The sequence below is a fragment of the Triticum urartu genome, chromosome 6 (genome assembly GCF_003073215.2).
Source record: "Triticum urartu cultivar G1812 chromosome 6, Tu2.1, whole genome shotgun sequence".
Taxonomy (NCBI): Eukaryota; Viridiplantae; Streptophyta; class Magnoliopsida; order Poales; family Poaceae; genus Triticum; species Triticum urartu.
In genome coordinates this window covers 249,400,276-249,471,725 of record NC_053027.1, presented here as the reverse complement: position 1 = coordinate 249,471,725, position 71,450 = coordinate 249,400,276, and the positions used below count along the sequence as shown (strand labels likewise).

Below are 71,450 nucleotides of genomic sequence, written 5' to 3'. Positions count from 1 at the left end.
TGAAGAAGCTCCTAAGACCTTAGTCAAGTGGATTCCCAAGACTACTTCAAGTTCCACTTCATCAAGTACGACTACAACTCCAAGGATTCCCATCAAGATGGTGTGGATCCAAAAGAAGAAGAACTAGAGAGTTCTTGAGGGTGACTCCGCCAACATACTTCACTCTTATTATTTTGGCAAGAACAAGTGCAATCAACTTCCACATCTTGCACTAGTTCAAGGAGTCACAAACCCTCTTGTTGGTAAGACAAGGGACAAGGTAACCTAAAAGTTTTCATGGACATCATCTTGTGTGTGCATCACTCTATGTCTATGGATATCCTTGTTTGTTCCTTGTGGGACTAACCCATGTAGGTATTGAAAGTGCAATTCGCTCAAATGGATAGCTCCAAGTGATCTACATCAACATTGAGCATCCACATCTTCAACATCTACATGAAGTCATCATCGACAAAACCCGAGGTTAGTTCATCCCTCTAAGCGGGGATATCACATCTAGGGGGAGCTTTACTCTAAGACTTGAGCTGAAGCAACTCTAAAGATGTGAACACAACAATGCTTTATGTAAAAGTGGTAACCCCACTTGAGCTTAAACGATGAGTATGACCTATGATCAAGTGTTCTCACTTGACTCCTAAGTCAATATACTCATATATAGATGACCTTGTCATCGCAAATTGCTTGATAGATGCTAGAATTGGTTGTGCATGCCTTGTCACATATTTCATTTGCCATCTTATTGTGTGAGCATGCTGGTTGCATATTTTACTCATTCGAGGACATCCACTTGTTGTTTTGATTGTTTGGTTTTAATTCCTTTTGCCAAGTGGATGGACAAGAATGCCTAAGAACCTCCTCTAGCTATCTATGCTTTTCTCGTCTCAAACTCTACTCATGCTACATCACAAAATTTGATCAAGTCAGATTCGAACCACTCTGTGTGAGGAGCGCTCGGAGTCCCCGATTCGTCATAGACTTAAACTTCCAAAACCTCTTGATGATTCTCGGTCTGACCGATACCCTACTTTCGGTCCTACCGAGATCATTAAGTTGATCTAGGTTTTCGATCTCGGTGCAACCGATTTGAACCATTCGGTCACACCGAGTTGCAACAACTGTATACAGTTTTGCATCTCGGTGCCACCGAGTTGTTCCACTCGGTCACACCGACAGGGTCGGGCTATATATAGTCACGGGCAAAAATTTGGAAATTTCTATGAACCCCTTCGCCCGCGTGATAGCCTGCTCTGCCAACTTGGTCTCCGGATCGTCTCCTCGCCGCCAGCCGCCTCCAGTCGCTGGTCTCCGTCGCTGTCAACGGAAATTCAACCCCGCCGTTGCCGCCGTAGCGAGTCTCTGCCAAACTGGGGTATGGACTCGATCTTTGTGCTATTCCCCAATCCAATTCTTAGCACATTGTGATCATCATGATTCTTGCCATGTTTGTCAAACTTCTATCCAGTCAATGAACTCGTAGATTAGGTTTAATTCGAAAATTTTAGGGTTAGGTTTCCGCCGAAACCATCTCGGACCCACTGAGTTGAAAAACTCGGTCCCACCGATTTGGCTTATGCCATTGTGAAAGTGCAACTATCCCTAGGTGGTTTTGGTAATTCATAACAACATATAGCTCATTGAGCTAATGCTATTCCAAGATGATTATTTCAGGAAAGCTCAATGATTGGCATGGCATGGATATGAAAGTGGAACCCTCAAAATGCTAAGGACAATGGATTGGCTCAAGCTCAAAAGCTCAAGACTCTTCATTTTATATTTTAGTGATCCAAGATCACATTGAGTCCATAGGAAAAGCCAATACTATTAAGGAGGGATGAGGTGTTGCTTAATGAGCCTCTTGCTTCATGTGCTTAATGATATGCTCCAAAACCCTCAACTACTTTCCCATATCCACATATGACCTAAACTCCAAGCCAAACTCGGTCCTACCGATTTTTCCTATCCGGCGCCACCGAGTTTCACTTGTCATTAGCCACTGCCAAAACCCTAGCAATTCGGTTCTACCGATAAGGTTCTCGGTCCCACCGAGATGGGGTTGCAATCTCTCTGTTTCCCTTTCGTAACTTTTCGGTCCCACCGAAAGAGCGAATCGGTCCCACCGAGATTGCAATGTAAACTCAGTGTTTCCCTTTTGTAACTTTTCGGTCTCACCGAGTTCCACTCGGTCCCACCGAAAGAGCAAATCGGTCCCACCGAGTTTGCCTGACCAACTCTCTGGTTAGCTAATTACCAAACTCGGTCCCACCGAGTTTGTGTAATCGGTCTCACCGAGATTACGTTATGCCCAAACCCTAACCGAATCGGTCCTACCGAGTTGCATGTCAGTCCCACCGAAATTCCTAACGGTCACTAGGTTTACATTTTCGGTCCGACCGAGTTTTATGATTCGGTCCCACCGAGATTGGAAAACTGTGTAACGGTTGGATTTTGTGTGGAGGCTATATATACCCCTCCACCTCTTTCTCATCCAAGAGAGAGCCATCAGAACACACACATCATTCCAACTCATTTGTTCTGAGAGAGAACCACCGACTCATGTGTTGAGATCAAGACATTCCATTCCTACCATATGAATCTTGATCTCTAGCCTTCCCAAGTTGCTTTCCACTCAAATCTTCTTTCCACCAAATCCAAATCCTATGAGAGAGAGTTGAGTGTTGGGGAGACTATCATTTGAAGCACAAGAGCAAGGAGTTCATTACCTACACACCATTTGTTACTTCTTGGAGAGTGGTGTCTCCTAGATTGGCTAGGTGTCACTTGGGAGCCTCCGACAAGATTGTGGAGTGAACCAAGGAGTTTGTAAGGGCAAGGAGATCGCCTACTTCGTGAAGATCTACCGCTAGTGAGGCAAGTCCTTCGTGGGCGATGGCCATGGTGGGATAGACAAGGTTGCTACTTCGTGGACCCTTTGTGGGTGGTTGCTTCTTCGTGGACCCTTCGTGGGTGGAGCCCTTCATGGACTCGCGCAACCGTTGCCCTTGGGCGGAGCCCTGTGTGGACTCGCGCAACCGTTACCCTTCGTGGGTTGAAGTCTCCATCAACGTGGATGTAGGATAGCTCCACCTATCCGAACCACGGGAAAAACATCCGTGTCTCCAATAGCGTTTGAATTCTCGAAACCCTTCCCTTTATATTCTTGCAAGTTGCATGCTTTACATTCCGCTGCCAATATACTCTTTGCATGCTTGCTTGAATTGTGTGATGATTGCTTGACTTGTTCTAAAATAGCTAAAATCTGCCAAGAACTAAAATTGGGAAAAGGTTAAGTTTTTATTTGGTTAAGTAGTCTAATCACCCCCCCTCTAGACATACTTTCGATCCTACAAGTGGTATCAGAGCTTTGGTCTCCATTTGCTTGATCTCCATAGCTTTTGGTGGTCATAGCCTTGGTTTCACAACCTAGGAGAGTATGGCGTCTAGCGAGGGAAATTATCACCGTAGAGGTCCTTACTTTGATGGTACTAATTTTGCTAGTTGGAAGCATAAAATGAAAATGCATATTCTTGGACATAACCCCGCCGTTTGGGCTATTGTGTGTGTTGGCTTGCAAGGTGATTTCTTTGAAGGGAGAGAACCAAACCGTGAAGCTACCGCGGAAGAGTTGAAGATGTTGCAATACAATGCTCAAGCTTGTGATATTCTCTTCAACGGATTGTGCCCCGAAGAATTCAACAAAATCAGCCGCCTTAAGAATGCAAAGGAAATTTGGGATACTTTGATTGATATGCACGAAGGTACCGACTCCGTCAAGGAATCCAAGTTGGATGTGCTTCAAAGCCAACTTGACAAGTTCAAGATGAAGGATGGTGAAGGTGTCGCTGAAATGTACTCTAGGCTTGCTCTCATCACAAATGAGATTTCCGGCTTAGGAAGTGAAGAGATGACCGATAAATTCATCATCAAGAAGATTCTAAGAGCCTTGGATGGAAAATATGATACCGTATGCACATTGATCTAAATGATGCCCAATTACAAAGATCTCAAGCCAACGGAGGTGATTGGAAGAATTGTTGCTCATGAGATGTCACTTAAGGATAAAGAGGAACTTCACAACAAATCAAGTGGTGCCTACAAAGCCTCATGTGAAGCCCCTACATCATCAAGTGAGAAACAAGACTTCAATGAAGAATTGAGCTTAATGGTGAAGAACTTCAACAAGTTCTACAAGAGTAGAAGCAAACATAGAAGCTTCAAGTCAAGGTCCTACAATGACAAAAGATCTTCTAGTCGAGAGCGAAACTGCTACAGTTGTGGAAGACCCGGACACTATTCCAATGAGTGTACGGCTCCCTACAAGAGAAGAGAAGATTCTCCAAGAAGAAGAAGCAAAGAATCACCACCAAGAGAGAGAAGGAGTAGAGATGATCGCTATGAACGAAGATACTCACGGAGAAGCAAGGATTCGGAAAGGAAGGAAAAATCATCAAGGAGCTACACAAGACGAAGACATCAAGCTCATGTTGGTGAATGGGTATCCGGCTCCGACTCCGACAGCCACTCCGAGAGAAGTTATCACTCCGACTCCGAAGATACTCAAGATGAAGGTGTTGCCGGTCTAGCACTTGTGTCAACCAACTCCTACGACATATTTGACTCACCAAATGAAGGAATTGGAAGATGCTTCATGGCCAAAGGTCCTAAGGTAACACACCCCGAGTATGTTGATTTCAATAGTGATGAAGATGACTTGTTAGGTGATGATTTGCTTGTTGACAACTCTAGTGATGAATACTATGATGAATCGTCAATTAATCATGCTAATCAAGATAAAACGAATGACAATGATAAGGAGAAGATTGAGGCTCTAACTAAAGAACTAAACACTCTTAAGTTAGCTCATGAAACTATCTTCGAAGATCATCGAGAACTTTTAAGAGCTCATGAGAAATTACGCTTTGAAAAGCTCAATCTTGAGCAAGAGCATGAGTTCTTAAAAGCAATCAATGATGATCTCCGCAAGAAAAGTTCTTCTTACATTGCCAAGCGTTTACTCTTATCCACTTACATGCCTCAAGTCAAGTCTATAATAAGAACAAGAAAGATTCTTCCTCTAGTAGTAACAATGATCATGCTAAATCCAATATTGTTGCTTCTAGTAGTTCTCTTGATTCCACTAATGATTCTCTTAGCCAAGTTACACTTGAGCAAGAAAATAGCTTATTGAAGGGAATTATAGAGAAAGGAGTGTACAAAAGCCTTGCCGGGAGTAAGCAATTCGAGGAAATTGTGCGCAAGCAAGGAATGCACCGGAAGAATCAAGGTGTTGGTTTTGAACGAAAGTTCAATGCCAATGGAGTTGAGTGGGAAGAAGATCAATACCCCAAGACGAAGTTTGTCCCTCAACAAGAGAAGTTTTTCAAAGGGACACAAGCTCAATATGATCTTCCACCACAAGACTACGAGCAAAAAGGCAAGGACAAGCTTCAAGAGGAAATTGATGCATTTGAAGAAGCTCCTAAGACCTTAGTCAAGTGGATTCCCAAGACTACTTCAAGTTCCACTTCATCAAGTACGACTACAACTCCAAGGATTCCCATCAAGATGGTGTGGATCCAAAAGAAGAAGAACTAGAGAGTTCTTGAGGGTGACTCCGCCAACATACTTCACTCTTATCATTTTGGCAAGAACAAGTGCAATCAACTTCCACATCTTGCACTAGTTCAAGGAGTCACAAACCCTCTTGTTGGTAAGACAAGGGACAAGGTAACCTAAAAGTTTTCATGGACATTATCTTGTGTGTGCATCACTCTATGTCTATGGATATCCTTGTTTGTTCCTTGTGGGACTAACCCATGTAGGTATTGAAAGTGCAATTCACTCAAATGGATAGCTCCAAGTGATCCACATCAACATTGAGCATCCACATCTTCAACATCTACATGAAGTCATCATCGACAAAACCCGAGGTTAGTTCATCCCTCTAAGGGGGGATATCACATCTAGGGGGAGCTTTACTCTAAGACTTGAGCTAAAGCAACTCTAAAGATGTGAACACAACAATGCTTTATGTAAAAGTGGTAACCCCACTTGAGCTTAAACGATGAGTATGACCTACGATCAAGTGTTCTCACTTGACTCCTAAGTCAATATACTCATATATAGATGACCTAGTCATCGCAAATTGCTTGGTAGATGCTAGAATTGGTTGTGCATGCCTTGTCACATATTTCATTTGCCATCTTATTGTGTGAGCATGCTGGTTGCATATTTTACTCATTCGAGGACATCCACTTATTGTTTTGATTGTTTGGTTTTATTTCCTTTTGCCAAGTGGATGGAAAAGAATGCCTAAGAACCTCCTCTAGCTATCTATGCTTTTCTCGTCTCAAACTCTATTCATGCTGCATCACAAAATTTGATCAAGTCAGATTCGAACCACTCTGTGTGAGGAGCGCTCGGAGTCCCCGATTCGTCATAGACTTAAACTTCCAAAACCTCTTTATGATTCTCGGTCTGACCGATACCCCACTTTCGGTCCTACCGAGATCATTAAGTTGATCTAGGTTTTCGATCTCGGTGCAACCGATTTGAACATTTCGGTCACACCGAGTTTCAGTAACTGCTTGCAGTTATGAATCTCGGTGCCACCGAGTTGTTCCACTCGGTCACACCGACAGGGTCGGGCTATATATAGTCACGGGCAAAATTTTAGAAATTTCTCCGAACCCCTTCGCCCGCGCGATAGCTTGCTCTGCCAACGTGGTCTCCGGATCGTCTCCTCGCCGCCAGCCGCCTCCAGTCGCTGGTCTCCGTCGCCGTCAACGGGAATTCTACCCCACCATTGCCGCCGTAGCGAGTCTCCGCCGAACTAGGGTATGGACTCGATCTTTGTGCTATTCTCCAATCCGATTCTTAGCACATTGTGATCATCATGATTCTTGCCACGATTGAAACACTCCTGTCCAGTCAATGCGTTCGTAGATTAGGTTTGATTCGAAAATTGTAGGGTTAGGTTTCCGCCGAAACCATCTCGGACCCACCGAGTTGAAAAACTCGGTCCCACCGATTTGGCTTATGCCATTGCACAAGTGAGACTCGGTCTGACCGAGAATTACTTATCGGTGTGACCGATTTTGGAACTCTGTGAAACCCTAGCAGTCTCGTTCCACCGAACTGTGACTCGGTCCAACCGAGTTCACTAGTTTAGGTTCCAAAACTGCTTCGGTATCACCGAGTTTGAAAATCGGTAGATCCGAGATGATTTCAGTGGGAAACTAAAACTAAGTTTTTGGATCATTCTTTTTGCAAAGATCTCTGCATTTTGTGATGCTCATCCACTCTACCTCATCTATAAACTATTCACAGGGTCTGCAGTCAGCTTGTTCAACATGTCAGATCGGAGTGACAACCAGAATGTGTCAGGACAGCAAGTGGTGATGAGTGAGGGCACTAGTCCCTCCAGCTCTTCAGATGATGGCAGCAGAAGTACCCCAAGCAATCTGCCAAAAGCTGCCACTAGACAGAGGAAGAAGAGAACTTCAGATTCTGAAGATGAAGATTATGTGGCAGAGGAAGAGGCCACATCAAAGAGAGTTGAGCCAGCTCAAGGCACAAAGCCAGGACTGAAGATCAAAAGGCCAGCAGGCAGGCAGCCTATGTCAAAGGCTAGAGCTTCAACTGAAAAGCCTGCACCCATAGAGCCAGTTGCTGCTGAAGGCAAGAAGAGGAAGGAAAGGGTCAAGAAGACCGTAGCCAGAGTGCTTGGAAAGTCTTCCATCATGGAAGAAGAGGAAGAAGAAGAGGTAGCTGCACCAGCACCTAAGGCACCCAAGCTGATGGGTGATGCCATAAGATCAGGGGCAGTTGCTTCCAAGGCCAAGCCAGCTTCAAAGCCAAAACCAAAGAGAAATACAAGAAGCATCCCAGCTGCTGAAAAGAACAAGGCCCCAGTGCCTGAAGCTGCAGAGGAAGAGGAAGAGAATGTTCTGAGAAAGCTCAAGCCCAAGATCCCAGACCACAACGATGCTCATCCTGTGGCTGAAGACATGAAGCTCAGGAGAGACTCAGGGCTGAGGAAATGGAGAGAAGCAGATCCGTATGCTTCAAGGAGAAGGACTGCTGTGGATTACAGATTTCACACCAAGAAACAGCAGGACTTCTATGAGACAGTTTTGCTTGACAAGAAGCCAATAGTTTGTGACATGAGATGGGTCGATTGGACCTACATGAAGGAAAATGAGGAACACTACCCTGGAGTGTATGACAGCTTTAGTGCATGTGGAGTTGCAGACTTTGTTGGGCAGAAGCTCACAAAGTGGAACGAGGAGCTAATCATGCAGTTCTACTCCACAGCACACTTTTACCCAGATGGAAAGATCACATGGATGTCAGAGGGTACGAGGTACCAATCTACTGTTGCTGAGTGGGCACAGCTCATCAATGCCCCAGAGGAGCATGAGGATGACTTGGATATCTATGCCAAGAAGAAGATGGATCATAACTCAATGTCCAATATGTACAAGGAAATTCCCAATGAAGCTCTTGATACTTTCAAGTTTGGGTCTGTGCATTATCTTCTGTCAGGGCTGCCTACTATAAATTGGATATTGAGGCACACTCTCTTGCCCAAGTCTGGAGATCACAAGATGATCAGAGGCCATGCAATCAATTTGCTTCATGTATTTGATGTACCTCAGAAATTCAAAGTCATGAGCCTATAGTAGAGACTATCAAGAGGACTGCAGCAGACCAAAAGAGGAGCTGTGGGTATGCCCCACAAATTCAGGAGCTCATTAACTCCAAGATGGGCATGGGCATATACTTGTTGGACAAGGAATACTTGCCCATCCGTCCAGATTTTGAGAACAATCAAGTTGTGATGACTGAAAATGAACCATCGTCGGCCCAAGCACAAGCAAAGAAGGAGAAGGCAAGGAAGGAGAAAGCTGCCAAGATGCCAACTCAAGAGGAGGCATCTGAGTATTTCTTGAAGACCAAACAAAAGTAGCTTGGTTACCTGATTGCATCCACCCTGCGGATTGAGAAAGGACTAGCCACCCTAACTCAAAACCAGGCAAGCCTAGAGAGAATCATGGAACAAAAGTTCTATGACTTGGATGTCAAGGTGACAGAGATTCAGACTGCAGTGGAGCAGCTCCAGGATGACATGCAAGAGAGGAGAGGCAGGACTACCACTCATGCCTTTGCCAGAGTGCCACGAGGTCCGAGGACGTCTGCCGTGCCAGTTGCTGACACCAGAGCCACCACTTCAGCACCAGCTACAGCCTCAGTTCCACCAGCTCCAGCATCTACTTCAGCTCCAACTCCAGCGTCTACTTCAGCGTCTACAGAAGCCTTCGTCCTTGGAGTGATCCGAACTCCACCACCACCAGAAGATCAAGCCTGAGTGTCGATCTAGCACTATGCATTTTCTAGGAACTTTTTGGTAACTTGTTGCCAAAGGGGGAGAAAATTGTATAAATCATAGGCTTCGAGAGAGAGAGAGAGAGAATGTTGCTTTTTTCTCTCTTGCTTTATTTGGTGGTTTTTCGAACTTTGTTTGCTTTTGAGTGCTTGAGATACTACGTCATTATCTGTGAGACAATGATGATCATGTGTTTGATCATAAGCTACACTTAATGTTTGCTTAATGCTATTATCTTATCTATCTTATGTGATCATTCACTATTCTTGGTGATGAGTGCATGTATTTCATTCTTATCATTTTAAGCGCTCCACCAAGATGTATGTGACAAGGAAGAATAACCCATGACTCTAACTCTTTGTGCATTTGCAGTCCAAAGCAAATTTTAAATATGCACAAATTTAGGGGGAGCTCTTACTTATCACATACTTCTCAAAGCGATGATATATTTCATGCTTATTATCATTTGTCAAAGCTTTGATCTATATGTTGTCATCAATTACCAAAAAGGGGGAGATTGAAAGTGCAACTATCCCTAGGTGGTTTTGGTAATTCATAACAACATATAGCTCATTGAGCTAATGCTATTCCAAGATGACTATTTCAGGAAAGCTCAATGATTGGCATGTCATGGATGTGAAAGAGGAACCCTCAAAATGCTAAGGACAAACGATTGGCTCAAGCTCAAAAGCTCAAGACTCTTCTTTTCATATTTTAGTGATCCAAGATCACATTGAGTCTTTAGGAAAAGCCAATACTATCAAGGAGGGATGAGGTGTTGCTTAATGAGCCTCTTGCTTCATGTGCTTAGTGATATGCTCCAAAACCCTCAACTACTTTCCCATATCCACATATGACCTAAACCCAAAGCCAAACTCGGTCCTACCGATTCTTTCTATCCGGCGCCACCGAGTTTCACTTGTCTTAAGCCACTGCCAAACCCTAGCAAATCGGTTCTACCGATAGGGGTCTCGGTCTCACCGAGATGGGATTGCAAACTCTCTGTTTCCCTTTCGTAACTTTTCGGTCTCACCGAAAGAGCGAATCGGTCCCACCGAGATTGCAATGTAAACTCTTTATTTCCCTTTTGTAACTTTTCGGTCTCATCGAAAGAGCAAATCGGTCCCATCGAGTTTGCCTGACCAACTCTCTGGTTAGCTTATTATCAAACTCGGTCTCACCGAGTTTGTGTAATCAGTCTCACCGAGATTACGTTATGCCCAAACCCTAACCATATCGGTCCTACCGAGTTGCATGTCAGTCCCACCGAAAATCTCTAACGGTCACTAGGTTTACCTTTTCGGTCCGACCGAGTTTGTTGATTCGGTCCCACTGAGATTGGAAAACTGTGTGTAACGGTTGGATTTTGTGTGGAGGCTATATATACCCCTCCACATCCTCTTCATTCGTGGAGAGAGCCATCAGAACACATACACAATTCCAACTCATATGTTCTGAGAGAGAACCACCTACTCATGTGTTGAGACCAAGATATTCCATTCCTACCATATGAATCTTGATCTCTAGCCTTCCCCAAGTTGCTTTCCACTCAAATCTTCTTTCCACAAAATCCAAATCCTATGAGAGAGAGTTGAGTGTTGGGGAGACTATCATTTGAAGCACAAGAGCAAGGAGCTCATCATCAACACACCATTTGTTACTTCTTGGAGAGTGGTGTCTCCTAGATTGGCTAGGTGTCACTTGGGAGCCTCCGACAAGATTGTGGAGTTGAACCAAGGAGTTTGTAAGGTCAAGGAGACCGCCTACTTCGTGAAGATCTACCGCTAGTGAGGCAAGTCCTTCGTGGGCGATGGCCATGGTGGGATAGACAAGGTTGCTTCTTCGTGGACCCTTCGTGGGTGGTTGCTTCTTCGTGGACCCTTCGTGGACTCGCGCAACCATTACCCTTCGTGGGTGGAGCCCTCCGTGGACTCGCGCAACCGTTACCCTTCGTGGGTTGAAGTCTCCATCAACGTGGATGTAGGATAGCACCACCTATCCGAACCACGGGAAAAACATCCGTGTCTCCAATTGCGTTTGAATTCTCCAAACCCTTCCCTTTACATTCTTGCAAGTTGCATGCTTTACTTTCCGCTGCCAATATAATCTTTGCATGCTTGCTTGAATTGTGTGATGATTGCTTGACTTGTCCTACAATAGCTAAAATCTGCCAAGAACTAAAATTGGGAAAAGGTTAAGTTTTTATTTGGTCAAGTAGTCTAATCACCCCCCCTCTAGACATACTTTCGATCCTACAATCTTACCGACGACCTCGGAACGTGTACGATGACAGTTGTCGAAGACCCGTACCTCTACCGCTTCCCGAACATGAACGACTACCTCCACTACAAACGCCCCGAAGAACGTCTACTTCTATACTTTGCACCGAACCCGAACCGTCTCGTTTGCACGCTTCGAAGGTATAACCCCAAGACGACATCCGTGAACGAATGCTTGCAATGTTTGAGATGCTCGTGTTTGCACCATGTCCAAATTGTCACTCGTTTCCTTGTCGCCAACTCATGGGACACCCGGAATCTGGGATCACCCAACCATCTCTAGCATGTTCCGCACATCCGCACCCTTGCTTCTTTTGCACCGACATCTCAATCGAGTTACCGGAACCGGAACGTTGTCGTGGCACCGTTTTCGTTTTGTCGCCGTGGCACCATTCTTTCCACCACGGTGACAAATGCTTCAAAATATGCTCATGTCAACTTTTAACAAAAATTGCATAAAACTTTCATATGGCATCCGCAACATGATGATAACATTTAAAATGTTTAAAAATTGGTGGTTGCATTAAATTGCTTAAATGCATATGGGGACTTACCGGAATTGTTGCTTGTTATTTCCGCCTCATTTAAACTTGCCTAACTGTGTATTTTACTTATGCTTCACCTCTTGCATGCTTAACAACATTTAAAATTGTTGGGTACATAAACAAGAGAGAACTAAAATAATTGATGTGGTGTTTCGTCAATGTGCAACTCGTTGCATATTGAGCTCCACTTAATTTGTTGTTTTGCTTGTTCCACTTTGCCATGCCATGCCTCTATAAACCGGACATGCATCATACTTGGTTGTGCATCATGCCATGTTTATGTGATGGTTGTTTACCATGTTGTTTGCTTCTTTCCGGTATTGCTTCTTCGGGTTAGTTCCGATAACGTCGCGTTTGTGAGGATTCATTCGACTACGTCCGTTTGCCTTTTTATTGGACTCGTTCTTCTTCCTTGCGGGATTTCAGGCAAGATGACCATACCCTTGAAATCACTTCTATCTTTGCTTGCTAGTTGTTCGTTCTATCGCTATGTCATGCTACCTACCACTTGTTTATCAAGCCTCCCAAATTGCCATGTCAAGCCTCTAACCCACCTTTCCTAGCAAACCGTTGTTTGGCTATGTTACCGCTTTTGCTCAGCCCCTCTTATAGCGTTGCTAGTTGCAGGTGAAGCTGAAGTTTGTTCCATGTTTGGAACATGGAAATGTTGGGATATCACAATATCTCTTATTTATTTAATGCATCTATGTACTTGGTAAAGGGTGGAAGGATCGGCCTTATGCCTGGTGTTTTGTTCCACTCTTGCCGCCCTAGTTTCCGTCATACCGGTGTTATGTTCCTTGATTTTGCGTTCCTTACGCGGTTGGGTGTTATGGGAACCCCTTGAGAGTTCGCTTTGAATAAAACTCCTCCAGCAAGGCCCAACCTTGGTTTTAACATTTGCCACCTAAGCCTTTTTCCCTTGGGTTCTGCGGACACAAGGGTCATCTTTATTTTAAACCCCCGGGCCAGTGCTCCTCCGAGTGTTGGTCCAAACTGGGCGATGTCTGGCGCCCCCTGGGCAACCAAGGTCTATGCCAACCCGACGTCTGGCCCATCTGGTGTGCCCTGAGAACGAGATACGTGCGACTCCTATCGGGATTTGTCGGCACATCGGGCGGCTTTGCTGGTCTTGTTTTACCATTGTCGAAATGTCTTGTAACTGGGATTCCGAGACTGATCGGGTCTTCCCGGGAGAAGGAATATCCTTCGTTGACCGTGAGAGCTTGTGATGGGCTAAGTTGGGACACCCCTGCAGGGTATAGACTTTCGGGAGCCGTGCCCGCGGTTATGTGGCAGATGGGAATTTGTTAATGTCCGGTTGTAGAGAACTTGACACTTGACTTAATTAAAATGCATCACCCGTGTGTGTAGCCGTGATGGTCTCTTTTCGGCAGAGTCCGAGAAGTGAACACGGTCTTGTGTTATGCTTGAACGTTAGTAGCGTCAGGATCACTTCTTGATCACTTCTAGTTTCTCGACCGTTGCGTTGCTTCTCTTCTCGCTCTTATTTGCGTATGTTAGCCACCATATATGCTTAGTGCTTGCTGCAGCTCCACCTCACTACCTTCTCCTACCCATAAGCTTAAATAGTCTTGATCTCGCGGGTCTGAGATTGCTGAGTCCTCGTGACTCATAGATACTTCCAAACAGTTGCAGGTGCCGATTATACCAGTGCAGGTGATGCAACCGAGCTCAACTGGGAGCTCGATGAAGATCTTGGTCGTTGTTATGTGTCTTTTTGTTTGATCAGTAGTGGAGCCCAGTTGGGACGATCGGGGATCTAACATTTGGGGTTGTCTTCCTTTATTTTGGTTCCGTAGTCGGACCTTAATTGTATTCTGGATGATGTATGTTTTGTATTTGTATGAAGTGGCGATTGTAAGCCAACTCTTTATCCCTTTCTTATTCAGTACATGGGATCGTGTGAAGATTACCCCTCTTGCGACAAACCTACCATGCGGCTATGCCTCTAAGTCGTGGTCCGACACATGGGAGATATAGCCGCATCGTGGGTGTTACAGAAACCACCTCAAAGTTATTATTTCTGATCGATTTATTCAAGAGTCCGTAGTAAAATAGCACGAAGCTATTCTTTCCGTTTGATCTATCCTAGAGTTCGTACTAGAATAACACCTTAAGACACAAACCAACCAAAACCCTAATGTCACCTAGATACTCCAATGTCACCTCAAGTATCCGTGGGTATGATTATATGATATGCATCACACAATCTCAGATTCATTTATTCAACCAACACAAAGAACTTCAAAGAGTGCCCCAAAGTTTCTACCGGAGAGTCAAGACGAAAACGTGTGCCACCACTATGCATAAGTTCACAAGGTCACGAAACCCGCAAGTTAGTCACCAAAACATATATCAAGTAGATCACGTGAATATCCCATTGTCACCACAGATAAGCACATGCAAGACATACATCAAGTGTTCTCAAATCCTTAAAGACTCAATCCGATGAGATAACTTCAAAGGGAAAACTGAATTCATCACAAGGAGATAGAGGGGGAGAAACATCATAAGATCCAACTACAATAGCAAAGCTCGTGGTACATCAAGATCGTGCCATATCAAGAACACGAGAGGGAGAGAGAGATCAAACACATAGCTACTGGTACATACCCCCAGCCCCGAGGGTGAACTACTCCCTCCTCGTCATGGAGAGCACCGGGATGATGAAGATGGCCACCGGTGATGGATCCCCCCTCCGGCAGGGTGCTGGAACAGGGATCCCGATTGGTTTTTGGTGGCTACAGAGACTTGCGGCGGCGGAACTCCCGATCTAGGTTATGTTCTGAAAGTTTGAGAATATATAAGAGCTGTTGGCGTTGAGAATAAGTCAGGGAGGGTCCCGAGGCAGCCACGAGGCAGGGGGCGCGCCTAGAGGGTAGGGCGCGCCCCCACCCTCGTGGTGGCCTCGTGACTCTTCTGATCCATCTCCGATACTTCGTGGACTTCTTCTGGTCAAAAAATAATCTTCGTAAATTTTCAGGTCAATTGGACTCCGTTTGATATTCATTTTCCGTGATACTCAAAAATAAAGAAAAAACAGAAACCAGCACTGGGCTCTAGGTTAACAGGTTAGTCTCAAAAATCATATAAAATAGCATATAAGACATCCTAGATGGATAATATAATAGCATGAAACAATCAAAAATTATAGATACGTTGGAGACGTATCAACGCCATACACATGCCTGCACCACAACACAGAATGGTGCACCCACGCAAACACACATCAAACATCACACACATGAGCACATCCGCCGCCGCCGGGTGCGACAATTTGGGAGGAGCTTGGTGGTGTGCACGAGCTCAAGAGGCAGGATCTCGCGAGAAGGCAACGACAGCGGAGGATTGCAGCTTGTGCAAGGCTGGAGTTCGCGAGCAGCACATGTCAACGACCTTTCTTCCGAGAGCTGTGGCCCGCGGGAGAGTAGCTCGTGCATGGGCGCAACGACGGGATGTCGAGTCGGCGAGTGGAGATCAAGGAAGGCCGAAGCCCATGTGTCCAGCGAGGAGGACGTGACTTGGAGGTAGCCATCGAGGCCATGGGAGTACATGGCTTCTTTGACGCTGTCATGGCCGCGGAATAGGGCAATCCGAATCTGAGCTGTTTCTCTACGCCGCGCAGATGCTAGGCTTCATCTCCAACCGAGCCAAATCGAGCGAGTGAGTCGGACTTACTCCTAGTCAGGGGCCGACACGCGCCTCCTCGCAACGTCAGCACCTGACAAGCGGGGCCCGCTGGTCAGTTGCGGCCTGATCCGGGAAAAAAAAACCGTAAAGTGGTTACCCAGGCCCAATTGTGGTACCAAAGTGAACTCCGCTGGCCGTGAAAGAACACTGCGCCATCTTCCTCGCCGGACGGGATCCTCCCGCACCAGCCTTCACCGACGGGTCGCTGGCCGTGCTTTCGAGGCTGCCCCCATCGGAGACGCCCAGTATCTGAGCTAGCATGGATAGGATGCGGGATGCCTTGGAGCGGGTCAAGATGCTGGTCGGCATGGAGTTCGACGAGGAGTCCGCGCCGCCGCCGCCTGAGGAGCAGTCCTTCTTCGACGACATCAACCGGCACTGCACCCTCAACACCACCCAGGAAAGCCGCCGCCTCCTCCTCCTCCGTTCCCCATCTTTTACTTGCTACCTCTCGGACCCGAGGCGTCTCCGCTCAGATCTGGCTGTGAGAGTCACCAGGGACTATCAGCCAAGCTAATGCTAACTACGTAGTTGCAGTCATTACCTTCTCGGGGACTGGCCAGCAAGGATTGATGAGGATAGGTCGCGGTAGAACATCTCCATCAATGCGGCTACGCTGCTCATCAAATCTGGGTTACTGTTCTTGTTGTATATAGTGGTTGTACCACAGAACTGAAATCCAAGACCTTTCGATTTTGTTTTTCTGTGTGCAGAGGTTGTATGGTTTTGCGACATGCTTGGCTGCCGGTTTGACTTGCACTTTCTTGGTGAGTTTACCTGCCTTATCAGCATTCTTATGCGCAGTTCCCCCTATTTTTTTTTCTGCACGTGTAACATCGCCTGATTAATAGTATTTTTTTCTTCCTGAACGCTGTTATTTGTACCTATTCCGATGCTACACCCTTGCAGTATGTTCTTTAACCTTCGGGTTTAAGTCATCTTCTTATGCTTTATCAGGCCGTCTCCTTTTGGATCTCATATGGAGATAACATCGTGTATGATTAGGAGTTCTTGTTAGTATTCACGATGTTTTGCCAATTTGGCACACGGCATTAGCAGTAAATTTAAAATAAAAAGCATTTTGGAGAGCTGGTTTTTATTTTTCTAGAGCTCCTTGGATGTCATTAGCTTTTGTGGCACTCTCTTGTCTCAGAGAATGCCAGAAGCTTGGCGCCACTTCATCTATCCGGCTTTGATTCGATGGTTCACATCTTCATCAATACCCCATCCTCCTGCAGCATTGACCCCAAATACCGAAAGGTGTCCTTCTGAGGTACCACCTGGCCATCAAGGCTAACCTCCTCCTCACACCTAGTAGTACTGAAAGGGTTTAGGCTTAGTAGAACTAAAACCGAGTACATGATGTGCGGTTTCAGTACTACTAGGTGTGAGGAGGAGGTTAGCCTTGATGGCCAGGTGGTACCTCAGAAGGACACCTTTCGGTATTTGGGGTCAATGCTGCAGGAGGATGGGGGTATTGATGAAGATGTGAACCATCGAATCAAAGCCGGATGGATGAAGTGGCGCCAAGCTTCTGGCATTCTCTGTGACAAGAGAGTGCCACAAAAGCTAAAAGGCAAGTTCTACAGGACGGCGGTTCGACCCGCAATGTTGTATGGCGCTGAGTGTTGGCCGACTAAAAGGCGACATGTTCAACAGTTAGGTGTGGCGGAGATGCGTATGTTGAGATGGATGTGTGGCCACACGAGGAAGGATCGAGTCCGGAATGATGATATACGAGATAGAGTTGGGGTAGCACCAATTGAAGAGAAGCTTGTCCAACATCGTCTGAGATGGTTTGGGCATATTCAGCGCAGGCCTCCAGAAGCTCCGGTGCATAGTGGACGGCTAAAGCGTGCGGAGAATGTCAAGAGAGGGCGGGGTAGACCGAATTTGACATGGGAGGAGTCCGTTAAGAGAGACCTGAAGGATTGGAGTATCACCAAAGAGCTAGCTATGGACAGGGGTGCGTGGAAGCTTGCTATCCATGTGCCAGAGCCATGAGTTGGTTGCAAGATCTTATGGGTTTCACCTCTAGCCTACCCCAACTTGTTTGGGACTAAAGGCTTTGTTGTTGTTGCTGCTGATAGGCCCCCTTTGTGTCCACGTAGAGGCCTCTTGAGTCATATGTGAGTTTTGCGCGCCGTCTCTCTTCCGGTTGCACATGTTGACTTGTCTTCCCCGTCACACGTGAGAGGGGGTGTTACAGTATATGTGGATTGACCCGCCTTTTTCATCAGCTCAGACTTTTGGTTGCGTTGGCTAGTGCATGAAGCTTAACAATATAAAGCCTTGTATATATTTCTGCACTAATATCATTGTTGTTGTGTTCAATGAATATCATGTGTCTTGCCCGGTGTTTTTACTACTGGTAATTCTATTAACCATGAAAATAAAAAACAGCTAGACTAAACATTTTGTTAGAGTTTGTCAAATGTCTATAAAATCAGTCTGAACTGGTTGAATTGTTTTCTTATGGCTCTAATTGGTAATTGTTTTTAAAGGGCTAGTCCTGCAAATGAATAAAAATATGTTCTTATTGAAGGGTTACATCAGCTACAGAGCTACCTTTTTTTTGTAGGGAGCTACTTCTAATTTTCATGCACACAATGTATTTGACGGTCATGGTTCCTCTTTTTCTAAAGGGATAGTCCTTTTAGTTGTAGTCATTCTCTATCCTTCTAGGCTAGCATGGGTCATCGGGGCTGCATCCTGTTCTTCTTTTTTTCTCCATCCCGATCTTCGTCTCTGTTCGGAACACAATAATCCATCGAAGTGGAAGAATCAACGCACACGGCACTCACTCGCACTCTTCTCACATCTTGATTCCCCAACTTCACCAGGAATGACCCCCTCCTCCAGTCTTTTGTCTAATGCTGCATCCCTTTCGACATATGTCATCATCTTTCTAAGGCACTTCTTTCCCACTATGATCAGAACTACTACTACTCTTACCCTCAGCATATCTGTTGCCTCAGGAGGGATGGATGATCCATGGCCCATTGCCCACCTTGACCTCAGATTACCGGCCCGTCTCTCCTCGAGATGTACCAGGCCGCATTGATCTCTTGGCTTTACCTGGCACCACACGCACAGTTGGATGGAGTTATCGATGCTGATAGCGGAAACCGCGGCGGCGCTCCTGGTTGTGACCTGTTGGTCTTGATCTCGACATGGGCGGTAGCTGTTGTTGTTCCATTTGGTGCCAAGAGCATGAGGCAAGCACAAAGGATCTAGAAACTGGGTTGTTGGAGTGAGGGTGTATAGGGCATCCATTTTCCGCTGGAGCAACAAAGAAGAAAATTGGAAGGTACTTTTTTCGGCTCATTCTCATGTGAAAGTTTCTTTATTTTGCTGCAATTTGCCGGTTGCTTTGATGCTCAATCGGAACCGTGACTCTAGGATTTATTTTCCAAAATTTGCACTTCTCTTTTTTTTCTAATTTAATCCCTATTCTATTTCTACGCGGGACCAAGTTAACTCTGGTTGTTGTTTCGGCAGGCGGATCACTGGATTTTAGGTTAAGATGCAAAGAACGACTGGTTCACTAGGCGTTAGTGGCTAGGGACACGGGTGCAAGCGAAGTTTCTAGAGCCGAGCTTCGAGAGGATGTTCGTCGTTTGATTCAATGTATCCATGACTTAAAACACAGGGATTCACGATAGTTTCTGCCGTTGGATGTAGTAGTATCAATGGCTAGCATTGAAACTTATTCCTGCACTATATAGAAGTATAAATGCCAGTCATTGCAATTGCTAGTATTTAGTCCAACTGTGTTATTTATTTGGCTTTTGTATTTGTCATTGCAGTCGATGATCGTTTTCTTCAATCCTGTGAAGTTTGGAGTTACATTCACGCTTGGCAATGCGATGGCACTCGGAAGGTCTGTTGCACTATTTGTAGTTCTTTTTGATAGAATATGTGTCTTCTCTCACTTTGTTTTGCTTTCGAGAATTATCTATATCCCTTCATATTTAGTTTTTGATCCCGTACATATGAGTTTTTTTTGCGGGTGAGTACAAATGAGTTAACCACATACTATGTTTTCTTGTTCTAAAACACTACTCCCTCCGTTCCAAAATAATTGATGTTCTAGGTTGTCGGTGCACTAAGATATGGGTGCCTTAGTATCCTGACTTGTGCACAGGCAGTTGTAGCTTTTTCGTCGGCAACGCTTGTCGGAGGACTATTGCATACAAGACTCGAGATTCAATTCACAAGACCGTGAAGAACATCTCTCGGCAGGTCATTGAGAAGTACTAAGTTAGTACTGAAGGTCAAGACTCCAATTGCCGGCAAGCTCCACACCGGCAAGCCAAGATCCGACAAGATCCTTGCTGGGAAGTTCTCCCTCCCGCTTTTCGGCCGCTCCTCCTCATCGGTCAGCTGATGGCTTGTCAAGATTAGGTGTCGAGCGGGTAGGCGGCTTAGAGATGATCATCAGGACACGTGTCAGCACATTGCATAAAGGTTAACTTTATTGACACCCGTCTAGTGGACGTGTCAAGACGATAGGCTCGCCCGGACCGATGGCATAGAAGGAGAGACGCTTTTTTGCCAAGGATCGTTATCAGCTCACGGTGCATTAAATGCCTTGTCCTAGTCCGGCGGGATTAAATTGGATAACGTCGAAGCCACTATTCCATACATGTAAATGACCATGTTGCCACTGTGGTGACCCCCTTTGTCTATAAAAGAAGGCCCATGGCTACCTGGGCACGGGTCGACACTTTGCTCACTCTTACACAGTAGCTGCACCTTGCATGCACCTTTTTGGCAAGCTGCGCTTGTTTGTAACTTGAGCCCCAAGTCAATCCATCAAAAGGCAGGAGGAGTAGGGATTTACGCCCCCATGGCGGCCCGAACCTAAGAAAACCCTGCACATTAACCTCTGGATTTGCTCTCCGTGCTTGTTCATCTCCCCAGCCGAACTGCAAAGGGGCCTCGCTGGTCCCATAGATTGTCGTACCCTAACATCTTTGGTGTGCCAGGCAGGGGGATCGCTTGTGCGGATCTACTCCAGCAATTCTCGTGCAAGTTTCACCATCTTCTTCATCCATGGCGCCCAAGAAGAAGAGCGCGACGGTGGGTGCACCGTTTGCCTCTAAGCTGCCGACCCAGACACCTCCGGCGGACAGGGGCGCCGGCGAGCACTCTCCCCGCCATTCTGGAGGCATGAGTCGTCACTTTGTCGGGAGTCAAGACCCGCGCATCGCTATGTCGAAAGGCGGCGCTGTGGCTCATAAGGTCGCTGCGGCTACGTCCAAGGATGACGCCGCGAGATCCAAGACTGTTGGAGCGGTGGGACGCATGCCGAGGCCATCACAAGATGGACACGAAGCGCTTCCCCGCAACGACATCGACCTTGGTTGGCGTCCAGGAAAGGAGCATGTGCACCAGACGCGCATGGCCTGCCGCCACGTCGAATTGCTGGTGAGCATCGACCGCGGCAGCAGGACAGAGATGGAGTTCCTTCTGGCTTGCACAGAAGCCGAGGCACCTCTTAGTCCTTGCGCCCAGTCATGCCCAAGTCGCCGGCGGAGGCGTTGGCGCAGGTGTAGCTACTGCTAAACTTTCCTTCGGCTCCGGAGAAGATGGATGAGTGGCGAGCCACCATCTAGAGCCTCATGGGCTTCGCCAACAACGATGGGGTGCGGCCGGCGGGGCCCTCTTAATGGCAGCCAACGACGCCGGTACGAGGGGCTGATGGGCGAACCAGGGGTGGTGCACCAACGGTGCAGTCCCCTCCTTGGTAAGTATGGCAGAGCCAGCGGGTCGACGCCCGTGACGATATGTCAATGGCGTCGTCTGATCCGCCAGGCTGTTGAAATCGCTACCAAGATCAGCGCTAGGTCATCAACGACCGGTGCGTTGAGGATGCTCGAACTACCGCCAGGAAGCACGCCGTCAGTCAGACGCGCGGGAAGGACCTATTGTGAACGAGCCTGCACAGGGGTTCCTTGGGTGCGTACCCTACGATGTGGGTTGCCCAGCATTTATCCGCGAGCTGCGGCAACTTCAGTAGCCCTCTTCCCAAAGTTTCAAGCCTGACTTGCCGGAGAAGTATGACAACAAGCTCAATCCGTCCGAGTTTCTTGGCATATTTATACCATCGCAGTGCAAGCTGGTGGTGGCAGAGACGACAAGATTCTCGCCAACTATTTTCCGTTGGCGCTCAAGCCCAGCGTGAGATCTTGGCTGATGAACTTGCTGGAGGGCTCCATTTCTTCTTGGTTGGACATGTGTCATGTGTTCTTTGGGACCTACATCGGGGGCCATGAGCCTCCGGGGAAGCCCAGTGACCTCCACTTGATTCCACAGAAGGATGGTGAATCCCTTCGTAAGTACGTCCAGAGGTTTAGCCGTGTGCATCACAACATCCCCGATGTGCACCCCGCTGCTGTGATTGCTTCGTTCCACACGAATGTTCACAATCGCAGGATGTGGGCTGAGTTGAACATCGAGCAGTTGAAGACCGTCAACGACTTGTATGCCTCGGTGAACCAGTGTGCGCATGCTGAGGAGGGAGACTTCCTGGGGAGGATGCCAGAGCCGAAGCTGATTCTGAGGACGACGACGCATCCAGCCCAAAGAAGACATGCCAAAAGCGCAACCGCATGCGCAAAGGCAAGACTGTGATGGCCGTCAAGGGTTCTGGCGACTCCAATGCCGCCAAGAAGCCGAAGACCGAGAGCTACGACAACGAGGTTGCTGGATACGCTGGTTGTCAGGAGGTTGTGGCAGGCGAGAAGATGGAGAGCTCCGGCAAGCAATACCGCAAGATCCACCGTACCAAGGGCCACGACGTCGAGGATTGCCGGCAAGTGGAACATCTTGCCGAAAAGCAAAAGTAAGAGTACGAGAAGCGTGACAAGGAGAAAGGCCAAGATGGCGCCGGTGGGTTCGGCAACAAAAGCCGCGGTGGTCGTGGGGGTCGCCGCGCCAAGGGCCAACAGCAGAAGGAGAAGCCTGCTCCCGGCCACGAGAAGGAGGGCGAGGATGATGGTGATGACACCGATGAAGAATCCGAGGGACATGAATTTCAAAAGGCTGTGGAGGCCATGTGCGTTGATGGAGGTGCATCTTTGCACTCCCCTCACCACCAGCTCAAGCAGTGGGCGCGTGAGATCAATGCGGCCAGACTAGCAGTAAGGTGCAAAAGCCGCTCAAGTGGTCCGACACGCCGATCGTTTTCGACACCGAGGACCACCCTGACCGCACCACTGTGGTCGGGTGTTTGCCTTTGTTGGTTTCTCCAACAATTCGCAACCTCAAGGTGACGAAAGTGCTGGTTGACGGTGGGGCCGCTTGAATCTGATCTCCCCCGATGTGATCAGGAGGCTGCAAATCCCTGATGGAGATCTCCGAGAAACGGGAACGTTTCAAGGGGTTAATCCGGGGAGGAGCCAGCCTACTGGAAAGATTACCTTGCCGGTCACTTTTGGCACCAAACCGAACTACAAGATCGAGAAGGTTGTTTCCGACGTCGTCAAGATACCATTGCCCTACAATGGGATTCTTGGTCGTTCGGCCCTGGCAAAGTTTATGGCAGTGTCACATTACGCCTATAATACTTTGAAAATGCCGGGTTCGATGAGCATCATCACCATCCACTCCGACAAGGACGCAGTTATCTGCGCTGACAAGCTCTATCAAGAGGCAGTGACAACATCTGCCGTCAAGGCACCTGCTCCTGCCGGCAAAGCTCCCGGGGAGGAAAGAAGAAGACCGGTAAGACCTCTGGCGAGGCCACCGGGTAGCGCACCTCAGAGTGTAGCATGCCTGTTGAGGATGTACCAGAGAGCTCTACCGGCAAGAACAAGAAAGCCAAAGCCTCACCACCATACTGAGCATTGGGTGCTCTCAAGTACTGTGGACCAAACACTTCTACCATAGTCATTGCAAATTGCTTGACATAGAAGATAGAAGTGCTCTCTGCCATTGCCAAGTTGTCATCAATGTAATCTGCCGGAACACCATATGCCATCATGCGCAAAGCGACAGTGACCTTCTGTTCGGTGCTATGGCCAAGCAACCTGGCACGGTTCCTTCTCTGCTCGAAGGCTGGATTATGCTGCTCCACGGAATTGCAAATGTGGATGAACAAGTCTTTCGACATTCTGAAACGGCGTCGAAAGTAATTCTCCGGGAAAACAGGTGGTGATCCATAGTAGTTGTGCATCAACCGTTTGTGTGCATCAATCCGTTCTCTCCGAATGAACGCACGACCATAGACGGAACCACCGTGCTTCGGCTTCTTCCCCTTGTGCATGGCCACTAGCATAGCAATGTCCTCTTCATGCAAATCAAATTCCTCGTCCGACGATGAATCGTCCACGAATGAGGAGTCAACCGAGCTCATCTACAATGCAGTTAACCACAGTCAAACATACTATCTAATCCCAATTTAAATCATCAAGTTTCGTTGTTTTTTTACCTTGGGGAATTTCGTCGAACACCTTGTGTGCGGGGTGGAAGAAGATGGCCGGCAGTTGGATTGGTGGCCAGTCATTGCCGCGGACGGCGGCGCAGAGGAGAAGGGAGCTCGGCGGCCGGCGGAGAGGAGCTATACGGGCTGTCGGACCGTCGGAGTCGGCGAATCCCGTCGCGGCTGCTTCCCGAATCGGCGCCGCCGGGGCGGCTGCGAGACGCCCTCCGGCGGGGGAGGCGACGCGGGCAAGGGCGGCGGTGGTGATTTGGGGCGGTGGCGGCGACGGTGACGGTAATTTGGGCGGTGGCGGCGGCTGGTGCTCGGGCGGGAAGGAAAATGAACGGGCGGTTGGTCGTTTCGCGGGCGGCAGCGGTTTTACATCAGATGTATCTCGTGATGCAAATTTGCATCACGAAGTGTTGTATTTTACATCTCCGGGAGGCGGTGATGTAATTTTTTTTACATATGGACCATCTGTTGGAGCAGCGTTTTTTGCTCTCAGTGATCCAAAAGTTAGGTATTTTTACATATGGACCGTCTATTGGAGATGCTCTTAGAATTTGAACTGGCAGTGTGCACAACAATTCTATTTGAAGAACCTAGGGCAACTCCAAAAACCGGGTTTCCTAACTCGTCATTGAAGAAGCTAATCCTACTATCCTAGTGACACCGAAGAACTACACTCTTGAGTCTCGGCCATGCTGATTCTTCATATGTATTCAACTTAGTCACTAAAGCTAGCAGATTCATTTGCAAGGAGATTTCAAAGGCTTATGTGTGTAGAATTATGAGTTATAACTGATAATCACACACGATTCACCTTGCTTTGATAGCCAACCCCTCTTAATAGTACAGTTTGCCCTATGACTCAAATGAAGAAACTTAAGAACGAGAAACCTTCTGGTGCTTCAGGTGGCAAACTGAAATCTTCAATGTTTCCTTATCATTTTTGGGGGTCAACATGCTTCAGTTAAACCAGTGGCCCATTACTTTGGTGACTATCCATTGCTTCAATGACTACTCATATGTGTATACTCAAGAAATACATGAGTACTTTAATTGTTTGTCATAAATCATCAAAACTGAAGAAACTTAAGAACGATTAAGAACGAGAAACCTTCTGGTGCTTCAGGTGGCAGACTGAAATCTTTAATGTTTCCTCGTCATTTTCGGGGGTTGACATGCTTCAGTTAAACCATTGGCCCATTACTTCGGTGACTATCCATTGCTTCAATGACTGCTCATTTGTGTGTACTCAACAAATACATGAGTCCCTTAATTGTTTGTCATCATCAAAACCCACCAGGGGCACTAGATGCACATGCACTTACACCCCTGGTGGAATTTTTTGAAGGAAGATCAAACCTACCCACTCCGCAGAGGCACACCGTTTTTTGAAAGAAGATCAAACCACCCACCCTGTTGAGGCTGTGCCTTGAATGCAGGTGGGTGGACCTGTGAGGCTAGCCACCTAAGTACACGCTCAGTGGCACATTTCACTTCTGCATCTGGATGCAAAAATCAGAACTTCCATATACTCTTCATAGCACCAAGAAGAATGTGACTTTTCCACTTTTGCAACTTCTATCTGGTTATAGAAATTTTTGCTAAATGCAAACTAACTTTGGCATAGTAGAACAAATATTCTTTACAAGGTGCTGATTTGATTTGGCTGTGAGCACCTCAATATCCGCGGAACTACAACAACAAAATAACAACAACAAAGCCTTTTAGTCCCAAACAAGTTGGGATAGGCTAGAGTTGAAACCCATAAGATATCAAAACCTAGTCATGGTTCTGGCACATGGATAGCTAACTTCCACGCACCCATGTCTATGGCTAGTTCTTTGTTGATATTCTAGTCCTTCGGGTGTCTCGGACTCCTCCCATGTCAAATTTGATCTACCTCGACCTCTCTTGACATTATCAGCAAGCTTTATCGTTCCTCTATGCACCGGCGTTTCTTAGAGGTCTGCGGTGTATATGCCCAAACCATCTCAGGCGATGTTGGACAAGCTTCTCTTCCATTGGTGCTACCCAACTTTATCACGCATATCATCATTCCGGACCTGATCCTTGTGTGGCCACATATCCATCTCAGCATGCACATCTCTACTACACCTAACTATTGGACATGTCGCCTTTTAGTTGGCCAACATTCTGCGCCATACAACATCGCTGCCGTCCCATAGAACCTGCCTTTTAGCTTTTGTGGCACTCTTTTGTCACAGAGGACGCCGGAAGCTTTGCACCACTTTATCCATCTGGCTTTGATTCAATGGTTCACATCTTCATCTATATCACCATCCTTCTGCAGCATTGTTGTAACGCCCACAATGCGGCTATATCTCCCACGTGGCGAGGCACGACTTAGAGGCATAACCGCATGGTGGTGTTGTCGCAAGAGGAGTAATCTTCACACAATCCCATTTATTGAATAAGAAAGGGATAAAGAGTTGGCTTACAATCTCCACTTCACACAAATAACAAGTAAAACATACATCAACCAGAGTACAATCAAGGCCCGACTATGGAACCAAAATAAAAGAAGACAACCCCAAATGATAGATCCCCGATCATCCCAACTGGGCACCACTACTGATCAACCGGAAAAGACACATAACAACGACCAATATCTTCATCGAGCTCCCACTTGAGCTCGGTTGCGTCACCTGCACTGGTATCATCGGCACCTGCAACTGTTTGGAAGTATCCGTGAGTCACGAGGACTCACCAATCTCACTCCCGCGAGATCAAGACTATTTAAGCTTATGGGTTGGATAAGGTAATGAGGTGGAGCAGCAGCAAGCGCTAAGCAATTATGGTGGCTAACTTACGCAAATAAGAGTAAGATGAGAAGCTACGCAACGGTCGAAAAGCTATAAGTGATCAAGAAGTGATCCTGAAACTGCTTACGTTCAAGCATAACACAAGACCGTGTTCACTTCCCGGACTCCGCCGAAAAGAGACCATCACGGCTACACACGTGGTTGATTCATTTTAATTAAGTCAAGTGTCAAGTTCTCTACAACTAGATATTAACAAATTCCCATCTGCCACAACTGCGGGCACGACTCTCGAAAGTTTATACCCTGCAAGGGTGTCCCAACTTAGCCCATGACAAGCTCACGATCCGCGGAGACAATCCTCCATCGCGGGACCTTCCGATTAGACTCGGAATCCCGGTGCACAAGACATTTCGACAATGGTAAAACAAGTCCAGCAAGACCGCCCGATGTGCCGACAAATCCTGATAGGAGTTGCACGTATCTCATTCTCAGGGTACACCGGATGGGCAAGACGTCGGGTTGGCATAGACCCTGGTTGCCCAGGGGGCGCCGGACATCGCCCAGGTTGGACCAACACTCAGAGGAGCACTGGCCCGTGGGGTTAAAATAAAGATTGACCCTCGGGTTTGCAACCCCAAGGGAAATTTATAGGTTGTTAGGCAAATGTAAAACCAAGGTTGGGCCTTGCTGGAGGAGTTTTATTCAAAGCGAACTGTCAAGAGGGTTCCATACCCCTCATCGTGTTAGGGACGCAAAATCGAGGAACATAACACCGGTATGACGGAAACTAGGGCGAAAACACCAGGCATAAGGCCGAGCCTTCCACCCTTTACCAAGTATATAGATGCATTAATTAAATAAGAGATAATATGATATCCCAACATCTCCATGTTCCAACATGGAACAATCTTCAACTTCACCTGCAACTAACAACGCTATAAGAGGGGCTGAGCAAAAGCGGTAACGTAGCCAAACAACGGTTTGCTAGGAATATGGGTTAGAGGCTTGACATGGCAATATGGGAGGCATGATAAACAAGTGGTAGGTAGCGCGACATAGTGATAGAGCGAACAACTAGCAAACAAAGATAGAAGTGATATCAAGGGTATGGTCGTCTTGCCCGAGATCCCGCGAGGAAGAAGAACGAGTCCATGAAGAAGACAAACGGACGTAGTCGAACGAATCCTCACAAACGCGACGTTACCGGAACTAACAAGAAGAAGCAACACCCGAAAGGAGCAAACAACATGGTAAACCAACGAGCATAAACATGGCATGATACACAATCAAGTATGATGCATGTCCGGTTTAAAGAGGCATGTCATGGCAAAGTGTTGCATATTGACGGAACACCACATCAATTATTTAGTTCTCTCTCGTTTATGTACCCAACAATATTAAATGTTATTAAACATGGCAAGGGGTGAAGTATATGAAAACTACCTATCTAGGCAAGTTTAAATGAGGCCGGAACAACAAACAACAATTTCGGAAAATCCCCATATACATATTATGATTTGGTACTGTTCTGCCCTAAACCATATTTTAGAGTAGTTAAACATGCAAAGAAAGTGCACCATGTTAAACTATGCATTTTTCTGCCCCATTTACATATAAAATTTATTAAATTTGGAGCTACTTATTTAGTTATTAGATAAATCATTTTAGCATGGCATTTGAGCAAATTTAATCAAACAACATTTTAAACATTTTAAACATGGATGAAAGTGGCATATTATGAAACTAGACAAAATTCTAAGCATTTTTCATATTTAAATCATTTTTAACCGATGCATGGTTGTGGAGTAATTAAATGCATGAAGTCTAGGGGGTTTTCTGCAAATCTGGTAAACTCTGGATAATGCTAAAATCGCAGATCTGAAAAAAAAATGGGCCGAATCTGAACAGTGCACTGGGCGCTGGGTCTGTGGTGGCTCACCAAGGGCCAACATCAACTGGGCCGGTTCGGTGGGCTGCAGCAGGCAGGCTGGATGGAAGGAAGAGGTGGCGCTAGGCCTAGGCGAGGCCGGTCCAGGCGCAGTCAAACGCGCCTGGTTCCTTCGATGCATGGAGGCAGGGGATCGAGCTCGTGCTCGTCAGAAGGCAGTGACGACGCAGGGGCGCGTGGGACTCCGGCGAGCGGTGGGATGGCGCGGCTCCGGCGTGGCGTCGCTGCGGGGCCGGAGGACCTGGTGTGGAGGACTCGGATTGGGACGTGGGCAGCGGTTGAATGCGGCGGATACCATGAAGCTCTGACGGTGCTGCTGCCCAAAGAAAAACAGAGGGCGGTTCAGAGAGAGAAGCGAATCGGGGAAGGGAACGGGAAGGTCGGGGCTCTGCTGGGACGAGCGGTACGGTGACGGAACGCGAGGAAGCAGGGGCTCGCGTGGGGAGCTCGGGGTTGCGGAGGAGGAACGACGACATTGCTGCTGGGTTCGTCGACGATGGTCGCGGCACGGCCGCGGTCAGGGAGGAGGGAGCCGCCGCTGCTCGCCGGTGGCTCGGTGCTACTGCTGGGACGACGAGGAGGAGCTCGGGGAAGGAGCACGACGCGACAGAGGGGGTCCGGCAGGCGCGGGAAGCGGCCGGTCTGGTCGTGGCCTTCGCGAGCGGCCGGCGCGGGCGTTAAGGAGCGGCTGCAGCGGCGTTGGTTGAAGGTGGTGGCGGACGAGGAGCTCGGCGCGGGGCTCCAGGAAGGAGATGGTGGCGGACGGAGGCACGGATCTGGGCGGTGGAGGTAGCAGGACGGCGGCGACGGGTGCTGGGGCTTCGTACTCCTCGCTCCCCTGCTTGATGCAGGAGCAGGCGCCGGAGATCCATGGCGTGGCAGAGGCCACGGCAGCTCGAGGTCGACGGCATCAGTGGTCTCTGCGAGAGAGAGAGGGAGGGTCGCGTGAGAGAGAGAAGGCAAGGGGGAAGGAGAGGGCGGCAGTGGCTGGCCTGACGCTGGCCGGCGACGAGGTTGCAACGCGGCTGCTCGGTGGGTAGATGGATGTGTGGTGGAGGCTGAGGAGATTTTTGGATCGGGCGCCGCATCTGGTTGGTGGAATGGGAATTGGGAGGATCCCGAGGTGAGATTTGAGTGTGGCGGCGGCGGCGGGGACAGATGTCCTAGATTTTAGGGTTTGGGTCTAAAGATGGGCTATGGGACTATATATATATACGAAAAGGGGATGATCTGGATCCTTCGATCGCGATCGGGCGGTCTGGAATAAATGGGTTAGGAGAGTCCAACGAGAAACCGATGATGATTTAGGGATGTTTGGGGATGATCCGGGTCCAACGGTCATGACTGCCCGGGTCGGGTCCGGGAGAAGTTTTCGGACTAGGTTGCGAAGGTGGTCGGTGGCTGTGTAGAGAGGTCAGGCGGTAGCGTGGAAGTGTGGTTGGTCTCGAACAGTCAATGAAGGCAATAGAGAGAAGCGGCACTATGAACAGATGCAAGTTTGAAAACAATGAAGGCAACGGAGTGCCGATGCAATGCAGATGATGCGATGATGAAATGCAACAAACAAATAAACACACATCGGCAACGAAATAACTGGACGGCATCTGGAGCGTCGGTCTCGGGTCGTCACAATTGTTCTCAAATATCAAAAGGTATCCTACTGTCCTTCTGAGGTACTGCCTGCCCATCAAGGCTAACCTCCTCCTCGTGCCTAGTACTTACTGAAATCGCGCCTCATGTACTCAGTACTGACGTATCCAAGGAACTACCTTGCTGTTTATTTCATATGTGCTGTAATGTTCATTCACCTTCCTTAACTAGATTATTATCGTTTATGTATCAAAGTTTTTCCTCATGTCAGCTAATGCTGGGATCATTTGTTTGACAGTACAGCGTTTCTTATAGGTCCCAAGAGACAGTTTGATATGATGCTTGATCCTGTCCGTATATATGCCACTGCTATATACATTGCAAGCATCATAATTTCTCTATTCTGCGCTCTCTTAGTAAGTAAAATGATTAAAGAAATCTGGCATATTTCATAAATTTTCTGCCAGGTTTATGTGTTAGTTCTATAACCAACCAAATATCTGTCTTTTCTACTCCAAACAGGTTCACAGTAAGCTGTTGACTCTACTTGCCATCGTCTTGGAATTTGGTGCCCTTATCTGGTAAGTTTAATATCTTTTAAAGTTTGATTTTTAGCAATGAGTTCTGTTCAATGTTGACCCAACTGCACACTCATAATTTCTCCTAGGTCCAACACTCACTGGATGATTACTTTCAAATTAACCAATATTCGTGCTATTTTTCTATTAAAAATATTCCACAGCTAAGCAGACACCCAAAGAGATTATTTTTTTAAGAAATGCAAGCTTCGTGTCTTTTGTACAAAGAAAGGTAGAGCGTTACATCAGTTATATACAGGGGTGCAACCACAGGAGAAAGCACTCCGCCATGGGCAAAGAAAGTGCTAACTCACATTCCCTACAAATCCACATGATCTAGCAAATCTTCCACAAAGGAAATTCCTCCCTAATCTGCTTGATGACCAGCGAGGGCATTGACGCCACCTTGTCGAAGACATAGCTGTTCCTTTCGAGCTAGAGGAGCCGGAGAGTCAGACAAATCAGAGCGTCCACCTCCCTGCGGTTGCGCGCTGGAACAGCATGACTGCAGGGCGGCCACCAGTTTGTTAGCGAAGCCAGATTGTCCGGCCTGAACCTGTGCAACCGTAAGGGGAGCAGCACATTATACCAGATCTCCCGCAAGGAAGGGCACCTCAGAAGCAGGTGGTTAGCAGTTTCCTCCTGACAGCAGAGAACACAAAGTGGCGGGTGTTGCAACTGACGCTGAGCAAGTCTGTCCGCAGTCCACAACTGATTATGCAGCGCAAGACATACAAAGATTTTAATCCCAAGAGAAGCCCAAGAAGACCAAAGCTCCGTTTCACAGGGGGCAAATTTCTCGACCGAGCAAGAAAAGACTAAGTGGAACGAGCAGATAACTTGCCGTCGGGCTAAAGTCGCCACCTGAACTCGCTAGGATCCACTCCCAGGTCCCAGCTCAAAATCAAGCAGGGTCCTCCACAGCTGTATGCAACCGCCGGCACAGATAGGCTTTCCCTGAGACCCCTCGCCCAATCTGCCTCAGGAAGGGCATCCGCCACTAGGCGTCGTAACACAGCAGGCCAGACAAACTGAAGCAAGGCCAGCACAACCTGGGCCACACTAACCCTGTGAATCCATCTGTCAGTCCAGAAGCGAAGGTGATGTCATTCTTCATAGTGCAGCTCGTAGGCGCCGCGAACAACTCATCCGTTTCCAGCTGTAACTGAATCTGAAGGCCTGCCCAGGGCTTGTCTTGCCCAACTTTCTCCAGCCAACGCCACTTTAACATGAGAGCTTGATTGAGATATCAGTGCAAGTCCGTAGATGCATGGATAAAAACATTATCCCATGTGATGTCTCATCATATCACATAAAATGGGCAACATTTTTAGATAAATAATTGGTGCAACTACATAAATTGATAAATAATTGGTGCAACTACATAAATTAGCATCCCAAGAGCATGAGTGATGGGGCAGCAATTCTGAAGTTACAGTTGTTGTTATGTGCAGGTACAGTCTAAGCTATATACCCTTTGCACGATCAGTTGTTTCGAAAGTGATGGCATCTTGCTTCGACACTGAATTCTAGAGCAACCATCATGATCGGATCTACCTTTGGTTGATGGAACAGTAGTCTCATTGCTGGATCAGTAGATGCTGCTGATCTACTGTGTACTTTTAACCAAGGGCATGATCTTCTGTTATGCTCAGAAATCATGTTAACCTTTCCCCCACTGTTGCTCCCTTCTTGCGCACATATGTATATGACACTCCTTTGTTCCCTTTGGCTTGGGACCTTTCATGAACAGTGCATTTGTCGTGGATTGGTAGGACCAGCACCTGATAACGCGGTGTTTGTGTGGAAATCCTGCTTGCTTAAAGTCATATATGTTGTTAAAAGTTTCACTGCTTATCCGGTGGTGCTTGCCAATGGCATCTTACGATGTAAGGTATAACCATGGGGAAATCATCAATTGCGCAGTTAAACTTAAACTTGATGTACTCCAACGTGAGTTCTCTCCATCTTTTAAAAGGGCTATTGCTTTTGCCCGTTCACCGTCGTAATAAGCTGTTGTCCACTGTCATAATACGCTTTTTCGATTCATTTCGGCTTCGTTCAGTTCGAAGGCAGGACGGGAGGAGACGAGGAAGGACGCATGGCGGCCGCTCGGCCTGGCCGATTTAATATATTCTTTTTGCGAAAAAAATAGTGTGCGTGTGCGTGCATCTCACCAAAATGGTGCGGCCGATTAGCGGCCGGTGCCGACGTTTCTTTTGATTTGAGATTAGGGGGTGAGATGCGCGTGCATCTCACGAAGTGTGCGTGTTTTTCTCTCTCTCTGAGAAATAGCCTATCTGATGTCTACGTGAAATGTTTGCATTTGGGCCAAATCCAAATAGTGAAAAAAAGGAAATATAATAACAAAACAAACAAACATTCTCTTAACCGAAAAGCTAAATCCCTGCTGGCAGGAATTTAGCATGTGCACCACCACAGTAACCAACTCACCTAGACTTTGTTGTTGTCAATTTTGCCCAGACTGTGAATGTGTAGCGTAGTGGCTTTGTTCAAGATTAAATGTGAACGACCTGCTAACTTGATGGCGATTTAGTGAGAAGAATTCGGAGACTATGGAATTGACTACCGTAATTTTTTTTCTCTGGATTGGATCTGTCATTTTTTTAGGTGCTAGATCTATTGGCACACCCTGGTTACATTTTTAGTCCAAAAAAAATAGCACTGAATATGGGATTTGAACACACACCAAGCAGCTAATGTGAAACACACACTAACCAGCTCAGCTAAACTATTTTGTTGTGCAAAAGAATGCACATCATACTTTTTGGCCATTCCCTGTTGATTCCTTTTTCCTTTTTCTTTGAGGAGTTGATCAAATATTCCCCGGTAATTTTTTTGTGAATAGAATGATAACTCACACATTTAAAGACCCGATAACTTATTTACCCCTGTCCTAATATCTTTGGCGGTCGAAGGGGAGGGGGGAGTTGACGAGCTTTTATGTGAATAGCATAGTACTCACACATCGCAAACCTGATAACTTATGCACCTTATCCTGGTAACTTTGGCAACAAGGAGGAGGGGGGGGGAGTTGATGAAATATCCCCTCGATAGCTTTTGTGTCAATAGCATGGTAACTCACACATCATAGACCTAGTAGCTTATGTACAAATATCGTGGTAGCTTTTTTGACCCAAAAAAACTAGTGTAAACATACCTTTGATAACTTTTTTGTATGAATAGCATGGTAACTCACACATCGTAGACCTGATAGTTTATGTACAAATATCGTGGTAGCTTTTTTAACCCCAAAAAACCTAGTGTAAACATACCTTCGATAATTTTTTGTATGAATAGCATGGTAACTCACACATCACAGACCTGATAACTTATGTCCCCTATCCTGGTAACTTTGACAACGAGGTGGGGGTGGGGGGAGTTGATGAAATATCCCCTCAATAGCTTTTGTGTCAATAGCATGGTAACTCACACATCATAGATCTGATAATTTATGTACCCCGGTCCTAATAACTTTGGCGATGGGGGTGGTGGTGGTGGTGGTGGTGGGGGGGGGTTGATAAAACATCACCTCGATAACTTTTGTGTGAATAACATGGTAACTCACACATCCCGGACCTGATAACTTATGTACCTGACCCTGATAAAAATTCATAGAGGAGCCCCTCTATACATTCACACGTATAGTACATCATCATTTATGCAGTGGAAGTTTTTTGAGGAAAATACATTTCTTTTTGTCATCTAACAATGGTGAGAAAGAGTTTAGACGATTTTGTTTTCAAGTATTGAACAATATTTGTAGGTTGGTGTAATGGTTGTTGGTATTAGCATTTGGTGTGTCCTTGCTACCCGACGCAGGTTTGAATCTCATATAGGACACTTTTTTTCTTCTCAATTTGTGTTTTTTATTATTTTCAAACTAATCGATCGGGGGAGAAAGGGGGAAGCAGGAGCCATTGAAGGGGATCGTGCAGATCTATCGCTAAAATCCTACCATACGGTTGATAAATTACGTACTGCATGCGTGATAACTTATGTAGTTCAGCGTGGTAACTTTTGGCCTGAAAAAAAAAGTTGTCGAAACATACCAACATGGGATCTAGTTTCGAAGCTCTCGTCGCGATGATTTTTTTATGTGAAAACGGTTTTCCAATCCGCCCGACGGTTTGACCTACAAATCATTTTGAAGTTTGTTTTTTGAAGGAATATTTGCTGACATCATCAAATTTGTTGGTATATGCATGCATGTTCAAAAATGAGGTGCTCACTCGCGTCTCATGCTGGGTCGCATGCATGCCTCAGCCTCACTCTCCTCTTGCATTCACCAGATCAAAGCTAGTACGGGTCGTCCGCATCTCTTCTTAAAATCAGTACGTCTGGTAGTTAGTCGCGTCCTTCTCTTAAAAAAAAATTCAACATCGTAAAAACCCGCTTGCAATCAAATATTTTAATAAATTATGAAAAATCCAACTTCAATACACCACTACTCTTTCATCTGATGTAGTGTGAAACTGAAGGAAACATTGTCAAATGACATGAATACGGCTTCATCAATCTTTTCCAGTTGCGGATGCCAAAATCCTACCATCATCGACGATGGTGACGAACATGAAAAGTGGCAACACGAATGTGTCAGTAGAAAAGTTCGACAATTTTTTTCTTCCGATGCAAATGGACACATTAAATTACTTTTTTTAGATGACACATTAAATTGCTGCATACAAAGGTTGAAGGAAAAAGTATAGATGCAGGCGCTGGCGTACACTCACCCCAATAAATGAGATTTGAAATTGATGAAGTCACCCATAGGAAATTTTTGAATTAGACGGGGCTACATTGAAATCCGGTGGTAAGAATATTTCACAGTAATGGGTATTGAAGCATGAGATGAATTTCTACCTAGGCACGATGCATCCCTACCCCCGTCATGCTGCGTTGCCGGGTGTTATCCTGAACACTTTAATTTTCTCTCCCGTTGCAACGCACGGGCCCTTTTGCTAGTAATATAAAACCGCTCACCGTCACACACTTTTTACAGAAAAGCCCCTGTGCTTTTGTGTATTAAACCCGTAATCCATCATTATCTGCAAAATAAAAACAATTATGCAAGGAAAAAACGATTCGCTGGGAAAAAATACCCACACACTTCCGCCTCCTTGCCTCGACCTTATGCTCGAGCCAAATCCCCCTCGCCGCTGCCGCACCACTCGCCCCCGCGGTCGCACCACTCGCCGCTGCTGCCGCACCTTTGCCTGCTTGCCACCCCGCCGCGGCGCTCGAGCGCAGATTCTGGATCAGATCCACGCGGTGATAACCCACAAGTGGGGATCAATTGTAACCTCTTTCGATAAGTAAGAGTGTCGAACCCAATGAGGAGATAAAGGTAGAACAAATATTCCTTCAAGTTTTATCGACCACCGATACAACTCTACGCACGCTTAACATTCGCTTTACCCAGAAAAAGTATGAAACTAGAAGTACTTTGTAGGTGTAACTAGGGGCTGTTTTAGGTAAAGAAGCAATAAAGTTAGTATAGCGAGTGTGGAAAAGTGGTGGTAGGAGTTGCGAAATTGTCCCTAAGCAATTGAGTACTTTACTAGACCGATAGCAAGTTTTAAGTGGGAGAGGCCGCTGCTAGCATGTCATCTCTGACTTGGAATTCTATGCACTTATGATCAGAACTATTAGCAAGCTTCTGCTAGTACTAACATTCATTAAGGTAAAACCCAACCATACATTAAGATATATTGGCCCCCCTTCAATCCCGTATGCATCAATTTCTATGCTAGGTTGAAGCTTCTGTCACTCTTACCCTCCAATACATAGTCCAATCAACATACAACTAACCCTATGGTGTGATCCACGCGCGCGCTCATATGATGGGTGATAACCCACAAGTATAGGGGATCGCAACAGCTTTCGAGGGTAGAGCATTCAGCCCAAATTTATTGATTCGACATAAGAAGAGCCAAAGAATATTCTCAAGTATTAGCAGCTGAGTTGTCAATTCAACCACACCTGAAAACTTAGTATCTGCAGCAAAGTGTTTAGTAGCAAAGTAATATGATAGTGATGGTAACGGTAACAAAAAAGTAACGAAAGCAAAGTAGTGTTTTTGGTATTTTGTAGTGATTGTAACAATAGCAACGGGAAAGTAAATAAGCGTAAACCAGTATATGGAAAGCTCGTAGGCATCGGATCAATGATGGATAATTATGCCGGATGCGGTTCATCATGTAACAATCATAACATAGGGTGACAGAGAACTAGCTCCAATTCGTCAATGTAATGTAGGCATGTATTCCAAATATAGTCATACGTGCTTATGGAAAAGAACTTGCATGACATCTTTTGTCCTACCCTCCCGTGGCAGTGGGGTCCTAATGGAAACTAAGGGATATTAAGGCCTCCTTTTAATAGAGAACCGGAACAAAGCATTAGCACATAGTGAATACATGAACTCCTCAAACTACGGTCATCACCGGTAAGTATCCCGATTATTGTCACTTCGGGGTTAACGGATCATAACACATAATAGGTGACTATAGACTTGCAAGATAGGATCTAGAACTTTCATATATTGATGAAAATATAATAGGTTCAGATCTGAAATCATGGCACTCGGGCCCTAGTGACAAGCATTAAGCATAGCAAAGTCATAGCAACATCAATCTCAGAACATAGTGGATACTAGGGATCAAACCCTAACAAAACTAACTCGATTACATGATAAATCTCATCCAACTTATCACCGTCCAGCAAGCCTACGATGGAATTACTCACGCACGGCGGTGAGCATCATGAAATTGGTGATGGAGGATGGTTGATGATGACGACGACGAATCCCCCTCTCCGGAGCCCCGAACGGACTCCAGATTAGCCCTCCCGACAGGTTTTAGGGCTTGGCGGCTGCTCCGTATCGTAAAACGCGATGATTTCTTCTCTCCTATTTTTCTCCCCGAAAGCAGTTATATAGAGCTGGAGTTGGAGTCGGGGGGTCTCCAGGGGGCCCACGAGGTAGGGGGGCGCGCCCTAGGGGGAGGGGGGCGTCCCCCACCCTCGTGGCAAGGGTGTGGGCCCCCTGGTCTTCATCTTCGGCGAGGATTTTTTATTATTTATTGTAAGGTATTCCGTAGAGTTTCAGGTCATTCTGAGAACTTTTGTTTTCTGCACATAAAACAACATCATGGCAATTCTGCTGAAAACATCGTCAGTCCGGGTTAGTTCCATTCAAATCATACAAGTTAGAGTCCAAAACAAGGGCAAAAGTGTTTGGAAAAGTAGATACGTTGGAGACGTATCAATGGGCACCAAAGAACAACAACATAACCACAAACAAATTAAACCAATCATAGCAATTCACGAATTACCGATAGGACAACGAAGATCTACTCAGACATCATAGGATGGCAACACATCATTGGATAATAATATGAAGCATAAAGCACCATGTTCAAGTAGAGGGTACAACAGGTTGCGGGAGAGTGGACCGCTGTAGATAGATGGGGGAAGGTGATGAAGATGTTGGTGAATATGACGGAGGTCTTGGTGTAGATCGCCGTCACACGATGATGGCCCCGGTGGCGTTCCGGCGCCACCGGGAGAGAGGGCGAGAGAGCCCCCATTCTTCTTCTTCTTCTTCTTCTTATTCTTCCTTGACCTTCTCCCTAGATGGGAGAAGGGTTTCCCCTCTGGTCCATGGCCTCCATGGCGGCGAAGGGGCGAGAGCCCCTCCGAGATTGGATCTGTCTCTCTCTGTTTATGTGTTCCCTGATTTCGCACTTTCACCGTTTCTTATATTCCCGGAGATCCGTAACTCTGATTGGGCTGAAATTTTAACACGGTTTCTATCCGGATATTGGCTTCTTGTGGCGAAAGAAGGGCACCAACCGCCTTACGGGGTGGCCACAAGGGCCAGGGGCGCGCCCACCCCCTGGGGCGACCCCTTTCCTCGTGCCCCCCCTCGGGCATCGTATCGCATTGATTCTTCTTCCCAAAAATCACATATATTCTAAAAAAATCTCCGTCAGTTTTTATCCTGTTTGGACTCCGTTTGATATGGATTTTTCTGCGAAACAAAAAACATGCAACAAACAGGAACTGACACCGGGCACCGGATCAATATGTTAGTCCCCAAAAATAGTATAAAAAGTTGCCAAAAGTATATGAAAGTTGTATAATATTGGCATGGAACAATAAAAAATTATAGACACGACGGAGACGGATCAGCATCCCCAAGATGATGCGGAGCATCCTACGGTGATCTCCATGTACACCTTCATAGCCCCTCAAGCCCCAAGTGGACCTACCGGACTTAAGGGGAACCCGCTCCTCTTTGAGATTTACATGAATATCCATTGGACTTGGGTGCTACCTCACCATGGAACGTTGTGCATCATTAGTTACAAGGGCAACCACCACCAAGCAGCTAGGAAGCTTCCCGGAGGCCAAGGAGAAGGACCCCAAGACCCAAGAGCTCACCGGAGGTGTCAAGACGAAGAAAATGAAGCGTGCAGAAATTGCACTACCGGACAGTCCGGTCCCCACGACGGACAGTCCGGTCGCATAGAAATTGCACTACCGAACAGTCTGGTCCCCATAGCGGACAATCCGGTGGCACATAAAAATGCATCTGTCCTCACCGGACTGTCCAGTCCTTACCACCGGACTGTCCGGTAGGCCCAGTTTCGCTACGAATTAGGCTAAAAAGCCCATGTAACCACCGAGGCCCATACCCCTTCGCCCCTAGACTATATATTCTGTGCTCCTCTTAGTTTTTAGGGTTAGCAAAGTATTTGATAGACAAAGAGAGAGGTTTGCTCATCTTCCTCCTCTTGGAGATCTAGACCTCATCTTGGAGAAGCTCCTCTTAGAGATCAAGCCCTCCTCTTGGAGAAGATTCTCTTGTGGATATCAAGGCCTCCTCTTGGAGAAGGATCCCCATCATAGGATCAACAAGACCTCATCTCTTTTGGATTTGGGATGAAATTTACCTTGTATCTTTCCCTTAGTCGTTCTTGCGCCTTTGTGGATCTTGTGTGGTTGTGAGTCTAGTGGATGTGTGATTGGACTTATTCTTGAGTGTTTTCCTCTTGTGATTTCCCCTCTTGTTCTTCATGTTCTTCGTGTTCTTCGTGGATTCCCCTCCAATTCGTGAAAGATCTACGCTTAGGGTCTCCACCCTACAACATCTTGGTATCATGAGCCACGTTGATCACGAATTTGGAGTCTCCCCCACCGTTTTCTAGCCTTGCTTTGCTTGACTTCGTCCTAAAATCCCCACCAAAAATAGCCCCAATTTTTTTGTGATTTGTTGGTTTGATAATGTTTTGTTGATTTTGATCCATGGATTCGTTGTGTTTCGAGTGGATCTAGCTTCCCCACAAGTTTCCCCACCTTCCATCCATGAAATCTCCTCTATTTTGACCCCAAAACCATTCATTTTCGCCCAAAAATTTCAATTCCGTGCCTTCCCAACCCGCACCGAACTGTCCGGACCCCCGTACCGGACTGTGCGCTCGCATCAGGAGCGAATCGCTCATAGACCGGACTGTCCGCTCCGCCATACCGGACTATCCGCTCGAGTCATAAGGTTTTCGGATGAAGACCAGACTGTCCGCTACCCAGGACCGGATTGTCCGCTAGTTCAAAAACTGCTTCGGCTGATTCTTGTTTCGGTCATATCTTCCACATCCAGAGCCCGATTTTGACGTTCTTTAGCTCGTTGAGTAGCTATTGACATCCCCCATCCATATAGATATGTTCCAATGTCACACCCTAGCTAGTTCATGCATTAGAGTTCTTGCATCATGTTTAACTTTATCAGAAACTTGGAAATGGGGATGACAGAACCCCCAGCACCCCCTGAAACCAACTAGGGTTTACTAAAAATATTTTCAATGAACCTGAAATGCCCTTCTAAAATGTTCATCATCTTTGCCTTGGTCCTAAACCTCTAACAAAAATGGTGCACAATTTTCTAGGTCATCCTAAGGTCACAGGATTAAATCATTAGTTATTTGAATTTGAGCATTTAAATGCTAGTAAATAATTTAAATGCTCAAATAATCCTAAAACTGAAATGTTCCATGTTGGATTTATTCCAAACAGTGGCCATGAGCAGTTTGGTGATTTTTGAAGGAGTCTAGCTATTTTTAGAAATGCCACAAACTTGCAGAAATAAAACAAAACATAAAATAAAAAGGAAGTGACTTACCTGGCCGCAACCTACCTGGCAGGCCCACCTGGCGGCCCAGCACTGTGCTGGCCCGTGCCAGCTAGCTGCTTCTTCCCAGCCAGGCAGGTATGTAGGAGGTGGCGCCGGCCGCGAGAGCTCGGCACCGCGCCAGCTGCTTGCCTCTTCACCCCTGAACGCGCTGGTCGACCTCCACGTCGCCCGCTCGACCACCCCGACACCTCACTCTCCTCCATGCTCCTCTCTCTCACTCTCCCCCATCATGGCCGACGCTGTCGCACTCGCGCCGACGTGAAAACCGCAGCCACCGTCGCCTCCTCGCCGTCTCGCCGTGTCCAGCAGCTCCGCCATTGTCCTCTCCGTCGAGCAGACTGAGCCCCGAGCGCTCGTTCGCCCTGAAGCCACCGCACCGACCTCGTCTTCACCGCCCGTCACTGGAGATCCACTTCGCCGCCCCGCTTGCTCCGGCTCGTCCCCGACTCCTCTGACCCGCTCATCCGACGCGCCGTGAGCCCTGCTACCTCCTCCTCTCTGTTTGCCTTCTCGTGCACCACAGCGACCACACCGAGCTCGCCCGCACGCGCCTCCGCCTCCGCACGTCACCGTCGTGGCCACAGCCACGCTGGCTCGATTCCGAGCACGCCATCGCGCTCGCCGCAGCCCAAGCAGCCCGTAGCACTGCTCCATGCACCTCGCTGTGCCTCCTAGTGACGAGTCTGAGCTCCGGCCGCCACCAAACTCGTCACGGGCGTCGTTTCCGGCGACCCCCGAGCCCAACCACTAGCACCACCCGACGCGGCTCGCTCCCAGCTACACGTAGATGCCCTCCGCCGTCCATTTGGTCGCCGGAGGAGGAATCCCGCGTTGCTCTATTGCGTCTGGCCTCGCCGTCGTCATGTCGCCGGTGGGTTTGACCCACTTGACCATGTGGGCCCTGCCCCCTGGTCAAACCTAGATTAGGAGTTAAAATAATACTAATTTAGTTAGTTAACTAACAGAGACACTGGCCAGTGGGTCCCACTGGTCAGGTTTGACCTGGACGCCCCAGTTGACTGGTGACGTCACAGTGACGCAATGCTGACGCAGTAATGCATTTTCTGGATTTATTCTTATTCAGGAAATTCCAGAAAATAGTGTTAACTTCTAAAAATCATAGAAAATAATTTGTAGCTCCAAATGCAAAGTTTTATATATGAAAATTGATCAGAAAAATCCAATCTTTCCATCTGTAATGGTTTCATGCATGTCAGAACACTTTAACCTTGCTGTGTAAGTGAAACAAGCTAATGCATTAATATGACTCCATATCATGGGCTTTCATTTGAATCTTTGATTCAAATGGACTCAAACCAACCTGTTTTAGAATGCATTAGCCAAAACACACCCATATTGCCAAGTCATAGCATGCATCATATTGTTGCATATTGCCATGTGATGGTTGTGTTCCGATGTGTCTTTCGTGGTAGGTTCTGCCTCCGAGGATACCCACGAATATCCGACTAAAGGGCAGTATCCTAATACCACTCCATAAGGCAAGCATCCCCATTGATCATATCGATACAATCCCATGTTCTCGCTCCTGCTCTCAATTACTGCATTTAAGACAACAACGTTTCAAACTGCTGTGCGCTGCGGTAGTTGAACCCATTTCCTCTGCATGACCTGTCATTGCCATAATAACTAGATGAAACCCACTAGCATGTGGAGGAGTTGATTGAGCCATGTCTGTGTTTCCTACCTTGCTATGCCTGCTATGCTTAGAGTCGTGTCAGGTCTGGTTCATCTGGGTGATGGGCTAGAGTGAAATGAATATGTCGGTAATGTGAGTGATGTGTTGAACACGATTTGGTAAAGGTATCAATGAGAGGCCATGTAGGAGTACATGGTGGGTTGTTTCATTGGAACCGTCCTTAAGCACCGAGATCTGTATGTGTGATTTAAGAACCAGCTACTACCATGCATTGGGTACGAAACCAATGGACCCTCTCGGCTTCTTAACCACCCTAGTCCTTTGTCCAGGAGTTGCAACTAGTTTCTGGTGTTTATAGGATATGTGTTGGAGGCCGTGCGCAGCGCTGACCCTAGGGGTGGGCTATGATGCGGTAGATACACCGTGGCAAAGTGTACCGAGTCGCCCGTTTGGTGTCTCGGGAGCCCTATACACATCGTTCGGGGCCGTATGTGGAAACCTCGGCCGGACTCCCTGCAGATGGAACCTGGATAGGCAATAAACCTGGACTAGAGACTTGAGTGTTTAGGTAGGCCGTGGCCGACACCCTCGTTGGGCTTCCGATTGAAGGTTGCCGAGTACATGTCGTGTAAACGGCGGTAAGTGGTGAGAGCGTGTGTGAAGAAGTACACCCCTACAGGGTTAACATCATCTATTCGAATAGCCGCGTCCGCGGTAAAGGACTACTTGGTTGCCTATATAGTTCATAGACAAGTAAATGGATACTTCTAAAAGCCTCAAGACAAGTGTGAGTGCCGTGGATGGCCCTTCCGTAGGATGACAGAGGAGGATCCAGGGTAGTGTATTGTTGTGGTGAGTAGTGGACTCGTGTGCGCAAAACATTTACAAGTTGCTGTCTCGTAGGATAGCTTAGCCAAGAGTCAAAGCTGGCTTGCTGCAATAACCCCACTATCCTTCTTGAGAATGTTGCGTGTATAGTAGGATCTTTGTAAGTCTTGCTGAGTACCTTTGTACTCATGTTTGCTTAATTACTGTTGCAGAAGAGAACACCGCCCCCTCCGATGGATTCTATGTAGATCTCGACGTTAACGAGTGATTTGCCACCTAGGTGGTGATCCTGAGCCGTGAAGGGCCTTGTAGATAGACATGCTTCGTCAAGCCTTCTTGCTTTCTAGTTGTCTGTACTCAGACAAGTTTGCTTCTGCATGTTCTTGTATGTTTGTATGACCTGAGTGTCGGGTCGTGTGACCCCTACCTGTATGAACATATTATGTATGGCTCTCTGGAGCCTTCTAAATAAAGTACTTTGAGTTGTAGAGTTTTGTTGTGATGCCATGTTGTATTTACACATATCGAGCATATTGTGTGTATGTTTGAAATGCTTGGTATGTGTGGGATCCGACAATCTAGTTGTTTATCCTTGGTAGCCTCTCTTATGGGGAAATGTAGTCTGGTGCTTCCACTGAGCCTTGGTAGTCCGCTACACCCCGGTTTACCGGAGTCCTGCTAGCCCAGCACTACTTCTCCAGAACACTTAGACTGCCCGACATGTGATTCACCTCGTTCTTGTGTCTGTCCCTTCGGGGAAATGTCACGCAGAGACATCCGGAGTCCTGCTAGCCTGCTATAGCCCGGGTTCCCGGAGTCCTGTTAGCCTAGTTGCTACAACCCGGATTCATACGCCTTGACCGACATGCTCGATGTTGATTCATGTATGCATGTCCCTGTAAGTTAGTGCCACTTTGGGTTCACGACTAGTCATGTCGGCCCGGGTTCTCTGTCATATGGATGCTAGCGACACTATCATATACGTGAGCCAAAAGGCGCAAACGGTCCCGAGCCATGGTAAGGCGACACCCGTGGGGATACCATGCGTGAGGCCGCAAAGTGATATGAGGTGTTACAGGCTAGATCGGTGTGACTTAGAATCGGGGTCCTGACAGCGTTGGCATCAGAGCCGGACTGCCTGTAGGTTCGTTAAGCCAAACTGGTCGATGTCGAGTCTAGAAATGCTTTAGTTATATGTAGGGAAATTGATTGTGGGAGGGATGCAAGGCTCTTTTTACTGCTTTACCTTACGCCCTCTGATCTGAGTCATCCTTTTCTCTTTCTACGTGGGTGAAGGACTAGGATCTCATCTCTTATCAGGTTCACGTGTTACTAATCCATAGAATCTTAGGATTGTTGGTTCCAGGCCTCAGTTCAGTTTCTACTACTTTTAGTATGTTGTCAGTTGAACCAGAACCTTGATATGATGTTGCCGAGTGGCTTTGCCAACTTTTGTGAATGTCTCAAATCTTTTTCTGAGCAATTACAGCCGTTATGCCGTCCGATTTCTCCTAGAAAATTCTAATGCCTTTGCATTATTTCGTGCTTTCAGATGGCCACCCGCATCCAGAATCAAGTGGTTCGTTTGACTCGGTGCCTCGATGTACCTGGTCACACAACCATGCTGGTCCGCGTGATGACCGAGGCTGGCTATTGATGGTATCCTGAGTATACCGTTGAGGAGCAGTATCGAGATTTCAATCAGAGCCAATACCTTTGCACAGTCAGGATATACCCTTCCTATCCTGGAGCTACTGAACCCCTCCATTGTTCATATGGACTTGGGGTTACCATCGAGATGTCCGTGCAGGACGCTGCTTACTCGATGATGACTATCATGCGAGCTAGACTTCCCTTGCTTCGGAACACTGAGTTCCGCTATATGCCAGCATCACTCCTTGGGGCAGAAGGTTACTATCAGGCTCTCTACGCTGACTCCTCCCATGAGGATTCGCTACTCCGCACTACCACAACGTTGCTTGAGGATAAGGACCGCGAGAATCGTGCTTTGCGAATGGAGCTTTTCAACAGTCGATCTGATCACTGGGCCACTCTGACACGGTTTGCACCTGCCGTGCAGGATGGGTATATGGACATGAGGGATTTGTACCCCGTGCTGTCTGGTCTGCCGGATCGTATGGACTGGCATGATGTAGGAGGCATCACCCCTCCCCATGGACCCCGTCTGCCACCGTTTGTTGGACCAAGGCCACATCCAAGTCCTTATGGACCGCAAGCTCTACAGGACTGACTGTTTCCAGATGATCATGTTCAGCTCCCAGGACATGGTGGTAATCTCTATGAAGATTACTACGGAGACGTCTGAGTTGGTAGTAGCTTCACTAGTGTTGTATCCGTTGTATCTCCACAGTCCTGCGCGTCTGGTGGAATATGACTTAGTGTGTACTGAATTCCAGAGGCGTAGAAAAATAATGTATAGGAGCTTGGAATGCCTCTGATGAGATGTACCGTTCTTTCATCGTAGTTGTACTTCATCTTGGGCTTGTACTAAACTATGTATGGTGTGTATGACCGATGGTGTATATATGGCAGTTTCTGTATTACCATGTCGTACAAATAAACATCTCTGCATTCTATGTCATCCATTACATTCTGCATTCTTATGCCAGAGTTTTGCCATCCTTGTCTAAACCGTTGTTTTGTTTTCCTAGGACGGTGAACACCCGAAGCACCCCTGCTGTTCAGGAGCAGGGTGAAGCCATTGGAGCTAGGGATGGGAATCTGTCCCATCCACCTTCCATGGCTGAAGTCATGTTGGAGGCAGAAAGGAATAAACGCGAGACCAACCTGTTGTTAGAACGCATCGTGCAGAATACTGCACATTCCCAGAGGAACGACTTGGTATCTCTCAATGATTTCATCAAGCTGACCCCACCAACCTTCCATCATTCTGTTGAGCCTCTCGATGCGGATGATTTGCTTCGCAGCATTACCCATAAGCTACGTTCTGCACGCGTAGCCGAAGCTGACAAAGTCACTTACGCTGCTTATCGCCTTGAGGGCACTGCTAGCTTTTGGTGGGAAAACTATGAGGCTATGCGCCCAGCCGACCAGGTTACCACTTGGGCAGAATTCAGTGCGGCTTTCTGTGAACACCACATTCCGGAGGGTCTTATGGATCGTAAGAGAGAGGAATTCTGCAACTTCACCCAAGGCAGATTGACCGTGGATGCCTATAGCCGTGAGTTTGGAAACTTGTCGCATTATGCACCTGAGGAAGTGTCCACTGACGCCAAGAAGCAGGCGAGGTTCCGGAAGGGACTTAGCCCCGAGCTTCGCCGTGACCTCCGTTTGCACGAGTGCACCTCCTTCCAGAAGCTTGTGAAAAAAGCCATCTGTGCTAAAACCGGTCAGACTGACTATGAAGCTACACGTAAGCATTCCCATGATTTTGGTTCTTCATCCGGCTCTGGTTCTCAGAAGCGTCGGGTGTGGATTCCAAACACAACTCTGCCACCCAGGTTCACTTTGAGGCCATCCTATGAGGCGCCTCGCCCAACCCAGCAGTATGCACCGCCTAAGGCTTATGGTGGACCGGCCGCCAATGATGCTCCGCGCACCAACACGGTGACATGCTTCCAGTGCGGAGAGCCGGGTCACTACAGCCGAGAGTGTCCCCAAAACAATACCCCCTACCAGTCTGGAAAGTCCGTTGGCCGTGGTAAGCCAACGGGAAAGGTGCTTTATGCCAAGCCAGCCACCACTGCACGTGGCCATGTTAACTATGTCCCAGCAGAGGAGGCTCATGATGATCCCAACATCGTCCTTGGTACACTCCTTGTTAACTGCCATCCGACATTTGTTCTTTTCGATACTGGAGCATCTCATTCATTCATATCTGAGAGCTATGCTCGGTTGCATAACACCACATTTTGTGACATGCCCACTTCCATGGCAATTCAAACTCTGGGTGCCAAATGGAAAACTTCTAGAGTAAGCCATGGGAATGAAATTCTTGTCGATAGACTTGTCTTCCTTGCATCCTTAATACCTCTCAAGTCCCCGGACATAAATATCATCTTAGGTATGGACTGGATGTTAGCCCATTATGCTAAGATTGATTGTGCCACTAGAACAGTTCAACTTACTCACCCATCGGGCAAGACAGTCAATGTCTTAACCTGAGTGGCCAAGCGTCAACTCTACTCTCTTAATGCCAGTCCTCTTCCAGACCTCGAAGACATACCGGTAGTCCGTGACTTTCCGGATGTCTTTCCAGAAGAACTGCCAGGTGTCCCACCTGACAGAGATGTCGAGTTCGTGATAGACCTTGTACCAAGAACCGTTCCAATCTCTAGAAGACCCTATAAGATGGCACCCCTAGAACTAGCTGAGCTTAAGAAAGAACTCAATGAGTCCTTGAAAAAGGGTTTCATCCGTCCTAGTTCTTTTCCATGGGCTTGCCCCGTCCTCTTCGTCAAGAAGAAGGATGGTGAAAGTGCAACTATCCCTAGGTGGTTTTGGTAATTCATAACAACATATAGCTCATTGAGCTAATGCTATTCCAAGATGACTATTTCAGGAAAGCTCAATGATTGGCATGGCATGGATGTGAAAGTGGAACCCTAAAAATGCTAAGGACAAAGGATTGGATCAAGCTCAAAAGCTCAAGACTCTTCATTTTATATTTTAGTGATCCAAGATCACATTGAGTCTTTAGGAAAAGCCAATACTATCAAGGAGGGATGAGGTGTTGCTTAATGAGCCTCTTGCTTCATGTGCTTAGTGATATGCTCCAAAACCCTCAACTACTTTCCCATATCCATATATGACCTAAACCCTAAGCTAAACTCGGTCCTATCGATTCTTTCTATCCGGCGCCACCGAGTTTCACTTGTCATAAGCCACTGCCAAACCCTAGCAATTCGGTTCTACCGATAGGGATCTCGGTCTCACCGAGATGGGATTGCAAACTCTCTGTTTCCCTTTCGTAACTTTTCGGTCTCACCGAAAGAGCGAATCGGTCCCACCGAGATTGCAATGTAAACTCTTTATTTCCCTTTTGTAACTTTTCGGTCTCATCGAAAGAGCAAATCGGTCCCATCGAGTTTGCCTGACCAACTCTCTGGTTAGCTTATTATCAAACTCGGTCTCACCGAGTTTGTGTAATCAGTCTCACCGAGATTACGTTATGCCCAAACCCTAACCATATCGGTCCTACCGAGTTGCATGTCAGTCCCACCGAAAATCTCTAACGGTCACTAGGTTTACCTTTTCGGTCCGACCGAGTTTGTTGATTCGGTCCCACTGAGATTGGAAAACTGTGTGTAACGGTTGGATTTTGTGTGGAGGCTATATATACCCCTCCACATCCTCTTCATTCGTGGAGAGAGCCATCAGAACACATACACAATTCCAACTCATATGTTCTGAGAGAGAACCACCTACTCATGTGTTGAGACCAAGATATTCCATTCCTACCATATGAATCTTGATCTCTAGCCTTCCCCAAGTTGCTTTCCACTCAAATCTTCTTTCCACAAAATCCAAATCCTATGAGAGAGAGTTGAGTGTTGGGGAGACTATCATTTGAAGCACAAGAGCAAGGAGCTCATCATCAACACACCATTTGTTACTTCTTGGAGAGTGGTGTCTCCTAGATTGGCTAGGTGTCACTTGGGAGCCTCCGACAAGATTGTGGAGTTGAACCAAGGAGTTTGTAAGGTCAAGGAGACCGCCTACTTCGTGAAGATCTACCGCTAGTGAGGCAAGTCCTTCGTGGGCGATGGCCATGGTGGGATAGACAAGGTTGCTTCTTCGTGGACCCTTCGTGGGTGGTTGCTTCTTCGTGGACCCTTCGTGGACTCGCGCAACCATTACCCTTCGTGGGTGGAGCCCTCCGTGGACTCGCGCAACCGTTACCCTTCGTGGGTTGAAGTCTCCATCAACGTGGATGTAGGATAGCACCACCTATCCGAACCACGGGAAAAACATCCGTGTCTCCAATTGCGTTTGAATTCTCCAAACCCTTCCCTTTACATTCTTGCAAGTTGCATGCTTTACTTTCCGCTGCCAATATAATCTTTGCATGCTTGCTTGAATTGTGTGATGATTGCTTGACTTGTCCTACAATAGCTAAAATCTGCCAAGAACTAAAATTGGGAAAAGGTTAAGTTTTTATTTGGTCAAGTAGTCTAATCACCCCCCCTCTAGACATACTTTCGATCCTACAAGTGGTATCAGAGCTTTGGTCTCCATTTGCTTTGATCTCCATAGCTTTTGGTGGTCATAGCCTTGGTTTCACAACCTAGGAGAGTATGGCGTCTAGCGAGGGAAATTATCACTGTAGAGGTCCTTACTTTGATGGTACTAATTTTGCTAGTTGGAAGCATAAAATGAAAATGCATATTCTTGGACATAACCCCGCCGTTTGGGCTATCGTGTGTGTTGGTTTGCAAGGTGACTTCTTTGATGGGAAAGAACCAAACCGTGAAGCTACCGCAGATGAGTTGAAGATGTTGCAATACAATGCTCAAGCTTGTGATATTCTCTTCAACGGATTGTGCCCCGAAGAATTCAACAAAATCAGCCGTCTTGAGAATGCAAAGGAAATTTGGGACACTTTGATTGATATGCACGAAGGTACCGACTCCATCAAGGAATCCAAGTTGGATGTGCTTCAAAGTCAACTTGACAAGTTCAAAATGAAGGATGGTGAAGGTGTCGCTGAAATGTACTCTAGGCTTGCTCTCATCACAAATGAGATTGCCGGCTTAGGAAGTGAAGAGATGACCGATAGATTCATCATCAAGAAGATTCTAAGAGCCTTGGATGGAAAATATGATACCCGTGTGCACATTGATCCAAATGATGCCCAATTACAAAGATCTCAAGCCAACGGAGGTGATTGGAAGAATTGTTGCTCATGAGATGTCACTTAAGGATAAAGAGGAACTTCACAACAAATCAAGTGGTGCCTACAAAGCCTCATGTGAAGCCCCTACATCATCAAGTGAGAAACAAAACTTCAATGAAGAATTGAGCTTAATGGTGAAGAACTTCAACAAGTTCTACAAGAGTAGAAGCAAAGATAGAAGCTTCAAGTCAAGGTCCTACAATGACAAAAGATCTTCTAGTCGAGAGCGAAACTGCTACAGTTGTGGAAGACCCGGACACTATTCCAATGAGTGTACGGCTCCCTACCAGAGAAGAGAAGATTCTCCAAAAAGAAGAAGCAAAGAATCACCACCAAGAGAGAGAAGGAGTAGAGATGATCGTTATGAACGAAGATACTCACGGAGAAGCAAGGATTCGGAAAGGAAGGAAAAATCATCAAGGAGCTACACAAAACGAAGACATCAAGCTCATGTTGGTGAATGGGTATCCGGCTCCGACTCCGACAGCCACTCCGAGAGAAGTTATCACTCCGACTCCGAAGATACTCAAGATGAAGGTGTTTCCGGTCTAGCACTTGTGTCAACCAACTCCTACGACATATTTGACTCACCAAATGAAGGAATTGGAAGATGCTTCATGGCCAAAGGTCCTAAGGTAACACACCCCGAGTTAGTTGATTTCAATAGTGATGAAGATGACTTGTTAGGTGATGATTTGCTTGTTGACAACTCTAGTGATGAATACTATGATGAAAGTCAATTAATCATGCTAATCAAGATAAAACGAATGACAATGATAAGGAGAAGATTGAGGCTCTAACTAAAGAACTAAACACTCTTAAGTTAGCTCATGAACTATCTTCGAAGATCATCGAGAACTTTTAAGAGCTCATGAGAAATTACGCTTTGAAAAGCTCAATCTTGAGCAAGAGCATGAGTTCTTAAAAGCAATCAATGATGATCTCCGCAAGAAAAGTTCTTCTTACATTGCCAAGCGTTTACTCTTATCCACTTACATGCCTCAAGTCAAGTCTAGTAACAAGAACAAGAAAGATTCTTCCTCTAGCAGTAACAATGATCATGCTAAATCCAATATTGTTGCTTCTAGTTCTCTTGATTCCACTAATGATTCTCTTAGCCAAGTTACACTTGAGCAAGAAAATAGCTTATTGAAGGGAATTATAGAGAAAGGAGTGTACAAAAGCCTTGCGGGAGTAAGCAATTCGAGGAAATTGTGCGCAAGCAAGGAATGCACCGGAAGAATCAAGTTGGTTTTGAACGAAAGTTCAATGCCAATGGAGTTGAGTGGGAAGAAGATCAATACCCCAAGACAAAGTTTGTTCCTCAACAAGAGAAGTATGATACTTCTTTCAAGGACACAAGCTCAAGATGATCTTCCACCACAAGACTACAAGCAAAAAGGCAAGGACAAGCTTCAAGAGGAAATTGATGCATTTGAAGAAGCTCCTAAGACCTTAGTCAAGTGGATTCCCAAGACTACTTCAAGTTCCACTTCATCAAGTACGACTACAACTCCAAGGATTCCCATCAAGATGTGTGGATCCAAAAGAAGAAGAACTAGAGAGTTCTTGAGGGTGACTCCGCCAACATACCTCACTCTTATCATTTTGGCAAGAACAAGTGCAATCAACTTCCACATCTTGCACTAGTTCAAGGAGTCACAAACCCTCTTGTTGGTAAGACAAGGGACAAGGTAACCTAATGCTTTCATGGACATCATCTTGTGTGTGCATCACTCTATGTCTATGGATATCCTTGTTTGTTCCTTGTGGGACTAACCCATGTAGGTATTGAAAGTGCAATTCACTCAAATGGATAGCTCCAAGTGATCTACATCAACATTGAGCATCCACATCTTCAACTCTACATGAAGTCATCATCGACAAAACCAGGTTAGTTCATCCCTCTTAAGGGGGGATATCACATCTAGGGGGAGCTTTACTCTAAGATGAGCTAAAGCAACTCTAAAGATGTGAACACAACAATGCTTTATGTAAAAAGTGGTAACCCCACTTGAGCTTAAACGATGAGTATGACCTATGATCAAGTGTTCTCACTTGACTCCTAAGTCAATATACTCATATATAGATGACCTTGTCATCGCAAATTGCTTGATAGATGCTAGAATTGGTTGTGCATGCCTTGTCACATATTTCATTTGCCATCTTATTGTGTGAGCATGCTGGTTGCATATTTTACTCATTCGAGGACATCCACTTGTTGTTTTGATTGTTTGGTTTTATTTCCTTTTGCCAAGTGGATGGACAAGAATGCCTAAGAACCTCCTCTAGCTATCTATGCTTTTCTCGTCTCAAACTCTATTCATGCTACATCACAAAATTTGATCAAGTCAGATTCGAACCACTCTGTGTGAGGACGCTCGGAGTCCCCGATTCGTCATAGACTTAAACTTCCAAAACCTCTTTATGATTCTCGGTCTGACCGATACCCTACTTTCGGTCCTACCGAGATCATTAAGTTGATCTAGGTTTTCGATCTTGGTGCAACCGATTTGAACCATTCGGTCACACCGAGTTGCAACAACTGTATACAGTTTTGCATCTCGGTGCCACCGAGTTGTTCCACTCGGTCACACCGACAGGGTCGGGCTATATATAGTCACGGGCAAAAATTTGGAAATTTCTCCGAACCCCTTCGCCCGCGCGATAGCCTGCTCTGCCAACTTGGTCTCCGGATCGTCTCCTCGCCGCCAGCCGCCTCCAGTCGCTGGTCTCCGTCGCCGTCAACGGAAATTCAACCCCGCCGTTGCCGCCGTAGCGAGTCTCCGCCGAACTAGGGTATGGACTCGATCTTTGTGCTATTCCCCAATCCGATTCTTAGCACATTGTGATCATCATGATTCTTGCCACGTTTGTTAAACTTCTATCCAGTCAATGAACTCGTAGATTAGGTTTAATTCGAAAATTTTAGGGTTAGGTTTCCGCCGAAACCATCTCGGACCCACCGAGTTGAAAAACTCGGTCCCACCGATTTGGCTTATGCCATGTGAAAGTGCAACTATCCCTAGGTGGTTTTGGTAATTCATAACAACATATAGCTCATTGAGCTAATGCTATTCCAAGATGATTATTTCAGGAAAGCTCAATGATTGGCATGGCATGGATATGAAAGTGGAACCCTCAAAATGCTAAGGACAATGGATTGGCTCAAGCTCAAAAGCTCAAGACTCTTCATTTTATATTTTAGTGATCCAAGATCACATTGAGTCCATAGGAAAAGCCAATACTATTAAGGAGGGATGAGGTGTTGCTTAATGAGCCTCTTGCTTCATGTGCTTAATGATATGCTCCAAACCCTCAACTACTTTCCATATCCACATATGACCTAAACTCCAAGCCAAACTCGGTCCTACCGATTTTCCTATCCGGCGCCACCGAGTTTCACTTGTCATTAGCCACTGCCAAACCCTAGCAATTCGGTTCTACCGATAAGGTTCTCGGTCCCCGAGATGGGGTTGCAAACTCTCTGTTTCCCTTTCGTAACTTTTCGGTCCCACCGAAAGAGCGAATCGGTCCCACCGAGATTGCAATGTAAACTCAGTGTTTCCCCTTTGTAACTTTTCGGTCTCACCGAGTTCCACTCGGTCTCACCGAAAGAGCAAATCGGTCCCACCGAGTTTGCCTGACCAACTCTCTGGTTAGCTAATTACCAAACTCGGTCTCACCGAGTTTGTGTAATCGGTCTCACCGAGATTACGTTATGCCCAAACCCTAACCGAATCGGTCCTACCGAGTTGCATGTCAGTCCCACCGAAATTCCTAACGGTCACTAGGTTTACATTTTCGGTCTCGACCGAGTTTTATGATTCGGTCCCACCGAGATTGGAAAACTGTGTAACGGTTGGATTTTGTGTGGAGGCTATATATACCCCTCCACCTCTTTCTCATTCAGAGAGCCATCAGAACACACACATCATTCCAACTCATTGTTCTGAGAGAGAACCACCTACTCATGTGTTGAGACCAAGACATTCCATTCCTACCATATGAATCTTGATCTCTAGCCTTCCCAAGTTGCTTTCCACTCAAATCTTCTTTCCACCAAATCCAAATCCTATGAGAGAGAGTTGAGTGTTGGGGAGACTATCATTTAAGCACAAGAGCAAGGAGTTCATTACCTACACACCATTTGTTACTTCTTGGAGAGTGGTGTCTCCTAGATTGGCTAGGTGTCACTTGGGAGCCTCCGACAAGATTGTGGAGTTGAACCAAGGAGTTTGTAAGGGCAAGGAGATCGCCTACTTCGTGAAGATCTACCGCTAGTGAGGCAAGTCCTTCGTGGGCGATGGCCATGGTGGGATAGACAAGGTTGCTTCTTCGTGGACCCTTTGTGGGTGGTTGCTTCTTCGTGGACCCTTCGTGGGTGGAGCCCTTCGTGGACTCGCGCAACCGTTGCCCTTGGGTGGAGCCCTGTGTGGACTCGCGCAACCGTTACCCTTCGTGGGTTGAAGTCTCCATCAACGTGGATGTAGGATAGCACCACCTATCCGAACCACGGGAAAAACATCCGTGTCTCCAATAGCGTTTGAATTCTCGAAACCCTTCCCTTTACATTCTTGCAAGTTGCATGCTTTACTTTCCGCTGCCAATATACTCTTTGCATGCTTGCTTGAATTGTGTGATTGCTTGACTTGTTCTAAAATAGCTAAAATCTGCCAAGAACTAAAATTGGGAAAAGGTTAAGTTTTTATTTGGTCAAGTAGTCTAATCACCCCCCTCTAGACATACTTTCGATCCTACAAGTGGTATCAGAGCTTTGGTCTCCATTTTCTTGATCTCCATAGCTTTTGGTGGTCATAGCCTTGGTTTCACAACCTAGGAGAGTATGGCGTCTAGCGAGGGAAATTATCACCGTAGAGGTCCTTACTTTGATGGTACTAATTTTGCTAGTTGGAAGCATAAAATGAAAATGCATATTCTTGGACATAACCCCGCCGTTTGGGCTATTGTGTGTGTTGGTTTGCAAGGTGACTTCTTTGAGAGAGAACCAAACCGTGAAGCTACCGCGGATGAGTTGAAGATGTTGCAATACAATGCTCAAGCTTGTGATATTCTCTTCAACGGATTGTGCCCCGAAGAATTCAACAAAATCAGCCGCCTTGAGAATGCAAAGGAAATTTGGGATACTTTGATTGATATGCACGAAGGTACCGACTCCGTCAAGGAATCCAAGTTGGATGTGCTTCAAAGCCAACTTGACAAGTTCAAGATGAAGGATGGTGAAGGTGTCGCTGAAATGTACTCTAGGCTTGCTCTCATCACAAATGAGATTGCCGGCTTAGGAAGTGAAGAGATGACCGATAGATTCATCATCAAGAAGATCCTAAGAGCCTTGGATGGAAAATATGATACCGTGTGCACATTGATCCAAATGATGCCCAATTACAAAGATCTCAAGCCAACGGAGGTGATTGGAAGAATTGTTGCTCATGAGATGTCACTTAAGGATAAAGAGGAACTTCACAACAAATCAAGTGGTGCCTACAAAGCCTCATGTGAAGCCCCTACATCATCAAGTGAGAAACAAGACTTCAATGAAGAATTGAGCTTAATGGTGAAGAACTTCAACAAGTTCTACAAGAATAGAAGCAAAGATAGAAGCTCCAAATCAAGGTCCTACAATGACAAAAGATCTTCTAGTCGAGAGCGAAACTGTTACAATTGTGGAAGACCCGGACACTATTCCAATGAGTGTACGGCTCCCTACAAGAGAAGAGAAGATTCTCCAAAAAGAAGAAGCAAAGGATCACCACCAAGAGAGAGAAGGAGTAGAGATGATCGTTATGAACGAAGATACTCACGGAGAAGCAAGGATTCGGAAAGGAAGGAAAAATCATCAAGGAGCTATACAAGACGAAGACATCAAGCTCATGTTGGTGAATGGTATCCGGCTCCGACTCCGACAGCCACTCCGAGAGAAGTTATCACTCCGACTCCGAAGATACTCAAGATGAAGGTGTTGCCGGTCTAGCACTTGTGTCAACCAACTCCTACGACATATTTGACTCACCAAATGAAGGAATTGGAAGATGCTTCATGGCCAAAGGTCCTAAGGTAACACACCCCGAGTATGTTGATTTCAATAGTGATGAAGATGACTTGTTAGGTGATGATTTGCTTGTTGACAACTCTAGTGATGAATACTATGATGAGAACCAATTAATCATGCTAATCAAGATAAAACGAATGACAATGATAGAGAAGATTGAGGCTCTAACTAAAGAACTAAACACTCTTAAGTTAGCTCATGAAACTATCTTCGAAGATCATCGAGAACTTTTAAGAGCTCATGAGAAGCTACGCTTTGAAAAGCTCAATCTTGAGCAAGAGCATGAGTTCTTAAAAGGCAATCAATGATGATCTCCGCAAGAAAAGTTCTTCTTACATTGCCAAGCGTTTACTCTTATCCACTTACATGCCTCAAGTCAAGTCTAACAAGAAAGATTCTTCTCTAGTAGTAACAATGATCATGCTAAATCCAATATTGTTGCTTCTAGTAGTTCTCTTGATTCCACTAATGATTCTCTTAGCCAAGTTACACTTGAGCAAGAAAATAGCTTATTGAAGGGAATTATAGAGAAAGGTGTACAAAGCCTTGCCGGGAGTAAGCAATTCGAGGAAATTGTGCGCAAGCAAGGAATGCACCGGAAGAATCAAGGTGTTGGTTTTGAACGAAAGTTCAATGCCAATGGAGTTGAGTGGGAAGAAGATCAATACCCAAGACAAAGTTTGTTCCTCAACAAGAGAAGTATGATACTTCTTTCAAGGGGACACAAGCTCAAGATGATCTTCCACCACAAGACTACAAGCAAAAAGGCAAGGACAAGCTTCAAGAGGAAATTGATGCATTTGAAGAAGCTCCTAAGACCTTAGTCAAGTGGATTCCCAAGACTACTTCAAGTTCCACTTCATCAAGTACGACTACAACTCCAAGGATTCCCATCAAGATGATGTGGATCCAAAAGAAGAAGAACTAGAGAGTTCTTGAGGGTGACTCCGCCAACATACTTCACTCTTATCATTTTGGCAAGAACAAGTGCAATCAACTTCCACATCTTGCACTAGTTCAAGGAGTCACAAACCCTCTTGTTGGTAAGACAAGGGACAAGGTAACCTAAAGTTTTCATGGACATCATCTTTTGTGTGCATCACTCTATGTCTATGGATATCCTTGTTTGTTCCTTGTGGGACTAACCCATGTAGGTATTGAAAGTGCAATTCACTCAAAAGGATAGCTCCAAGAGATCTACATCAACATTGAGCATCCACATCTTCAATATCTACATGAAGTCATCATCGACAAAACCCAAGGTTAGTTCATCCCTCTTAGGGGGGATATCACATCTAGGGGGAGCTTTACTCTAAGACTGAGCTAAAGCAACTCTAAAGATGTGAACAAAACAATGCTTTATGTAAAAGTGGTAACCCCACTTGAGCTTAAACGATGAGTATGACCTACGATCAAGTGTTCTCACTTGACTCCTAAGTCAATATACTCATATATAGATGACCTAGTCATCGCAAATTGCTTGATAGATGCTGGAATTGGTTGTGCATGCTTTGCCACATATTTCATTTGCCATCTTATTGTGTGAGCATGCTGATTGCATATTTTACTCATTCGAGGACATCCACTTCTTGCTTTGATTGTTTGGCTTTATCTTCTTTTGCCAAGTGGATGGACAAGAATGCCTAAGAACCTTCTCTAGCTATCTATGCTTTTCTCGTCTCAAACTCTATTCATGCTGCATCACAAAAATTGATCAAGTCAGATTCGAACCACTCTGTGTGAGGAGCGCTCGGAGTCCCCGATTCGTCATAGACTTAAACTTCCAAAACCTCTTTATGAATCTCGGTCTGACCGATACTCCATTTCGGTCCTACCGAGTTCATTAAGTTGATCTAGGTTTTCGATCTCGGTGCAACCGATTTGAACTTCTCGGTCACACCGAGTTGCAAAAACTGCACACAGTTTTGCATCTCGGTGCCACCGAGTCGTTCCACTTGGTCACACCGACAGAGTCGGGCTATATATAGTGACAGGCAGAATTTTGGAAATTTATCCGAAACCTCCTCGCCCGCGCGATAGCCTACTCCGCCCCCGAGGTCTCCGGATCGTCTCCTCGCCGCCAGCAGCCTCCAGTCGCTGGTCTTCGCCGCCGTCAACGGATTTCTGCCCCGCCGTTGCCGCCGTAGCAAGTCCACGCCGAACTAGGGTATGGACTTGATCTTTGTGCTATTCCTCAATCTGATTCCTAGCACATTGTGATCATGATGTTTCTGGCCACGTTTGATAAACTCCTATCCAGTCAAAACACTCATAGATTAGGTTTAATTCGAAAATTCTAGGTTTAGGTTTCCGCCGAAACCATCTCGGACCCACCGAGTTGAAAAACTCGGTCCCACCGATCTGGCTTTTGCCATTGCACAAGTGAAACTCGGTCTGACCGAGAATAACTTATCGGTGCGACCGATTTTGGAATTCTGTGAAACCCTAGCAGTCTCGGTGCCACCGAACTGTGACTCGGTCTGACCGAGTTCACCAGTTCTGGTGCCAAAACTGCTTCGGTGTCACCGAGTTTGAAAATCGGTAGATCCGAGATGCTTTCTGTGGAAAACTAAAACTAAGTTTTTGAATTAATCTTTTGCAAAAATCTCTGCTTTTTGTGATGCTCATCCACTCTATCTTATCCATAATCTATTCACAGGGTCAGCAGTCAGTTTGCAACATGTCTGATCAGAGTGACAGCCAAAACCTCTCAGAGCAGCAAGTGGTCATGAGTGAGGGCACTAGTCCCTCAAGTTCTTCTGATGATGGCAGTAGGAGCACACCCAGCAATCTACCTAAGGCTGCCACACGTCAAAGAAAGAAAAGAACGTCTGATTCTAAGGATGAAGACTATGTGGCAGAGGAAGAGGCCACTTCCAAAAGAGTTGAGCCAGCTCAAGGCTCAAAGCCAGGCCTGAAAGTCAAGAGGCCAGCAGGCAGGTAGCCAATGTCAAAGGCTAGAGTCTCAACTGAGAAGCCTGCACCTGCTCCCATTGAGCCCATTGCTGCTGAGAGCAAGAAGAGAAAAGAGAGAGTAAAGAAAACTGTAGCCAAAGTGCTTGGGAGAGCCTCCATCATGGTAGAAGAGGAGGAGGAAGAAGAGGCAGCTGCACCAGCGCCCAAGGCAGCCAAGCTCATGGGAGATGCTATAAGGTCAGGAACAGCTGCATCCAAGCCCAAGGAAGCTCCTAAGGCTGCATCTAAGCCTAAGACAGCTCCAAAGAGAAACACAAGGAGTATACCTGCTGCAGAAAAGAACAAGGCCCCAGTGCCTGAAGCTATTGAAGAAGAGGAAGAGAGTGTCCTTCGGAAGCTCAAGCCCAAGATCCCAGACCACAACGATGCTCATCCTGTGGCTCAGGACATGAAGCTCAGGAGAGACTCAGGGCTGAGGAAATGGAGAGAAGCAGACACGTATGCTTCTAGGAGAAGGACTACCGTGGACTATAGATTTCACACCAAGGAGCAACAAGATTTTTATGAGACTGTTTTGCTTGACAAGAAGCCAATCATTTGTGACATGAGATGGGTCGACTGGACATACATCAAGGAGAATGAAGAGCACTACCCAGGAGTTTAGGACAACTTCAGAGCGTGTGGAGTAGAGGACTTTGTTGGGCAGAAGCTCACAAAGTGGAACGAGGAACTCATCATGCAGTTCTACTCCACAGCTCACTTTTATCCGGATGGAAGGATTACATGGATTTCAGAGGGTACAAGGTACCAATCTACAGTGGCTGAGTGGGCACAGATCATCAATGCCCCAGAAGAGCAAGATGAGGACTTGGACATCTATGCCAAGAAGAAGATGGACCATAACTCCATGTCCAACATGTATAAGGAAATCCCCAATGAAGCTCTTGACACATTCAAGTTTGGCTCAATGCACTATCTGCTCTCAGGATTGCCTACTATCAATTGGATACTAAGGCACACTCTGTTGCCCAAGTCTGGAGATCACAAGATGATCAGAGGTCACGCGATCAACTTGCTTCATGTTTTTGACGTGCCTCAGAAATTCAAGGTCATGAGTCTCATAATTGAAACAATCAAAAGGACAGCTGCAGATCAGAAGAGGAGCTGTGGATATGCCCCTCAGATTCAGGAGCTCATCAACTCCAAGATGGGACGGGCATATATTTGTTGGATAAGGAACACCTGCCCATCCGTACAGAATTTGAGAACAATGAAGTTGTGATGACAGAGAATGAGCCATCGTCTGCACAAGCATTTGCAAAGAAGGAGAAGGCAAGGAAGGAAAAAGCTGCCAGGATGCCTACTCAAGAGGAGGCATCTGACTATTTCTTGAAGACCAAGCAAGAGCAGCTCAGTTACTTGATTGCATCCACGCTGAGAATTGAGCAAAGTCTAGCCAACCTCACTAAGAATCAGCAGAGCCTAGAAAGGATTATGGAACAGAAGTTCTATGACTTGGATGTCAAGGTAACAGAAGTTCAGTCTGTAGTGGAGCAGCTCCAGGAGGACATGAATGAGAGGAGAGGCAGGACCACAACTCATGCTTTTTCTAGAGTGCCACGAGGCCCGAGGTCGTCTGCACTGCCAGTTGCTGACACCAGAGCTACTACTTCAGCACCAGCTACAGCCTCAGCTCTAGCGTCTACCTCAGCTCCAACTCCAACGACTACTTCAGCATCTACAGAAGCCTTCGTCCTTGGAGTGATTCGGACTCCAGCACCACCTGAAGATCAAGCCTGAGCGACGACTTAGCACTATGCATTTTCTAGGAACTTTTTGGTAACTTGTTGCCAAAGGGGGAGAAGATGTATAGATCATAGGCTTCGAGAGAGAGAGAGTGTTGCTTTTCTCTCTTGTTTTATTTGGTGGTTTCTTCGAACTATGTTTGCTTTTGAGATACTACGTCCTTATGTTTGTGAGACATCGATGATCATGTGTTTGATCATAAGCTACACTTAATGCTTTCTTAAATATTATCATTCTATCTATCATTTGTGATCATTCACTATTCTTGGTGATGAGTGCATGTATTTCAATCTTATCTTTTTGAGCGCTCCACCAAGATGTATGTGACATGGAAGAGTAACCCATGACTCTAACTCATTGTGCATTTGCAGTCCAAAGCAAATCTCAAATATGCACAAATTTAGGGGGAGCTCTTACTTATCACATACTTCTCAAAGCGACGATATATTTAATGCTTATTATCATTTTTTGAAGCTTTGATCTATATGTTGTCATCAATTACCAAAAAGGGGGAGATTGAAAGTGCAACTATCCCTAGGTGGTTTTGGTAATTCATAACAACATATAGCTCATTGAGCTAATGCTATTCCAAGATGATTATTTCAGGAAAGCTCAATGATTGGCATGGCATGGATATGAAAGTGGAACCTCAAAATGCTAAGGACAATGGATTGGCTCAAGCTCAAAAGCTCAAGACTCTTCATTTTATATTTTAGTGATCCAAGATCACATTGAGTCCATAGGAAAAGCCAATACTATTAAGGAGGGATGAGGTGTTGCTTAATGAGCCTCTTGCTTCATGTGCTTAATGACATGCTCCAAAACCCTCAACTACTTTCCCATATCCACATATGACCTAAACTCCAAGCCAAACTCGGTCCTACCAATTTTTCCTATCCGGCGCCATCGAGTTTCACTTGTCATTAGCCACTGCCAAAACCCTAGCAATTCGGTTCTACCGATAAGGTTCTCGGTCCCACCGAGATGGGGTTGCAATCTCTCTGTTTCCCTTTCGTAACTTTTCGGTCCCACCGAAAGAGCGAATCGGTCCCACCGAGATTGCAATGTAAACTCAGTGTTTCCCTTTTGTAACTTTTCGGTCTCACCGAGTTCCACTCGGTCCCACCGAAAGAGCAAATCGGTCCCACCGAGTTTGCCTGACCAACTCTCTGGTTAGCTAATTACCAAACTCAGTCCCACCGAGTTTGTGTAATCGGTCTCACCGAGATTACGTTATGCCCAAACCCTAACCGAATCGGTCCTACCGAGTTGCATGTCAGTCCCACCGAAATTCCTAACGGTCACTAGGTTTACATTTTCGGTCCGACCGAGTTTTATGATTCGGTCCCACCGAGATTGGAAAACTGTGTAACGGTTGGATTTTGTGTGGAGGCTATATATACCCCTCCACCTCTTTCTCATCCAAGAGAGAGCCATCAGAACACACACATCATTCCAACTCATTTGTTCTGAGAGAGAACCACCTACTCATGTGTTGAGATCAAGACATTCCATTCCTACCATATGAATCTTGATCTCTAGCCTTCCCAAGTTGCTTTCCACTCAAATCTTCTTTCCACCAAATCCAAATCCTATGAGAGAGAGTTGAGTGTTGGGGAGACTATCATTTGAAGCACAAGAGCAAGGAGTTCATTACCTACACACCATTTGTTACTTCTTGGAGAGTGGTGTCTCCTAGATTGGCTAGGTGTCACTTGGGAGCCTCCGACAAGATTGTGGAGTGAACCAAGGAGTTTGTAAGGGCAAGGATATTGCCTACTTCGTGAAGATCTACCGCTAGTGAGGCAAGTCCTTCGTGGGCGATGGCCATGGTGGGATAGACAAGGTTGCTACTTCGTGGACCCTTTGTGGGTGGTTGCTTCTTTGTGGACCCTTCGTGGACTCGCGCAACCGTTGCCCTTGGGTGGAGCCCTGTGTGGACTCGCGCAACCGTTACCCTTCGTGGGTTGAAGTCTCCATCAATGTGGATGTAGGATAGCACCACCTATCCGAACCACGGGAAAAACATCTGTGTCTCCAATAGCGTTTGAATTCTCCAAACCCTTCTCTTTATATTCTTGCAAGTTGCATGCTTTACATTCCGCTGCCAATATACTCTTTGCATGCTTGCTTGAATTGTGTGATGATTGCTTGACTTGTTCTAAAATAGCTAAAATCTGCCAAGAACTAAAATTGGGAAAAGGTTAAGTTTTTATTTGGTTAAGTAGTCTAATCACCCCCCCTCTAGACATACTTTCGATCCTACACATTGCACAAGTGAGACTCGGTCTGACCGAGAATTACTTATCAGTGTGACCGATTTTGGAAGTCTGCGAAACCCTAGCAGTCTCGGTGCCACCGAACTGTGACTCGGTCTGACCGAGTTCACTAGTTTAGGTGTCAAAACTGCTTCGGTATCACCGAGTTTAGAAATCGGTAGATCCGAGATGCTTTCAGTGGGAAACTAAAACTAAGTTTTTGAATTATTCTTTTGCAAAAATCTCTGTCTTTTGTGATGCATATCCACTCTATCTCATCTATAACCTATTCACAGGGTCAGCAGTCAGAGTTTGCATCATGTCAGACCAAAGTGATAGCCAGAACTTGTCAGAGCAGCAAGTGCAGATGAGTGAGGGCACTAGTCCCTCAAGTTCCTCATATGATGGCAGCAGGAGCACCCCTAGCAATCTGCCTAAAGCTGCCACAAGACAGAGAAAGAAGAGAACCTCAGACTCAGAAGATGAGGATTATGTGGCAGAAGAGGAAGCAACTTCCAAGAGAGTTGAGCCAGCACAGGGCATAAAACCAAGGATGAAGATCAAAAGGCCAGCAGGCAGGCAGCCTATGTCAAAGGCCAGAGCTTCAACTGAGAAGCCCACTCCCATTGAGCCAGTTGCTGCTGAAGGCAAGAAGAGGAAAGAAAGGGTGAAGAAAACTGTAGCCAGAGTGCTTGGCAAGGCTTCCATCATGGAAGATGAGGAGGAAGAAGAAGAGGTAGCTGCACCAGCACCTAAGGCACCCAAGCTGATGGGTGATGCCATAAGAACAGGGGCAGCTGCTTCCAAGGCCAAGCCAGCTCCCAAGCACAAGCCAAGAAGGAGAAGGCGAGGAAGGAGAAAGCTGCCAAGATGCCTACTCAAGAGGAGGCATCTGAATATTTCCTGAAAACCAAACAAGAGCAGCTTGGTTACTTGATTGCATCCACCCTGCGGATTGAGCAAGGACTAGCCACCCTAACTCAGAACCAGGCAAGCTTAGAGAGGATCATGGAACAAAAGTTCTATGACTTGGATGTCAAAGTGACAGAGATTCAGACTGCAGTGGAGCAGCTCCAGGATGACATGCAGGAGAGGAGAGGCAAGACTACAACTGATGCCTTTGCCAGAGTGCCACGAGGTCCGAGGTCGTCTGCAGTGCCAGTTGCTGACCCCAGAGCCACCACGTCTGCACCAGCTACAGCCTCAGTTCCACCAGCTCCAGTGTCCACTTCAGCCTCGACTCTGACCACGTCTATAGAAGGCTTCGTCCTTGGAGTGCTCCGGACTCCACCACCACCTGAAGATCAAGCCTGAGTGTCGACCTAGCACTATGCATTTTCTAGGAACTTTTTGGTAACTTGTTGCCAAAGGGGGAGAAAATGTATAGATCATAGGCTTCGAGAGAGAGTGTTGCTTTTATTCTCTCTTGTTTTATTTGGTGGTTTTTCGAACTTTGTTTGCTTTTGTGTGAGATACTATGTCATTGCTCATGAGACATTGATGATCATGTGTTTGATCATAATCTACACTTAATGTTTGCTTAATATTATCATCTTATCTATCTTATGTGATCATTCACTATTCTTGGTGATGAGTGCATGTATTTCATTCTTATCATTTTAAGCGCTCCACCAAGATGTATGTGACATGGAAGAGTAACCCATGACTCTAACTCTTTGTGCATTTGCAGTCCAAAGCAAATTTTAAATATGCACAAATTTAGGGGGAGCTCTTACTTGTCACATACTTCTCAAAGCGACGATATATTTCATGCTTATTATCATTTGTCAAAGCTTTGATCTATATGTTGTCATCAATTACCAAAAAGGGGGAGATTGAAAGTGCAACTATCCCTAGGTGGTTTTGGTAATTCATAACAACATATAGCTCATTGAGCTAATGCTATTCCAAGATGACTATTTCAGGAAAGCTCAATGATTGGCATGGCATGGATGTGAAAGTGGAACCCTCAAAATGCTAAGGACAAAGGATTGGCTCAAGCTCAAAAGCTCAAGACTCTTCATTTTATATTTTAGTGATCCAAGATCACATTGAGTCTTTAGGAAAAGCCAATACTATCAAGGAGGATGAGGTGTTGCTTAATGAGCCTCTTGCTTCATGTGCTTAGTGATATGCTCCAAAACCCTCAACTACTTTCCCATATCCATATATGACCTAAACCCTAAGCCAAACTCGGTCCTACCGATTCTTTCTATCCGGCGCCACCGAGTTTCACTTGTCATAAGCCACTGCCAAACCCTAGCAATTTGGTTCTACCGATAGGGATCTCGGTCTCACCGAGATGGGATTGCAAACTCTCTGTTTCCCTTTCGTAACTTTTCGGTCTCACCGAAAGAGCGAATCGGTCCCACCGAGATTGCAATGTAAACCTTTGTTTCCCTTTTGTAACTTTTTGGTCTCATCGAAAGAGCAAATCGGTCCCACCGAGTTTGCCTGACCAACTCTCTGGTTAGCTTATTACCAAACTCGGTCTCACCGAGTTTGTGTAATCGGTCTCACCGAGATTACGTTATGCCCAAACCCTAACCATATCGGTCCTACCGAGTTGCATGTCAGTCCCACCGAAAATCTCTAACGGTCACTAGGTTTACCTTTTCGGTCCGACCGAGTTTGTTGATTCGGTCCCACCGAGATTGGAAAACTGTGTGTAACGGTTGGATTTTGTGTGGAGGCTATATCTACCCCTCCACCTCTTCTTCATTTGTGGAGAGAGCCATCAGAACACATACACAATTCCAACTCATATGTTCTGAGAGAGAACCACCTACTCATGTGTTGAGACCAAGATATTCCATTCCTACCATATGAATCTTGATCTCTAGCCTTCCCCAAGTTGCTTTCCACTCAAATCTTCTTTCCACAAAATCCAAATCCTATGAGAGAGAGTTGAGTGTTGGGGAGACTATCATTTGAAGCACAAGAGCAAGGAGTTCATCATCAACACACCATTTGTTACTTCTTGGAGAGTGGTGTCTCCTAGATTGGCTAGGTGTCACTTGGGAGCCTCCGAAAAGATTGTGGAGTTGAACCAAGGAGTTTGTAAGGGCAAGGAGATCGCCTACTTCATGAAGATCTACCGCTAGTGAGGCAAGTCCTTCGTGGGCGATGGCCATGGTGGGATAGACAAGGTTGCTTCTTCGTGGACCCTTCATGGGTGGAGCCCTCCGTGGACTCGCGCAACCATTACCCTTCGTGGGTGGAGCGCTCCGTGGACTCGCGCAACCGTTACCCTTCGTGGGTTGAAGTCTCCATCAACGTGGATGTAGGATAGCACCACCTATCCGAACCACGGGAAAAACATCCTTGTCTCCAATTGCGTTTGAATTCTCCAAACCCTTCCCTTTACATTCTTGCAAGTTGCTTGCTTTACTTTCCGCTGCCAATATACTCTTTGCATGCTTTCTTGAATTGTGTGATGATTGCTTGACTTGTCCTACAATAGCTAAAATCTGCCAAGAACTAAAATTGGGAAAAGGTTAAGTTTTTATTTGGTCAAGTAGTCTAATCACCCCCCCTCTAGACATACTTTCGATCCTACAGATGGTACAGATCCGATGGTTGTAGATTATCAACCCGTCAACTTGGTCACCATAAAGAACAAGTATCCGCTCCCCAGGATCAACGATTTGTATGATCAGCTCGCTGGATCCTCAGTCTTCTCCAAAATGGATTAGAGGTTGGGCTACCATCAAATCAAAATCAAGAATGGTGACATTCCCAAAACGACTCTTGTTACTCGTTATGGCCAATACGAGTACACCGTCATGTCCTTCGGTTTAACCAATGCTCCAGCCACCTTCTCTCGTTTGATGAATTCGATATTCATGGAGTACTTGGATAAATTCGTAGTGGTATATTTCGATGATATACTCATCTACTCCAAGAATAAGGAAGATCATGCCGAGCATCTAAGGCTAGTATTGACAAAACTTCGAGAGCATTGCCTTTATGCCAAATTCTCCAAATGTGAATTTTGGTTGCCAGAAGTGACCTATCTAGGACACGTAATCTCTGGTAAGGGTATTGCTGTCAATCCCGAGCGAGTTCAAGCTGTCCTTGATTGGACTCCACCTGAAATGGTCAAGCAAGTTCAGAATTTCCTTGGCTTAGCGAGCTACTATCGCCGCTTTGTCGACAATTTCTCCAAGGTTGCTAAGCCTCTAACTGAACTCCTCAAGAAAGATACAAAGTTCGAGTGGACCCCACAGTGCGAGTTCAGCTTTCAGGAACTGAAAAGACGCCTAACATCTGCTCCCGTACTGGTACCACCAGATTTCTCCAAGGACTTTGTTATCTATTGCGACGCCTCACGACAAGGACTAGGTTGCATACTCATGCAAGATCGTCATGTAATTGCCTATGCTTCACGACAGTTACACCCACATGAGGAAAACTATCCCACACATGATCTAGAGCTTGCAGCTGTAGTCCATGCACTCAAAACCTAGCGACATTACCTTCTCGGTAATCGTTGCGAGATCTTCACCGATCACCAAAGTCTGAAATACATCTTCACCCAAATGGATTTGAATCTCAGGCAAAGACGTTGGGCCGAGTTCATCTGAGATTACAACTTAGGAATAACTTACACCTCGAGGAAAGCCAATTTTATGGCTGATGCGCTAAGTCGTAAATCCTATTATAACAACCTGATGTTACAACAAGGTCAACCACTTCTCCATGAGGAATTTCAGAAGCTTAACCTTCACATTGTTCCTCAAGGATTCCTATCTACCTTGGTGGCGAAACCTACCCTTACGGATCAGATCATCAAAGCACAGAAGGTTGACCCGGGAATTTCCCGTATCAAGAGAAACATCAAGAAAGGAGTCGCGAATTGTTTCTCCATTGATGATCAAGGTGCCATGTTCTTTGGAAACCTCTTAGTGGTTCCCAAGGCACGAAACCTGAGGCGGCTGATCCTTAAGGAAGCTCATGAATCCCCTTTCACCATTCATCCCGGTAGTACTAAAATGTATCAAGACCTACGCCAGAGGTTTTGGTGGACTAGGATGAAGAGAGAAATTGCTCAATATATTGCAAATTGCGACGTCTGTCGTCATGTTAAAGCAGAGCATCAATGGCCTGCTGGCACCCTTCAACCTTTAGCTATTCCTGAATGGAAATGGGATAAAATCGGTATGGACTTCATCACCTGGTTTCCCAGGACCAAGAAAGGGAATAATGCTATTTTCGTTGTCATTGATTATCTTTCCAAAGTAGCACACTTCCTACATGCTCGGGAGAGTATAACCGCTAGCCAGCTAGCAGACCTGTATATCTCTCGAATAGTGTCTCTTCATGGTGTTCCATTGGAGGTTAACTCAGACCGTGGAAGTCTCTTCACCTCTTGATTTTGGGAAAGTTTCCAAAATGCTATGGGGACTCGTCTCTCCTTTAGCACAACCTTCCACCCTCAATCAAGTGGTCAAGTAGAGCGCGTCAATCAAACTCTGGAAGACATGCTCCGAGCTTCTGTTATCTCATTCAGAATGGATTGGGAGAAATGCCTTCCATTTGCCGAATTTTCTTATAACAATAGCTATCAATCTAGTTTGGGCAAAGGTCCTTTTGAAGTTCTCTATGGACGAAGGTGTCGAATGCCTCTTAACTGGTCAGAAACCGGGGGAAGACAATTCTTTGGCCCGAACATGATCCAGGAAGCAGAAGAGCAAGTTCGCATTGTTCATGAAAAGTTGAAAACAGCCCAATCTCGTCAAAAGTGCCAATATGATCGTAAACATAAGGCCATGACTTTTGAAGTCGACGAGAAGGCTTACCTTCGGGTTACTCCTCTGAAGGGAACCCACCGATTCGATATCAAAGGCAAATTGGATCCTCGTTACATTGGTCCCTTTCGCATTCTAGTGAAACAAGAAGTTGCCTACCAATTGGAACTACCTCCACATCTCTCCAGAGTTCATGATGTCTTCCACGTTTCTCAACTCATGCGTTGCTTCTTGGATCCTATCCGTGGAGTGGACCACGAAACACATGATCTCCAAGATAATCTCACATACCGGGAATATCCCGTTCGTATCCTTGATCAAGCCGAGCGTACCACTCGACGCCATAACATCAAGTTTCTCAAGGTTCAATGGTCACACCATTCCGAGAAAGAAGCCACTTGGGAAAGGGAGGATCGTCTTCGACTTGAATACCCCACCTTCTTCCCGACGGACCCTAAATCTCAGGACGAGATTCTTTTGAGTGGGGGTGAGTTGTCACACCCTAGATAGTTCATGCATCAGAGTGCTTGCATCATGTTTAACTTTATCAGAAACTTGGAAATGGAGATGACAGAACCCCCAGCACCCCCTGAAACCAACTAGGGTTTACTAAAAATATTTTCAGTGAACCTGAAATGCCCTTCTAAAATGTTCATCATCTTTGCCTTGGTCCTAAACCTCTGGCAAAAATGGTGCACAATTTTCTAGGTCATCCTGAGGTCACTGGATTAAATCATTAGTTATTTGAATTTGAGCATTTAAATGCTAGTAAATAATTTAAATGCTCAAACTGAAATGTTCCATGGTGGATTTATTCCAAACAGTGGCCATGAGCAGTTTGGTGATTTTTGAAGGAGTCTAGCTATTTTTAGAAATGCCACAAACTTGCAGAAATAAAACAAAACAGAAAATAAAAAGAAAGGGACTTACCTGGCCGCAACCTACCTGGCAGGCCCACCTGGCGGCCCAGCACTGTGCTGGCCCGTGCCAGCCAGCTGCTTCTTCCCCGCCAGTCAGGCAGGCAGGAGATGGCGCCGGCCGCGAGAGCTCGCCACCGCGCCAACTGCTTGCCGCTTCACCCCTGAACGCGCTGGTCGACCTGCACGTCGCTTGCTTGACCGCCCCGACACCTCACTCCCCCTGCTCATCTCTCTCGCTCTCCCGCACCATGGCCGACACTGCCGCGCTCGCGCCGACGTTTAAACCGCAGCCACCATCGCCTCCTTGCCGTCTTGCCGTGTCCAGCTGCTCCGCCACCGTCCTCCCCGTCGAGCAGACTAGCCCCCAGTGCTCGTTTGCCCTGAAGCCACCGCACCGACCTCGTCTTCACCGCCCGTCGCCGGAGATCCACTTCGCCGCCCCGCTTGCTCCGGCTCGTCCCCGACTTCTGACCCGCTCATCCGACGCGCCGTGAGCCCTGCTACCTCCCCCCCTCTCCGTTTTCCTTCTCATGCACCACAACGACCACACCGAGCTCGCCCGCACGCGCCACCGCCTCCGCACGTTGCCGTCGTGGCCATAACCACGCTGGCTCGATTCCGAGCACGCCATCGTGTTCGCCGCAGCCCAAGCATCCCGTAGCACTGCTCCATGCACCTCGCCGTGCCTCCTAGTGACGAGTCCGAGCTCATCCGAGCTCCGGCCGCCGCCAAACTCGTCGCCGGCGTCGTTTCCGGCGACCCCGAGCCCAACCACTAGCACCACCCGACGCGGCTCGCTCCCAGCTACACGTAGATGCCCTCCGCCGTCCATTTGGTCGCCGGAGGAGGAATCCCGTGCTGCTCCGCCGCGTATGGCCTCACCGACATTATGTCGC

At 46.5% G+C, this 71,450-nt stretch overlaps 1 protein-coding gene across 2 annotated transcripts; it reads left to right on the top strand.

Annotated features, from left to right (window-relative positions):
* The first annotated feature begins 16,015 nt into the window (after window positions 1–16,015).
* Window positions 16,016–33,114, top strand: LOC125512963 (vesicle transport protein SFT2B). Of its 2 annotated transcripts, XM_048678018.1 has the most exons (6): window positions 16,019–16,323; window positions 16,637–16,690; window positions 19,733–19,806; window positions 30,980–31,097; window positions 31,204–31,262; window positions 32,714–33,114. In XM_048678018.1, exons 1-6 carry the CDS (start codon window positions 16,183–16,185, stop codon window positions 32,790–32,792), a joined length of 525 nt encoding a protein of 174 aa, XP_048533975.1. In that variant the 5' UTR covers window positions 16,019–16,182; the 3' UTR covers window positions 32,793–33,114. The 2 variants fall into 2 exon arrangements, with proteins under 2 accessions (XP_048533976.1, XP_048533975.1); XM_048678019.1 differs by lacking the exon at window positions 16,637–16,690 and having other exon boundaries at window positions 16,016–16,323.
* The last annotated feature ends 38,336 nt before the right edge of the window (window positions 33,115–71,450 follow it).

Bases quoted from the DNA above. Each gene is read 5' to 3' on its own strand.
- LOC125512963 (XM_048678018.1), top strand. From the start codon at position 16,183: ATGGATAGGATGCGGGATGCCTTGGAGCGGGTCAAGATGCTGGTCGGC. The intron at 19,807-30,979 runs GTCTGTTGCACT...TTTGTTTGACAG, and splicing joins AATGCGATGGCACTCGGAAG to TACAGCGTTTCTTATAGGTC. The intron at 31,263-32,713 runs GTAAGTTTAATA...TGTTATGTGCAG, and splicing joins GAATTTGGTGCCCTTATCTG to GTACAGTCTAAGCTATATAC.